Source organism: Vigna unguiculata, chromosome 8 (genome assembly GCF_004118075.2).
Source record: "Vigna unguiculata cultivar IT97K-499-35 chromosome 8, ASM411807v1, whole genome shotgun sequence".
Taxonomy (NCBI): domain Eukaryota; kingdom Viridiplantae; phylum Streptophyta; class Magnoliopsida; order Fabales; family Fabaceae; genus Vigna; species Vigna unguiculata.
Window position 1 is genome coordinate 18,950,957 of NC_040286.1, and position 72,089 is coordinate 19,023,045.

Sequence of the window (72,089 nt, forward strand, 5' to 3'; positions counted from 1 at the left end):
TGTAACGTCCCATTTAATTTATAAATGCAATTAAAGGAAACGTCACACATAAGATAGCATAACAACGCAGTCCTGGGGTTCCCAACATCACCCCTACAAAACTAGGCACACCACGATGCCAAAAAGCAGGATAGCTGAATACGAATACAACTTAGAGTGTAGCGTAGAAATACAGAAGGAAATACATGGGCCATAGCCCTAAATAAAACACAAGGAAAACTCCAGCCCAAATGGCTAAGCAACGGAATCACCATTCGCCTGTTGACCGTGAGAACCTCGCCCATCTGCTCCCATCAACCAAATTGATGATCATCGCAAGAGAGAACAGCCACATACATCATAACCATGCAATAAAACGGGTAAGCTAGAGCCAACAACATATTCATCATGCAGTCAAATATATTTTTCCTCATCTCATAACCACATAGCAACCACACATGTTATGACTCTTCATCCAATACACTACGACTCGACTCGACTCATCCGGATACGTATAACTTGGTCGGATTCAGCGGACGCTCGCACTTGTGGTGAATACTCCTGCTCGACTCTAAGCTGCTCATCTCCGAGCTATGTGTTACAAGTGTTACGATGAATCATATCTCCCTCACCACAAGGTTAGCCCTTAATGAATTTCAGGTCTCCTGCTACTCTCACCACAGGAGTCAGTCTGCTCTAAGTGAGACTAACTGGCCCCTTAGAGTGTCAGGATGCAGTCCTTACCTTGAATCCTTACCTAGTTATACAGATGGGGCACCACCATGGGCACCCACTAACAGGGGCCATGGAATTACGTCCTGACCACTGAAGCGCAACCCCAGAGGTCTCACCTAGAGACCTCAAGGAATTTACACGCTGACACGGACTAACCGTCAAAAATCAGCAATAAGAGAATATTGAATTATATTTTTCAATTCCATAGCAACCCTTGAAGTTTAATCCTCATATCAATCACATCTCAAATCCATACCTCCGATCATCACCACCCCAATGAGTCTGGGGCCTAGTCTCATGCCAATATCATGTTCCTTTAATTTTCAAACCACACATTCATTTCTCACGTTAAGCCTCATACCAACCCATTCGTCCACAATTCATGAATCATGCCAAAAATATACTTCATGTTCCATTACATACATGTTCATCATCATACAATCATACTCAACCAACATGGATCACTCGAGAAGCATTAAACATCCAAATCACAGCACTGTCTCGCCCAGCATCTCGCTCAGGCTGAGGGGTCTCGCTCAGGCGAGCCTCGCCCTTGCCTAGGCGAGAGCGCCAAAAACTAGGGCATGGGCAACACGGGATCTCGCTTAAGCGAGATCCCTCTCGCTTGGGCGAGTTGCCTGCTCGCTCAAAAATTGAGCGAGCCGCCTGGGCGACTTTTCGCGCAAAAAACTTAGGCGAGCTCCCTGTTTCATCTCGCCTAGGCGAAATGGACTCGCCTGGGCGAGATTAACAGGTCTCGCCACTGTTCTTCGCTGTACCGCCATGTTTTCCGGCCAAACAACACATACAAAGCGTTTCACACATCAAAACGACAGATTCCAACCATACAAGGTAACAACCAACACAAAAACAGTTCTAAAAGAGTCGAAACTAGAACCCTAACTTCCCGTACCTGGAAATAGGTTCGTACAGGACCTTCGACGCGTAACCAAGGAGCGCAGCAGCTCTAGGGCCCAATTCGCAACTGGAACAGTGGGTAAAACGAGTTATAAAAGAGTCTCCACTGTTACTGTGAAAGCTATACAAAACAGAGGCGGTAAGGGTTAAGGGTACTTACGTGAGCAGAACAATGGCCAAGCTAAACGTAAATCTGAAGAACGTTGGAACCCTAGCAGAGCTCTAGTGCGGAAACAGGGAAGGAGGCGGCTGCGAATCTGAGAATGCAGAAAGTGTGAGTGTTAGGGCAACTGAAACAGGTTTTTATCCTATGGGCCGGCCTTTAGGCCCAATACTGTAGGGCAGCCCACTAACTTTTAGGGCAGGAATAAAAATGGGTCTTACATTCCCTCCAACAACAAAAATTTTCGTCCTCGAAAATGAAAGACTCACCAGGTAAACAGATGTGGATGTGATTTTCTCATGTCCTCCTCTAACTCCCAAGTCGAGTCACCCGTCCTCCGATCCCAGATGACTTTAACAAGACTAACGGTCTTTCCACGTCGTTCCTCAACCTTGCTATCCTCAAGAGCGATGGGTGGTACTTCCACTGTGAGATCCTCCCTGATCTGTATATCCTCAGCTTCCAACACATGAGCCGGGTCGAATACATACTTCCTCAGCTGTGAGACGTGAAACACTGGATGAAGATTCGCCAACTGCGGGGGTAAGGCTATCTCATAAGCCACTGGTCCAATCCTCCTCGTGATCTGATACGGGCCAAGGAATTTGGGCGAAAGCTTCCTTGAGCGAAGAGCCCTTCCCACGCCCGTGGTTCGGGTCACCCTCAAGAATACATGGTCTCCCGCTGCAAACTCCAAAGGCCTCCTCCTGCGATCCGCATAGGCCTTCTGCCTACTCTGAGAAGCCAGCATCCTGTCTCTCACCATCCTCACCTTCTCGGTGGTCTGCTCTAACAACTCAGGTCCAACCATCACGGCCTCTCCGTCCTGATACCAGCAAAGAGGAGTCCTACACCTCCTGCCATAAAGAGCCTCGTATGGCGCCATGCCAATGCTCGCATGAAAACTGTTGTTGTAGGTAAACTCTATCAAAGGCAATACCTCTTCCCAAGCACCCAGATGATCCAATATGCAAGTTCTCAACAAATCCTCTAATGATTGGATCGTCCTCTCAGACTGGCCATCAGTCTGAGGGTGATAAGCTGAACTCATGGTGAGCTTGCTACCCATAGCACTCTGCAACGTCTGCCAAAACCGGGATGTGAACCGCGGGTCTCTGTCGGAAACTATACTCGAGGGCACTCCATGGAGTCTTACTATCTCTTTAATGTACAGCTGAGCCAACTTGGCCATGGACATCCTCAAGTTCATCGCCAAGAAATGAGCACTCTTGGTCAATCGGTCCACTATCACCCAGATGGTGTCATGCCCTCTGAAAGTTCGTGGAAGATGAGTCACAAAATCCATGGAGATGCTGTCCCATTTCCACACCGGTATCTCTAAAGGCTGTAGATTTCCCCCGGGTCTCTGGTGCTCCACCTTCGCCTTCTGACACGTCAGACAAGCGGATACAAACTGTGCCACATCCTTCTTCATCCCCTGCCACCAGAAGGTTTCCTTGAGGTCCTGGTACATCTTAGTCATGCCAGGATGCAAGCTAAGACGACTCTTGTGTCCTTCCTCAAGGATCAACCTTCTCACCTCAGTATCATCAGGTACGCGTACCCTGCCCTGAAACTGTAGTATACCATCATCACCCAAAGCAAAGTCCCTAGCCTCATCCGACCCAATCTGTTCTCTAACTCTGTTCAGGCTGGCATCCGACAACTGCCTCTCTCTGATCGAGCCCAAGAAGTCACTAGATATAGTAAGGGTACTACACCTAATGGACTCGGACCCCAACTCCACCTGTATCCTCATGTCTCTGAACTTCTCTAGTAGTTCCACCTCCTTAATCATAAGGTGTGCAGTATGTACTATCTTCCTACTCAGAGCATCTTCCACCACATTCGCCTTTCCTGGATGATACAGGAGCTCAAAATCGTAGTCCTTCAGGAATTCCATCCATCTCCTCTGTCTCATGTTCAACTCCTTCTGATCAAACAAGTACTTTAAACTTTTGTGGTCGCTGAACACCCGAAACTGAGCACCATACAGGTAGTGCCTCCAGATCTTCAAGGCAAAAACTATAGCCGCCAACTCCAAGTCATGAGTGGGATAATTACGCTCATGTATCTTAAGCTGCCTCGAAGCATATGCCACTGCCTTCTTTTCCTGCATCAAAACACACCCAAGCCCGAGGTGAGAGGCGTCACAGTAGACTTCAAACGGTTTCCCCACGTCCGGAATTACCAATATAGGAGCACTCGTCAATCTCCTCTTTAGTTCCTGAAAGCTCTCCTCACACCTGTCCGTCCAAGTGAAAGGTTGGTCTTTCCGCGTAAGCAAAGTCAAAGGTGCCACTATCTTGGAGAATCCCTCTATGAACCTCCGGTAGTAGCCTGTTAGCCCCACAAAGCTCCTAATCTCTGTAGCTGACTTGGGACTCTCCCACTTTACCACTGCCTCGACCTTTGCCGGGTCCACTGCAATCCCCTGAGCAGATATCACATGCCCCAAAAACTGAACTTCATCCATCCAGAACTCACACTTGGATAACTTGGCATACAACTGCTTCTCCCTCAAAACACCAAGCACCAACCTTAGGTGTTCTGCATGTTCCTCCTGAGTCCTGGAGTAGATAAGGATGTCGTCTATGAAGACCACGACAAACTTATCTAGGAAGGGCCGGAAGATCCTGTTCATATAGTCCATGAACACTGCTGAAGCGTTGGTCACACCAAACGGCATAACCACGTACTCATAGTGGCCATACCTGGATCTGAAGGCTGTCTTCTGTACATCATCAGCCTTTACCAAAATCTGATGATAACCCGAGCGCAGATCTATCTTCGAGAACACTGATGATCCATGTAACTGATCCATCAAGTCATCAATTCTCGGGAGCGGATACTTATTCTTGATCGTCATCTTGTTCAACTGCCTGTAGTCCACATACAGACGCGAACTCCCGTCCTTCTTCTTCACCAACAACACTGGTGCTCCCCAAGGCGAAGTACTGGGTCGGATGAACTGTTTCTCCATCAGATCTTCTATCTGTTTCTTGAGCTCCACCAACTCTGCCGGAGCCATGCGATATGGAGCCATCGATACCGGACCTGTCCCTGGTACAAGATCTATAGAGAACTCCACTTCTCTACTGGGAGGCAACCCTGGTACCTCCTCCGGAAACACATCCACAAAGTCCTGGACAACCGGTATCACTGACGTTGCCTCTCCTTTCTCCACCTCCATATGCGTGAAGATCATGTAGCACTGCGCTCCGTCCTGTAGTTCCCTCATAACACACTGGGAAGACACCAACTCAGGCTCCTCTGCGTCGGGAAAAAGCAGCTTCTTCTCCCGACAATCTATCAGAATGCGATTGGCAGAGAGCCAATCCATCCCTAAGATCACCTCCAACTCTTGTAGAGGTAGGCAGATTAAGTTCACCTTGTACCTGCGTCCCTCTTACCTCCACTGGAAGCCTAGCACACAAGGACGACGTCCTGACCAAACCCGACGCCGGAGTAGACACCGCGAGCTCACACTGCAGCTCGCACACCGGCAGACCCAACCGTTCCACACATGCATTTGACACAAAAGAGTGTGTCGCTCCAGAATCATATAACACATAACAAGAAGAACCAGCTATCATGCAACTACCCATAACCAAGTTACCTGAGCCTGATGCCTCAGCCCCTGACATCGCATACACTCTGCCCGTCGCCTGAGGCCTGTTGCCTCTATCTCTCCGCTGGTGCTGGTGAGGAGTCTGAACTGGAGGGCGTGCTGATGCCCTAGCAAGGGTGGGACAATCCTTCCCAAAGTGGCCTTCCTTGCCACAGTTGTTGCATCTGCGGTAGCCTTCCATACGTGGACAAGCGTACCTCGAGTGGGGTCCTCCACATGTGTAACACTGCACTCGACCCTGCTGAGGAGGAAGACCCCTAGACCCCTGAGACTGATGGTGGGGCCTATCATACGGTCTCCTCCGCTCCTCATGCCTGGGCTTGGACCCAGATGGTCCACCGATCCTCTGAGGCGGCTGTGGCTACTGTGGACGCTGACCTTCCACCTCACGCTTCATCTTCTCCATCACTCTGGCCTTCTCTACCAGAGCAGCAAAGTCCTTGATGGACAAGGGTGCCACCATCAAGCGGATGTCGCCGCGAAGCCCATTCTCAAACTTCCTGCATCGCCACTCCTCATCGAGTGGTAGGGTGTAGAAACGGCTGAGGTGTTTGAACCTCTCAGCATACTCAGTGACAGTCTTCCCTCCCTGGGGCAACTGGAGGAACTCCACCTCCTTGGCGTATCGGATGCTGTCGGGAAAGTACTCGGAGAGGAATCTCTCCCTGAAAGCCTCCCACGTCACTGGCTCATCCCTCTCCTCCAGGATGGATCTGGTGCTGCTCCACCAATGCTCCACCTCTCCCGTGAGCATATAAACTGAGAACGCCAATCTGTTCTCCGCAGGGCACATCTTCGCATCATAGATGCGCTCCAGGTCCTTCAGCCATTGGTCTGCGGCGTCAGGACTAGTCTTCCCGTCGAACTTCGCCGGGTGGTGCTTCAGGAAGTCCTCTAGACTCCACTCCCTAACTGCAGGTCGTGGTTCAGGACCAAACACAGGGGCAGCCGCCCTGTTCTCCTCCAACTGGCGGAGGGCCTCCATGTGCTGCCGATGAGCATCCTCAGCAGCTACCCTCGCAGCCTCCATCTGCTGCATCACAGCCTGCTGCTGCTCGAGCGATGTCGCCTGCCGCTGCATAGATGCCTCATGCTGCTGCATCATCGCAGCACTCTGCTGTGCCATAGCTGCCACCATTGCCTCTATGGCTCTGGCGATATCTGGTGTGTCCCCCTGGGATGACTGAGAAGCTCGGCGAGGAGGTGCCATAGTCCACTAGCACACAGAAAATCACTTGGTTAGGCTTGATAAAGGCAAGAATTTAACTAAGAACACTCAGAAGATACACAGAGAAAGCTAAGCGGACATCCAAGTCCACAGACCTGAGGAATGACCGCTCTGATACCATAAATGTAACGTCCCATTTAATTTATAAATGCAATTAAAGGAAACGCCACACATAAGATAGCATAACAACGCAATCCTGGGGTTCCCAACATCACCCCTACAAAACTAGGCACACCACGATGCCAAAAAGCAGGATAGCTGAATACGAATACAACTTAGAGTGTAGCGTAGAAATACAGAAGGAAATACATGGGCCATAGCCCTAAATAAAACACAAGGAAAACTCCAGCCCAAATGGCTAAGCAGCGGAATCACCATTCGCCTGTTGACCGTGAGAACCTCGCCCATCTACTCCCATCAACCAAATTGATGATCATCGCAAGAGAGAACAGCCACATACATCATAACCATGCAATAAAACGGGTAAGCTAGAGCCAACAACATATTCATCATGCAGTCAAATATATTTTTCCTCATCTCATAACCACATAGCAACCACACATGTTATGACTCTTCATCCAATACACTACGACTCGACTCGACTCATCCGGATACGTATAACTTGGTCGGATTCAGCGGACGCTCGCACTTGTGGTGAATACTCCTGCTCGACTCTAAGCTGCATATCTCCGAGCTATGTGTTACAAGTGTTACGATGAATCATATCTCCCTCACCACAAGGTTAGCCCTTAATGAATTTCAGGTCTCCTGCTACTCTCACCACAGGAGTCAGTCTGCTCTAAGTGAGACTAACTGGCCCCTTAGAGTGTCAGGATGCAGTCCTTACCTTGAATCCTTACCTAGTTATACAGATGGGGCACCACCATGGGCACCCACTAACAGGGGCCATGGAATTACGTCCCGACCACTGAAGCGCAACCCCAGAGGTCTCACCTAGAGACCTCAAGGAATTTACACGCTGACACGGACTAACCGTCAAAAATCAGCAATAAGAGAATATTGAATTATATTTTTCAATTCCATAGCAACCCTTGAAGTTTAATCCTCATATCAATCACATCTCAAATCCATACCTCCGATCATCACCACCCCAATGAGTCTGGGGCCTAGTCTCATGCCAATATCATGTTCCTTTAATTTTCAAACCACACATTCATTTCTCACGTTAAGCCTCATACCAACCCATTCGTCCACAATTCATGAATCATGCCAAAAATATACTTCATGTTCCATTACATACATGTTCATCATCATACAATCATACTCAACCAACATGGATCACTCGAGAAGCATTAAACATCCAAATCACAGCACTGTCTCGCCCAGCATCTCGCTCAGGCTGAGGGGTCTCGCTCAAGCGAGCCTCGCCCTTGCCTAGGCGAGAGCGCCAAAAACTAGGGCATGGGCAACACGGGATCTCGCTTAAGCGAGATCCCTCTCGCTTGGGCGAGTTGCCTGCTCGCTCAAAAATTGAGCGAGCCGCCTGGGCGACTTTTCGCGCAAAAAACTTAGGCGAGCTCCCTGTTTCATCTCGCCTAGGCGAGATGGACTCGCCTGGGCGAGATTAACAGGTCTCGCCACTGTTCTTCGCTGTACCGCCATGTTTTCCGGCCAAACAACACATACAAAGCGTTTCACACATCAAAACGACAGATTCCAACCATACAAGGTAACAACCAACACAAAAACAGTTCTAAAAGAGTCGAAACTAGAACCCTAACTTCCCGTACCTGGAAATAGGTTCGTACAGGACCTTCGACGCGTAACCAAGGAGCGCAGCAGCTCTAGGGCCCAATTCGCAACTGGAACAGTGGGTAAAACGAGTTATAAAAGAGTCTCCACTGTTACTGTGAAAGCTATACAAAACAGAGGCGGTAAGGGTTAAGGGTACTTACGTGAGCAGAACAATGGCCAAGCTAAACGTAAATCTGAAGAACGTTGGAACCCTAGCAGAGCTCTAGTGCGGAAACAGGGAAGGAGGCGGCTGCGAATCTGAGAATGCAGAAAGTGTGAGTGTTAGGGCAACTGAAACAGGTTTTTATCCTATGGGCCGGCCTTTAGGCCCAATACTGTAGGGCAGCCCACTAACTTTTAGGGCAGGAATAAAAATGGGTCTTACAGTGTATATATATATATATATATATATATATATAGTGAAAAGATTTTAGAATATGAATAAATAATTATAATAATTGAATGAACTTAGTTATTTTTTTTTAAATTTTGTTTTTAATAGAAAAGAAAATAAATCAACTTAAATTGTTGATAAATAGATGATAGATATATCTTGTTGAGTGAAGTTGTTATTGATAAAAAGTGGTAGTTTAAAAGGTAAAGAGAATTATTAACATTTTCTCAACATTCCAAAACTAAATCTTATCAACCCAAAAGTAAAAATCATTATCAAAAGCAGATTAAAATCGTAAACAAAAATTTTCATGGTAATGTGCACCAAACACATATAAGTCATTTTATTGTTCCATTTCAGATTCCTTTCTTCAATCTTTTATTCTCTTTCAAGAATTTCATCTATATATGTTAACAACTTCTTGGTGCCAAATTTTGAGTTATACTAATTGCCTAAAAACATAGAAGTAAAAGTAAGTACCAAATATTTTTATTGATTAATAATAAAATTAAATCAACAAAATACATGTAAGCCATTTTGTGGTTTAAAGCCATGTAGGTTGTGGCAAGTTTAATACCCAAACCTCTTGTCAATGTTGAAAGAAGGAAGCAAAAATCATCACTATCAATGGCATTGAAATTATCCATTGCCTGTTGTTGACGCTGAGCTTTTGTAATGGCATCAAGCCTCTGAAATTGCAATCGTTAGAGTGACATATATTATTTTGGTATATCATTAGACTAATCCTTAAAGCATATTACATATCATAAACCAAACCCTTAAGACATAAAAAAACAAAAAGATGACAATACTTATATTTCATAGCTCATATGTTGAATTGAATGAGAATTTGAGCAGCCTTACCAAGGAAAACATGATCTTTCTCAAATGACTGTGCCATTACTTCCCACGCATCCTACCCAAGAAAGTCACACATGAAACTATCATTCCCCTCCCCCACCCCAAAAAGTTACCTTGCATAACCTAAAACCCATAGAATGTGCCACAATTTCAGTTTCAAATTCAAATTTTGAATTTAAAACTTTTTTCATTAACAAAATTGTAATTGTTTATGCTTCTGATTAAAAGTCTTGCCCACCATTGTTACTTAAAACATAAAAAGAATTGCAATATTTCGACTCATTAAAAAGAATTGCTAAACATTGATACTTTAATAAATCATGAAATATATATATATATATATATATATATATATATATATATATACATATATATGATTTATTTTTATTATTCCTCTTGAGTTTTCACTCTTTCCTAAACAGGATCTAATCAGAAAAGACATAAAAGTAAATAAAAAATATAATTTAATACTAAATACTTGTTATTTAGTCTATTGTTATCATATATATATATATATATATATATATATATATATATATATATATTACATTGTATTATTTACTCATGTATTATATTATATTTTATGTTTTTTTATAATTTAAATATACAATCTTTCTAAAAATAATTAATTATTATAACATAACATATTATATCAAAATATTATTTTATTAATATAAATACATAAATTATTAATGAAAATCTAATAAAGAATTAATAAAATAAAAATCATTATATTGTAATGTAATTATTCACAATAATGTAAAATAAATATTTAAAATATTTTTAAAGTGCTTTTTAAAAATATAATAATTATTGTTTGATAATTATTAATAATAGAAAATATGTTAATGAAACTTAGAAGTTAAAATTACCGAAGTAAATAAGTGATGTACATGGGAAATTTTATTAATGTATATGGATAATTTGATATTAAAATAATAAACTACTTTTCTAATTAATAAACTCTGGAGTTATTTAATGTAGAAAATAATATTATTACTTAAGTACAGCTTATTGGAATAATAATATTAAAATAATATAATTTAAAAATTATCAAATAATATTTAGTGATAAAACATTTCAATATATAGAGTTTTAAATAATAATTCGAACAAAAGATAAATTAAATATTATAATGAAAACATGTTAATATGCCAAATTAATTAGTAGAATTAAACATCAATATATTATTTTGAAATGTAAAGTTTATAACAATGCAAATTAAAATTATTAAATGTTTAAATATATTGTTAAAAGTAGTTTTAAAAAAGTATACGAAAACACAATAATAATCACAATAATCAAAATATAATAATATACTATTATTACAAATAAAATAAGAATACAAATAAAATAAAATCGAGATATCCGAAAAGAATATCAGGGTAAATACATCAAAGAGGAATCATATAAATACATCAAAAGATGAAGATATCGGGGATAGGAATACAAAGGAGATGCTTAAGTAGAGAATCAATTGAGAAAAATTGAAATGAAAAGGGAATTGTGGTAAAGCCAACAAGTGAAAATTGAAGAATGATCGAGAATTAAAAAAATGCATAGAGAAAAACATTTATTAGATAGAATCGGAGGATGGATTGATGGAGGAGCAATTGTTAACATTTTTCCCAAAATTATGTTGAAGAGTTTTAAGTTGGGTGAGAAAGGTTTGGTGAAGAATAACATAATGGTAACTTACTTCAGTGGAAGGTCATCAAGCTTACTGGAAATGATTACACTCGATGTGGTAGTCTAGTGCCAAACTACATGAGAGCCACTGTTTTTGTCGTGGTCTAGTTTGAAACTAACTTCAAAGTTTCTTTATGGAGGAAATGGATACATGGAGTAGGGACAGTTCTCTCGATAACTGTTAAAACTTTGGCAAGTGTATTAGGTCGTACAAGTAGTAATCGTTAAGATCGGGATATCGTTTTCCAAGAGACTCGTGTAATACTAATTAATTGTGTAATTAATAACTAATTTAAACTAAAGAATGAATCCATAATTTTGAGTTTCATGTAAGAAAGTAAATTTGTGCATAAACGATTAAAGATGAACTTTGGAAGTTAAAAGCACTTAGACAATGGAAGAGATTAGAAATTATATGAATTGGTATTGTCGAGGTTATAATTCACCTACTTCGCTCTCATGCATATAATATTTTACATCCCCTACATCAATATGCTAATATCAACTCACAAGTCTACTCAAACCCTAATTCATTAGTTGAATGAGCCTAAGTTTCCCTATTAAGAGTGAATCCCTTGAACTCTTAATAGGCAAACCTGCTTTATGCACTAGGCTTTAAGACAACCAATGGATCAAGTCCCATTACTATATACAACCTTCATTGAGTTTTCTTGTTCCAAATCAAGGTTTCAAAAGATATTTCCACACTCAACGAACCAAATATCATGCAATGAATGGCCAAATCAAAGCAAACATTAAGTGAAGAAACAATAATACTAGCATTTAATGAAAGAGGCATATATATATATATATATATATATATATATATATATATATATTCAAAAACATTTGGAAATACACAAGAATTTAGTGGCTACATCTAACCCCAACAAAAATAGGTTTAGCTCATGAAGAGCACACACTTACAAATAGAAGAATGGAAGAGAAAGGAGATACAAAGAGGAAGAAGGAGTTGTTCCCACAGCCCTAGCAAACCTCCAAGCTCTCCAAAATGTGTTTTTTTGCGCCTCTCACGTCCAAAGATGCCTTCCACTCGAGCAAACCAGAAGAAATAGGTTAAACTTGCCACATCAGCATAGGTGTCGCTCAGCGCTATCCCCACACCATTCAGCGTCCAACTTTGTGAGCCAATGAGCGTTGGCTAACTAGCGCTCAGCGTCCAAAAATGTGAACCAAATGGTGCTCAGTGCTGGATCTGGCGCTCAACTATAACTTTCTGGCGCTCAGTGCTAAATACATGGTTTAGATATTCAAATTTTGTTTTTTATCTTCTTTCTTCTCTAGTTGAGAACTTCTTTGGTTTTAGGAAAAAGCTTCCTATCACTGAATTAGACACAAAAATTGGGGATTAGTGGTATAATTAGATCAATGTAACCTAAATTGTATTTATTCATAAAAGCAAAGTAAAATTGAGGATTAAGTGGGTTAAAAGCTCAAGAGGAGTTGATTTTGTTAACAAAAGATAGCTAAGATAATGTAAAATTCTACATTATTAAAAACTCATCAAAAGTTTTTTTTTTGGAACCAAGATGGACATTTGAAGGTGATCTTAGACAAAATGGTGACTCAAATAGGAAATTAGAGTTTACTAAAGGCAAAATTCATCAGAACAACCAAGTATGTTAATTGAATTTCAAATATAGGTCCAATAATTAAGAAAAATGATAAAATGAGATTTTTCATTAATTTTTGAGATCTTAATAATGCTATTTACAAATATGAGTATCCTATGCTAATTGTTGATATAATTATCAATGAAGTGGTAGGAAATAAAATGTTTAGTTTATGGTACAACCAAATATTTATAGTAAAGAACGATATTTTGAAATCAGCCTTCTGGTGCTTGGAGGCATTTAGAATGTATGAATGATTGGTAATGCCTATTGATTAAAAAATGTTGAAGTTATATCAAAGGTCTACGAACTTGCTTTTTCATTATTTAAGTGGTGATTACATGCAGTTTATATTGATGATATTGTAATAAAATAAAAATAAAAAAGTTTACATTTAAATAATTTGAGAAAATCTTTTTATACAATAAGAAAACATTGTATGAAAATGCATAAATTAAAATGCACATTTGGCATAAGTGCAAGTTAATTCTTAGGATTCATTGTTCATGAAAAATGCTTCAAGATTGATAGAAAGAAAGCCAAAGACATAATTGATATAAAGGCCTCATTGAACAAAAAATCGTTGTAGTGGCACTTATCGACATATATGTTTGTCGAAAATTTATTTTTACAGATTTTGGCGTATATAAAATATGACAACAAAACTTGCACTCACAACCAATTCAATACAAACCACAATATCAATCTCAAATACAAACCACAATATCAATCTCATCTATCAAAATCCTTGTACAATCACATTTAATGCTAGGGTATCTAATCCCTCCTTCAAATTCAAAATATTTAGATTGTCTTGTTGTTTACACAAACTCTTCAACGCATATCACAAAAGACTCCTTCAAATCTCTTCTACCACTATAACAACGATCATACATCCAAGCACGATCGAAAGGAACATGGTTCATGTTCTATAAAAGAATTAATGTCATAAATTAGAATTTAGTTTTACGAGTTATCCCCTTTTTAGTTTTATATTCTTAGTGCAATGTTGTTTCTGATTTTCAATGGTTCTAATTTGGATTCATATAATCTTTTTGGCTTAATTACTCAGATGATCTCCACTTTAGTGGTTGTGTGTCAACTTGGTCTCCACTTTTAAAAAAATTTCAATTGCATCCCAATTTGAAAAAGTGTCACAATTAGGTCCCTTTCAGAAAAAATATATTCTAACGGCGTTAACGACATGCCACATGTAAATCTTTGGTTCTTTTAATTTTTTTATTCTTTTTTTTAATTTTTTAATTTTTCTTATGCATTTTTTTTTGTGACCATGTGTGAGATTCCTAGTGTGACACGTGACAATGTTAGTGCCACGTGATAGGATAATGTCACATGTTAGGATCACTACCAAGTGTCATTGTCTTGATTTCAATCTAATCTCTATATATGTCTCTTTGATTCAATTTAATCCATACTTATAGACATGTCAAAGTGAGCCAACCCGGCTCACACGGGTTGGCTCACCACGAGCCGGGTTGAAAATGAGTGAACCCAACCCGACTCACTTTATGGTGAGCCAGAAATTTTGTAATCTGACTCAACCCACCATGGGTTGGTGGGTTACGTGGGTTGGCTCACCAACCCACCTAAAAAAATATTTATTTATTTATTAGTATTCAAATATTTAAATAAATTTTTAAGTAACCCATGAGATGACAATCATAGTAAAATCAAGAACCAATTTTTTGATCATACTCACCACCAATATATGAATAATTATTTCCAAGAAAGTATCCATATAGTCTAAGAAAGGCTAATATTACAAATTTTTTGTCATGCTATTCAACAAAATAAAAATAAAAAACTATTCAAGATTATAGTTAAAGATTGTTTATAAGACGGTTATTTGAGTAATTTACTATAAAGATTATAGTTAAAGATTAAAGTATCAACATATATAACTTGACAATCAAATTAATTAAACATTCAAACTATTCAAATATAATTAAGCAACATTCTAGCATTTAAAAATATGAAATTGTGAATAAATATAATAGGAGTAGTAAATAATTATTAAAAAAAATTAAAAAAAAATTAAAAAAAATGTTGGTGGGTTAAATGGGCCAACCCACCTTCAACCCGGCTCGAACCCGTTTAACCTGTGGGTTAAGTGAGCCAGGTTGAGTTCAACCCACTTTTGAAAACGTTGAATTTTTCTCAACCCAACACCGCTCGAACCCGTGGTGAGCCGGGTTGGCTCACGGTTGAAACTCATTTTGACATCTCTACATACTTATGTCTCTTTGATTTAATTTTGTCCCAATCTTTTTTTTTTTCAAAATAGAGCAATATTGTCTCTTTCCAATTGGAGACCAAATTTATCATTTGTATAAATCTTATATTGATATTTTTTTTATTAAAAATGACTTTTCAACATATTACATTATTGTATATTACTAACTCATGTTTTGTTAATCATTCATTTTTTTTTCAAACTAAAACAATATTGTATCTCTCCAATTTTAGACCAAATTTATTATTTGTATATTATGCTAATTATTTTTATTTAAAATGACTTTTTAACATATTACATTATTGTATATTATTAACCCATGTTTTGTTAATCATTTCTTTCATTAATAGATTTTAATATAAATATTAATACATAATTTTGTAAAAATATTTATACTTAATTAGTTTTAGTCTTATGAAAAAAACATGGACTAAAAAAATATATTTTAATTATTAAAAAAATTAGAACAAAATTGAATCAAAGAGATATGTGTAAGGATTAAATTGAATCAAAGAGACATATATGAGGACTAAATTGAAACTAAGATAATGACACTTAGTAGTGACACTGACAGGTGACATTGCTTGCCACGTGGCATTGACAGTGTCATGTGTCATACTAACAACTTAACATGTGGCAACAATTTTTTTTCCCAAAAATTAAATAAATAAAAGATTAAAAAAATTAAAAAATTAGAAAAAGATCTTAAAAAAACCATAGATTGATACATAACATGCCAATAACGTTGTTAGTAACTTTTTTTTTTGAAAGGAACCAAATTGAGGCATTTTTCAAAAGTTGAGTGCAATTGAAACTTTTTTAAATACAAGAATCAAGTTGACACACTCCTACCAAAGTTAGGACTATCCAAGTAATTAAGCCTAATCTTTTCAATGTCTTAGAGGTGAGCTATTCTTAATGCAGCAGAATAAATGTTAGTGGTCAAAACGCATAGCTTAACTTAAGTGCTTTCAAAAGCATGGCATGTTTTTAGCATTTAAATTCTCTCTTGCCTTTAAAATTCCTTTAATGCATTTCAATCTTCAATTTAGTCTATGCTTTTTGAGTCAGTGATTTGATCTTAGGAAAAATCTACTCATATTAACGGTTCCTCTTGGAAACCAAGTGACCCCAAAGTGGGCACACACTATCGAGATGTCTTCTCGAGTGTAGATGAATTCATGTTCAATCACTGCAACTGTTCTAAGTTTAGCTTACTTCAATTATACAACATTTTAAGTTTCCTTTATTGCTTTTTGTTATCATTTTGTTTGCCTTTAAGATTCTCCACCACTTTGCTTTTTCTTTCTTTGCTTTAAGTCTTGCAGTAGTTAGTGGTTTCTCGTAGAATTTCTATGTTCTAGTAGTCATTATGCACATTTAACATTTCATTTCCCATTGCATCCATAATTACACTGCATCCATTCACGCATATTCATTCTGCATTCAGCTTTAGTATGATTCATGCATTTTGCTGCTACACCATTTTACTTTTTCTGTCATTGCTTTAATTTCCAACAATAGTTTTAGTGAACTCTGTAATATCCCGACCAGATATTACTAATTTAAATAAAATAAAATAGAAATAAATACAAACACGCATATTCATTATGCATTCAGCTTTAGTATGATTCATGCATTTTGCTGCTACACCATTTTACTTTTTCTGTCATTGCTTTAATTTTCAACAGTAGTTTTAGTGAACTCTGTAATATCCCGACCAGATATTACTAATTTAAATAAAATCAAATAGAAATAAATACAAACTCGCATTTATTATTATTGTCTTTCCCAAAATTACGGGAAATTTAAAACATTTATTAAACTCATCCAATTAAACCATAGTGTTCCAATAATCCATACTAGTTCATATTCTAGTAAAAATACCATTTACAAAAAAATTGAAAATAAAATGGTTGTAAACTTCCATAAAAAGCTTTCCCACGCTAGCCCCTTTCCGGCTCTATGCCTCACCAGCATCACCTAGAACATCATCTGCTCCTGTGTGACAAGTCACACAATCATCGTCAAACACACACAAAAAGGGTGAGCTCATAATAACACAAATATACAATTAATAAAAAAAAAGGTTCACCCCAAACTACTTTATTTCATCTAAATTGCTTAATCTTAACAATCGATACCCAAGGATTTCAGATCATCATCTCATTATACAAATGAAACTACTAATCCATTTACACATACAATTACTTGGCCATGGACCCAGGATATATCATGCTTCCACGAACATGCCCGCTCGTGGTCCAACCTCTACGAACCTCCCCGCTCGTAGTCTAACTTTATGGACCTCCCTACCCGTAGTTCAACACACGTGATCCATCAACTATGAACCTTCCCGCTCGTAGCAACCCTCAAGTGTGAGAACAAAACATACAAACCACCCCGCCTGTATCATCACATGATAATATCATAATATGAACCTCCACGCTCATATTATTACGTGTTCATCACCAATCCTGAACATACCAGTTCATGACACTATCAAACATCTCCTCGTCCAAGTCCACATCTCAACACATCAAAACGAATTTAAGAAAAACACACTACACTACACAAGACACATACTCAAGTTGGTCTTAGGGATTCTAATGCTTCCACGAACCTGCCTGCTCGTGGTCCAACTCTACGAACCTCCCCGCTCGCAGCAACTCTCAAGTGTGAGCACAGAACATACGAAACTCCCTGCTCGTATCCTCACATGAGAGTATCATTAATGTGAGCCTCCCCGTTCATATTAATCACGCGTTCCAACACCAATCACGAACCTACCCACTCGTGATACAGTCAAACATATCACAGACCAAAACCAACACAACAAGTCATGCAAAACACATCATAAACACACCCTGCCACTTGCACCATCGCCTGACGCAACTTAAGCGCCGCCAGGCGAAATGGTAGTGCAAACCGCCTGGCGATTTCGGTATCACCATCGGGCACCACAACACACAAGACTTCCCTATTTCCTACTATAGCCTAGCGGTCCACTTTGCATCGCCAGGCGCTACACCAGTAATGTGACACTACTGGTTTTAGGTACTCTAATTCAACTCCTAGCATCCAATCATTCAATTCTCAACATCCAGAAATCAAAATACACATTCATATACTCTAAATTACAACGTCACAACACATATGCCTCTTTCAAGTATAAGCACACATTCCTTTCTTTCATATCATATATACTCACATCTTAAATCAATGCCAACATTCAATTTGAACCCCAGAGTAAACCATGCTCATATGAAATTATGAAATTATGAAATAATAAAGCAGCAAACACACATCTCATTTATTCATACAAAACATAAGTCTTACCTCAATTAGTAACTACAGGAACCCCTTTTTAACCAATTCCCTATGTCAAATTAAGAATAACATCAACACTTAGTCATTTAAACTCACATCACATCATACCATCCCATACATATGCACATATAGTTCACATAATCATATAAGTGTACAGGCATTCACCATAGCATGACATACATGCAACACAAATCAATGTTCATCCCACATGACTGAGTGCCAACACTTAAGTACCTACAATGCCATCCACAACCATAATTCTTACACCAAAATTTCTAAGAAAATTTATCATCATAAAACCAAAACTACTGCAATAATGCGTGACATATTTCACAAACTACAGACCTCAAATCGACGATTCGACCGGTCAAAACAAAGAATAGCATGTTACGAAAAACTGTCCAAATTTAAGCTTAATCCATCGGTTAACGAGTCAGGAAAGTCAATTTTACTACAACTGCGCAGATCAAAAATAAACATAGTCGCCCAACGATCATCGACGCTTCCAGAATACGAAAAACGACGTGAAACAACACAATTTGATGAATCTTTAAACCCCTAACTTGGAAATACACCAAATAACATTGCCAAAAACACTTCCACTTCAAACGAATTGGCACCCAGACTTGAACCTTTATTTTAATTCTCCTACTTTAGTCCCTTTTGTTTGCATAAAACCCACCAATTGAACTTCTTGAATTTTCTTTCAACCAAACTAAAAGGATATATTGCTAAGCACTTAAGGTGTGTATTGCACCACATTAGAATGTACAAAAGTCCCATAAAAAAATAAGTGCATCAAATAATATTAAAACAAGAAGTTAAAGTGGATTGCTTGTCTGCACCATGAAACAAAACGAAAAGAAATCAAAGCATGTCGTGGGTCCCTCTAATATACCAAGTCATGAGCAAAACCTAATTTCGAATAACAATTTGGTTGCATCACCGTGGTCCGATCGTGAGGATAGAATTCCATAACTTTTTTTTCTTAATTGATACCCCTGACAAACAAAGCCTCGAAGAAAAAGGAGAAAAAAAAACCCATGCTTTCTCATATATATATATAGGCCATTAAAATGCAAAACATGATAGAGTTCAAGGAAGCACACGTACAAAACACAATAGCGCAAAAGCCAAAGTAAATGAGGACCATATGTTCAGAACAAATAAGAAGTATAGAATTTTGTCCACACTCAGACCCCTTAGCTGTTAAGGATACTTGCTCACAAGAAATGTTCCACTCTTATGTAGCTAGGCTCGTGATTGATTCACATTTTTCATTACTTGTACATTGTAGCTTTGTCGTTAGTGTCGTTGCCTCTTTCCTCTTATATATAGAGGCAAACCAGCGTCTGTAAAGAAACTTTTGATGAATGAGAGTCGTTATTTCCCTATTTCATCTTAGCTCACCTTCTAGAGAGGTATTCGCCTTCTTAGGGCTATGATTGAGTGAGTGTCATGAGTTTCCCCATTGGAACTCGTTCGAAATAGAGTCGATCTCTCCCATCCGAGAGATCTCAATCTTCCACTGCATGTTCGATGGATTTCCACTGAACAAATCAACAATTGGAAGGTTTCCACCGAAGATCCACGACTTCCTATCTTTCACTTTTTCACCACAACAATTCTCCTTAATTCAGCCCTCACCTAATGGGATGGATCTTTAAAATACCCAAGTTTTTCTAGTATCACCACAAGTTGGAGTCTAATCAGTTCTAAGTGGCATCCTTTTACATTGACCGTCCAGCCCTCAGTTGGTTTCAATGGTTGCCCAAGAATAACATGCTTCCTTTTTGTCAAGAGTTTTAGTTGGCCTTAAAAGTACAATTTTCTCTCTTACTATGAGGACCCTCGTGATTCTCTCTTCAAATTAACTCAAAAAGGAATTGTTCAAGATTATTTAAATCAATTTGAATGCCTTGTTAATGACATTGTTGGACTTCCAGCTCCTTTTTTGTTGAGTAATTTGATTTCAGTGTTAAACTCGAAAATTCACCAGGAGGTACAAGCATTGTAACCTCAAACATTATCTCAAGCGACAGCTCTAGCCAAATTGAAGAAGGATAAACTCCTTGACCAACGTCAAAATTTGTGTTAGTGCCTTTCTCGTCGTCTTCTGATCCTTCATTGTTGTCGACTCCACCCTTCCATTCTCAACCAACACTTCTTAATCCAACCAAAAACACATTATAAGAAGTTGGCCCATAAAGAGATATTGGCTCGTTGTGAAAAGGGATTATGTTACAACTATGATGACAAATTCATTCTAAGGCATAAATGCAAGGGTCAATTATTTTTGTTGGTTGTCGTTGATGATGATGATGATGACATATGGAGTGAGTTATTGATATCTGAGGTGGACCCAAGTTAGTTTCCTTTAGAAGGCATAAAATGGGCCATGGTGGAGCCCAAATAAGCTTTAATGCTACAACAGATTTACCTGCTCTGGAAGCTCTTAGACTAGTGGGCGAGTTAGCAAAAACAACCCATTACGATTTTAGTAGATGGGGGAGTACTCATAAATTTATACAAGATAGAGTGGCTAAATTCTTAAACTTGGAAGCTCAACCAACTAATATAGTGAGGGTAATAGTGGGAAATGACAATGAAATTGAGTATCATAGCTTTTGTCCATATGTTATATTGATGGTTCATGGCTATATTTTTTTAGTGGAGCTCCGTGTTCTTCCCATCAATGGTGTTGATGTTGTTCTTTGTATCCAATGGGTCAAGGAATTGGGCCTAATTGTCACATATTATTCTCAACTCAATGAAATTTGCCAAGGTTGGGAAATTTGTGGAGTTCAAAGTTTATGCACCTCCTAAGCCCAGTGACATTTCAGCCCAACAAGTTAACACCTTTTACCAACCAATGGGGTTGTAGGTTTTAACCATATATGCATCCTCCCTAATACCCCTTCACAGAATTCCCCAACCATAAACATTTTCCCTATACACCCTCTTCCCCAAATTGTTTTCGTTAACACCCAATTTCGTTCGGGTGGATGCATTTGTTTTCAAAAAATAAAATAAAAAATATGTTTTTTAATTGTAGGTAAGAGAAAAAAAGATGAAATAAGTTTTCTTTAGATTTTCAAGCTTTAAATTTAGCATATAAAATAAGAAGAAAAAAGAAGGAAGAGCCTAATTGGTTTATAATTATCACACCTATTTTCATGAGCACAAAGAATTTATACATATATTCACCTCACTCTTTGCTTTTCACACTCCTCACATGACATGTCAACCAAAGATATCTTCATATTGTGACCAGTCCTTCGTCTTGGAGACTTATGTATCCAGTTTGGCCATGGGAGTGGTTCTTATGCAAGAAGAACATCCTATAGTGTTCCATAGAAAACCATTTTTTTCAAAAGCTTATGTGTTCCTCTATGTATGTAAGGTAACCCCATGCCATCACTTTTGTTGTTAAGAAATGGAGACAATATCTCCTTGGACATTCCTTTACAATCCTCACGAATCATCATAACCTTAAGGATCTAATGTCACAGGTTATCCAAACTCTTAAAGAACAAATTTATTTGTCAAAACTATTAGGTTTTGATGATTCCATTCAGTATAAAGTAGGAAAAAATAACATTGTGGTTGATGCCTTATCACAACCTTATGACTTCGATGATAGTCAACTCTTTATTTTATCTATGCCTCAGTTTTAGTTCATGGAAAAACTCCGTAAGGCTTATCAAACTAGCTATAAATTTGTTTGGATATTCAAGGTTGTACAGAGTAATCCTGATGCTCGTGAGCATTATAACATCCATCAACAAATTTTGTTGTATAAAGTCAAGATTTGGCTCAACCATTACAATTCTTTCATTCAAGTGTTGCTGGAGGAATTTTAGAAAAAAACACCATTTAGCGGTCATACGGGAATTGCTAAGACTTTGTCGTAGTTGCAACATAACTTCTATTGGCACAATATGCGTGATGATGTCTAGAAGTTTGTTGCTCTGTGTGACACATGCTTTCAGACTAAGTATGAAACTAAACATTATGTTGTACTTCAACCTTTATCTATTCCATTGGAGTTGTAGCTTGACATGTCCTTGGATTTCATTACTGGTTTGCCATTTTTTCTAGGTAGTACAATCACATTAGTGATGGTTGATCAAATCTTAAAGGGTGCTCATTTTGGCACATTACCTACTCAATTCACTTCCTTCAAAGTTGCACAACTCTTCTTAGACATGGTTTGTAAGCATCATGGTTTTCCTTGTAGATTGGTCTCAGATCGTGATTCGGTTTTCATCAAAAATATTTGGAGAGAATTATTTTATTTGTGTGGCACTAAGCTTCGGATAATTACTTACTTTTACTTGAAACTGACGGTCAAACAAAGGTCCTTAATAGGGTCCTAGAATAGTATTTGTGTTCCATGATGCATAACAAGCTTGCAAATTGGGGTTAGCTAAATGGTGCTACAATATTACTACTTATTTGGCTACTAGGATGTCTCCTTTTCAGGTCGCGTATGGGAAGGAACCTCCATCCATTTCTTAGTATTTGTGGGGCACCTCTTTTGTTGAAGCAGTTGATTCTTTACTTTTAACTCGCTAATACATAATCGCTACCCTTCGAAAGAAACTTCAAAAGGTGCAAGATCAGCTGAAATTTGTCGCAAACAATAAATGACGTGTGGTGGAATATTAAGTTGATGATTGGATATATGTTCGCCTTCGACCTTACTGCCAAAATTTAGTAAGGGGTGTTACTTATCAAAAACTGGGTAAGCATTTTTGTGGCCATTTTCGCATACTTGAGCAAATTGGGCCAGTCGATAAAGACTAGAGTTGCCTTCAACTTCCAAAGTTCATCTAGTCTTTCATTGTTCTATACTTATAGGCTCATCACGACCTCTTCCCTACTTCACAATATGTGTTACCAATTGCCACACAAGGTAACAATCTGATGATCGTTCCAATAGCCATATTGGACTCCAAATGGGACAATTACACATTCCCTCGTATTGAAATGGTCCTGGTGCAATGGATGGAACTAGCTCCAGAGGAAACTACTTGGGTAGATTGGAACGAGCTATACTTGAACTATCACCTTGAGGACAAGGTGACTTTCGCAAGGAGCAATAAATTCAGGCCCAAAAGTTGAAACCAACATTGTCAAAAGGCCCAATGAGATTTCTGGCCCAAATATGGCAACATGGATTCGAAGGTTGCAAAACACCCAGCTGATTACAAGCTGTAGAGTGGGGTTTTTGACGAAAGAATATTTATGAGCTGTCAATATGTCAATAATCTAGAGTTTGTTATTACCCATTTTATTATATGAGTAAATGAGAAAGGAGGAAGAAGTTATTATCATTTCTTCATTCCATTTTTTTCTGTAAAGGCTCCTTGACCTCGAATCAAAACAATTTATCAAAACCTTTAGAAAGTTTAACTAACATTAATTGTTTTGCAATTTTTGGCTTTGTACGAACGATTATGAAGATTACTAAGCACTTATTATAAGTGCTATATAAATCCTGGATAATTCAAAGAAAATTTTATTTATAAACGAATCAGAACACTCATAATCTTCTTTATAAAACTTTTGTATTGTTGATAAAAAAAAAAGGTTGTGTTCAAATATTTTAAATAAAAGAAAAAACTCCACTAAAAATAACTACTTAAATTTTTCCAATCATCAAAAAAGTGAATACATATATCATAGTAATATAATTTTAAAAGAAATAAACTTCTTTGCAGCAAATATGCTGTATTTTTCTTGTAAGAAAGCTAAATTTTGGAGTCACGTAGTGCATGATGTGGAACTTGCTTTGAGCCATTACATTTATCACCAACTGTATAAAACAAAAGTCTTTTCATACACCTGATTTTAATCAATTCTATTTTCCTCCCCACCCATATAAAAGAAACAAAGTATTGTTGAGCCATGGGTATAGTTACTTGAATTAAAGACAATAATTAATAAAGCCACATTTTCATGGTTGATAATTGGTGGACAAGGACTCGATACCACATTTTCGTCATAAATAATTCACTATATATACAAATGTTTCAAACCACTTTGTTTCTCAATTCTTCTCACTCGCATTTGATCAATTCTCCAAATACCAATATGGAATTTCACATTCTTCCCATCGTTACTTTATTCATGGTGAGCTCCAACTCCTCCTCCATACACTTTTCTTCATCAAATAGTTTAAATATAGTATTTAAATTATTTTTAACTTTTACTTCTAAACTATATGAAAATAATACCAAAACAATTCCAAACATCAAGTAGTTCAAACTCTTGCCTTACACCGTAGGAAAAAACAATTATGTACTATTAATATTTGAGTTAAATGGTAATGTACTTACTATGTAAATTATTTTGCACCGATAACCAGTTAAAAGTTATGATTGGTATCACTTTCAATAATAAAATATTATAAACTTAAACAATTTAGTTGTGTAACGATTTGTAATTAAATAATAATGTGAACTTATTTTAAATTGTGGTGGCGCAATTAATTTTTCTTAGCTTTAAATTATTTTGGTGTAGTGTGGTGATTAAAGTGCATATTTCTTGGTGACTAAGGTCTGAACTAATTAAGAGGATAAACCATTTTTATTTCATGTAAAGCTTCCATAACTATTTTACTTTTACTAACTTAAAAATGTCTCACCTTGAAGGTTTCTTTAGAATTAGGTTTAACAATGCGTTGGATTCAGCCTAAATTTATTTTATACCTAAATCTCTATTTGCATGTGAAAATTGATATCATATATGAGAAACTAATGGGGTTGTGTCAAGGAATGCAGCTTACTGTGGCAACTAATGCTGCATTATCTCCAGAATTTTACTGGAAGTCCATGCTTCCCACCACACCAATGCCCAAAGCCATCACTGATTTGCTACACCCTGGTAAGTACAATTCCTACAAAACAAAAAATGAAGAATATATAGTTCAAAATTATTTTAGTTAATTCAATTTTTTTTCAGGCTATGCTTTTCAACAGTCTCTTTGTTTTAAGATTAAAGGGATGCTTTTTCTTCCTCCACTCCACTGTTTTTCATGCACTGTTAGAAAAATAAAAATAAAAATTATCTGTGGTTCACATTTTTAGATTGTGCAATTTTTGAAAACATGGATTGTCCATTTCAAAATTTATAATTTAAAAGTTTAAATTTTGGATTACATAATTTACAATTTATAATGCATTTTTATATTTATACAATTTAAAATGTTTTTAAGTTAAAAGATAATTTGAATTTTATCCTGCACCTACCCAAAGAAAGAGCCTGAAAAAATACTTCAGGAACACGTATCTAGTAGGGCAACAGCTAGTCTTGTTGTGTAAGAAAAAAAAAATATAATTATGCAAATACGCCATTAAGGGAAATGTGAGTTTTAACTAGTTTTTATAAATACTTTTTAAGAGGAAAACATAGTAAAAGGTAAATGATTTTTTTTAAAAAATAAAATAAAATTAGTTATACATAAAATAATATGTGAAAAACTGAATCAATTTTTTTCAAAAAAAAAATGTTAACTTGTGCTATTTTAACATAAGCATGTCCAACCATTGTTTAAGAAATTAAACTTTGTCACTGAGGCTGACTTTATAATCAGAAGAAATCCGTGTGAGCCTTATTTCTTAGTATATCATTTTCAAACTAACACTCGAATTTCTTTACTAGGTAGAACCAACTGTATTCAAAGGAAAGTATATTCCGTTGTAATTAGTAATTAGGGCATAATAAAGTAATAGCGACTATTAGTTTCAGAATGAGAGAAATTAAAAACAAAGTCACACGCCTTAGATTATGGTCGGTAGCATTTATCATATCAATAGTTGAGAGTTACTTTTTTTCTTTATTCCTATATTTCACAAGTTCTCATACAATTCCCACCGAGTTATAATTGTAAGAATCTATAAGAAACGATACTAGACATAATTACATATAAAAAAAAAAAAAAAATTTTTTGGAGTGCATTAATTTAATGATTAAGGCAACGTACAAAATTAGGTGCATAAAATAGCGTGGTGTTGAAATGTCTTTTTCCCATTCAGATTACAGTTTTGTTAAGTTAAACCTGAAAAGTATGCAGATTGGAAGGAAGAGAAAGAGAGGTGTCTGGATGTAGGGAATGGTGGTGTAGAAAAGGGAAACCAAGGAGAAGGAGGTGGCACTGATGTCAATGTTGGAGGAGGAAACGGTGGAGTGAGTGTACACACTGCACCAAAGGGAAAGCCGGTGCATGTTGAAGTGGGGCCACACTCTCCATTTGATTACAATTATGCAGCCAGCGAAACCCAATTACATGATGACCCCAATGTGGTACTCTTCTTCTTGGAAAAGAACTTGCATCATGGAACAAAATTGGACTTGCACTTTTCTCAAACCTCTACTGTAGAGGCCACATTCTTGCCTCGTCCTTTGGCTGATTCCATACCCTTTTCTTCAAACAATGTCAATGATATATTGCACAGGTTCTCCATCAAGGAAGGGTCAGATGAGGCTCAAGTGGTGAAAAACACCATCAGTGAGTGTGAAGGGCCCATCATCAGAGGAGAGGAAAAGCGTTGCGTGACTTCCCTTGAGTCCATGGTTGATTTCGCCACTTCCACGCTTGGGAATAATATTGATGCTATCTCCACAAGAGTGGGAAAAGAGAGGGAATGGCAACAATACAAAATAGCACCAGGAGTTAAGAAGTTGGGTGAGAAGGGTGTTGTGTGCCACAAGGAGAAATACCCATATGCAGTGTTTTATTGTCACAAATCAGATAACACTAATGCCTACTCTGTCCCATTGGAGGGTGCTGATGGAAGCAGGGCCAAAGCAGTTGCAGTGTGTCACACTGACACGTCAAATTGGAATCCCAAGCATTTGGCCTTCCAAGTGCTCAAAGTTCAACCAGGAACTGTTCCTGTCTGTCACTTCCTCCCTCAAGATCATGTTGTCTTTATTCCTAAGTAGAATATTTAAAGTCCTATTTATGATGTTGAATAATTAGGCAATTTTAATTGCATAAAATGAACTATATAACTGAATAATCGTAGCATTATTAGTATTATGTAGCGCACGTTGTCGCAAGTTTGCAGTTAAGGATTCACGAATGTGTTATGCAATAGTGATGTACTGCATATGTGCTTGTATGTGATATAAACGAAGCTTTTTTCATTCATGTAAGAATCTGTCTATGCATTTCCGGGTAGGTGTTGTGATTTGCACGTCAATGTTACACAAATTTTAGAGATAGTGCGTGTATTGGAATGTCCACTTTTTCTATTCCTTTATTTAAAATTAAAAGAATTAAAATTAGTAAAATAGTTTAGCTTTACATTCACATGGGGAAGAGAAGATTCCGTTCGTTTTTCTTTCAAACTCAGCCCCAGGATTTGATACTTAAATAAATATAAAAACCCTAAAATTTGTGTTCCTATCCTTAAAAAAGTTATTTAAAGAATGACATCTCAAAATGTTACACTCACCTCAAAATATTACACTCACGCTTCACCCTATCTTTTCTTCTCACCATATTAACTGTTGCATTACATCCATGACTTTACTACCTTCTAGTTCATTCTCTTCGAGTGTAGATGGATATTAGTGTCCACGAAACATTACCCTTTTGCCTTTTACTCAGAGGACTCCAGATATTACATCGTAGGCCTCGTCATCAACATTCTTTCCTAGAATCGGATTCCTCATCATACCAAATCTCCGGATCCTTGGGTCGTGAAAAAAAATTAAAAAACTTGGTGCTCCATAATGCAGCGACAAGTGTGTCATCCTTGAATTTTATCAGACGTAAATGGCTCCAAAGATCCCCATGTTCTTCCAACCTTAAGTTTAACACGCAAAGGAACTGCAGAAGCATAAATGTAAACAGTAAATGTCACCATATACCCAGTGCTTCAATTCAACCACCCCCTCCCTTCCTGAAAACCCAAAAGAATTTAGTTTATGTAAAACAAACCAAGAAGGGAGACTGCATTCTCCATGCTTGTTTGTAATAATAGGGCTGCTTCTTTTATCACAGAAGGATCAACTTCCAACACTAATTCATCGTGTACCTATTAACAATCAATAAAAGAAGTGAAACAATCAATAAAGGAAGTGAAACACATAAACAAACAAAAGAGATGACGAATTCTACATATTTTTACCTGTAACAGAATCCGGCAACGATCTTTAAGCATCTGAAACTCGGTTGTCACAGAAGAACTGGAATCCAGACTATCAAATCCAATGGCGATTTCAGAGTAAATTCTTATCATTGCAATCTTAATTATGTCAGCAGCAGATCCCTGGGAGGGGGGGAGGAAAAGGAAATGACGCAAGCAAGAATACTGTGAGTTGTTCTGAAGCAATCGTCCTCACCAGGAAGAAAAAGAAACTATACTAACCTGACAAATGGAGTTTACAGCTTGCCTTTGAGCTTTTGATTTTTCTATTCTGCTGCCAAATTTTATTTTTGACAAAAATCGTTTTCTTCCCTTTAGAGTCTCCACATATCTGGATCACGCATATACAAATGTAATTCACAATTCCCAAACGTAAGTCAAGTTTAACAATAAGTTTTAAATCATAATATAATAAATCACCTTTATCATTGACAAGCACAGTTTCCAACAAGATACTGATATCACAAAAATACAACTGCTGTACAAATTACAACAGAGGTTAAAATAGTTGAAATACCAATAAAAATATCAACTTGTATCAAGAAAATAATATTTTAAATCCTACCAAAAAATGCCACCCTGGAAATAAACACAACACTGGCACTAAATAATAAAAAACTATTGTCCAAACAAGAGAATCCAATGCATACGACTAGAGTATCATAGTTACTGTATCACTGCAAAGAGACATTTGAGTTGGGATGAGCAAAAGTAGCACAAGGTCTCCTTACCCTTTACTGCGACAAGACGCAACAGCTTCACGAAGCCAGGAAGCAACACCAGGAAAAGAGCTTTTGAAATTAGCAATCTTTTCAGCAGCTTCATCAGAAGTGCAATCCAGTTGTTCTGCAAGGCTATTGACACCCATACCATAAAGAATACCATACACCATCCTTTTGATCTGCTCTCGCTCCTGAGAATCCACGGAGACCTCCGAACACCCAGTCCATCTTGCTGCCATCATTGTAAAGACATCACCATCAGGTTTACTGAGAAGCTCAACAAGAGAAGAGTCTTTAGAGAAGTGTGCCATCAATCTCAATTCTATCTGAGAATAATCCGCTGTTAACAGTAACCAGTTCTCCTGCAAGGAAACAATAAATGACGATGACCACAGGTATACCAAAAATATTTAACACACAAGAGAAATTTACAATGAAAATTAAAGAGAAAACAGAGGGATTAACGGATTATAAAATGAAGGAAACGTGATGGGAAATGTAGTATATCTGTTTTTAGAAAACAATGCCGTATTAGAAATTCCAGAATGACAGTAACACATACAAACTGCAAGGTGGCAGTTCTGTGAAGAAAATAACTAATAGTTATATGCAATATATATGGATTGTAATTTAAGTAATTAGGAGTGAGAAGATACTTGCAGTTTTGGGACTGTGAATACTGTCTCTGGGATGGCGTACTATTGTCAGGGAGGAAAAGAAAACGAAGGTTGCCTTCCTATGGTTCAAAATCTTTAAGGGAAATTTTCTTCACCTTCTTAGAGAGGTAGGATGAAAAAAAAAAGGAAAGAGATGACTGCCAAAGACAATGGACAGTATTCTACTTACACTATTACACCTTTTTTTGATTTATTTACAGGATACAAAGAAGAGGCAAAGCACTTATGACCCCCTACAGCAGGGTACACAGGAAAAATAATAAAAATAACGTTACATTTCAACAGAAACGTTTTTAATAATTCTCGTATCATATCTTCATATATTGTGGAATTATTTTCAGTTATTGATTTGTCTTTTTCACCGCACACATGACCTGTGATGTATAAACTTAGTCACTTGATAATACTCAGCAGTAAAAAGCTAACGAGAGAATAAGGATGAAACAAAGAGAACACTGCATGAGTTGCATAATAGAAAAAGATAGGCTTTGGAATTAGAGGAAAAATCTTAGCTTTAAATTGTAAGGAGAAACCACTGAAACAAACGTCTTTTCCCACTATGAGGGGCTTGCATGAATGAATCAATGCTAACACATTGTAAAAAGACCCCTCATCAAGGTCTTTAATATTTTTCTTGGACTTTTCTTATTCTTCTTATGCCAATGTTGAATGCCAAATTACTAATAAAGATGTAGAAGTGATGCAGTATGTAACCATTCAAAATTAAAAATAGCAAGTTAATAATAGAAAATAATGAATGGTATACTCAAAATCGATTCTTACTTACCTCGAATAATGAAAGCCAGAGAAGAACATCAGTTACTATCAAAAGTACAATTTGTTTCCTAAAGCTCACTACTAGACCAAAACAAAGAATTATCAATTATGGTATCAAAGAGATCCTGGGTATAAGGAGCAATTTTAATCAGGCTAGTGTCTTCTAAAACCAGGGCCAGAAATCCAGCAACAGAGAGTGTTTGTTTTGTTTTGCTTTAAATGTGACTAGAATCTAAGAAGGTATCAAGCAATAAACAACAATAAAATTCTATTTAAAGATATGCACCAATACTGGGATTGGAAATACTTTTCTACAGAAAGAAACACTGAAGTACAAACGAAACAAAAAGGTAAAATTAAAAGCCAATCACCTGAGTGGGAACAAAGAAATCCCGAGCATTAATACTACAATGACTCTCGTTAGCATCACCTTCATTTTCCTCCTCTTTTATTTTGAAATGTACCGTATGCTCAACACACTGCAGCATCAACAAGACACTATACAACATTAAATTGGTTGAACCAACTTTCAAAAGCTTAAGCTATCAGGTGCAGACAAACAAATAATTTTTATTCAATTTCTTGCATCCCTCCTCATTAAAGAGCCCTTTGGAATTTAGGTGTGGACAATGCACAAATCACAAACCCACTTACCTAGTGTTGAAACAACTTTTTCTTTATTAAACAAATAAAAGTAGGGGTGGCAATGCGGGACGGCCCGCCCCGTTTAGGCACACCCCGCATAAGGCCAGCACAACGCGGGCTGGCCCGCCCCGCCCCGCATACTTTATGCGGACTGAAAACACTGGCCCGCCCCACATACTCCTTGGCCCGCGGGCCCGCGGGCCAGCACGCTTTTTTTTTTAATTTTTTTTTTAATTTTTATGATAAAACTTTCAATATTTAAAAATTGGGAAACTTTAAGAAGTTCACAAAATTAAGTAAAGACTTTGGAGAATTAGATGATAAATTGATAATTCAACATTTTCATTATATTCATACTATGACATACACAATGTATTCTTTAAATTTTAGCACATTAAAAATTACATAATACTTGTCTTTTCCAGTTATACAAGAATTTGAAACGTTAATGCAAGATTCCATAAAAGAAGTAATTAATATACACAAATACAAGTTTTTTTTTTTTTAATTTTATGCGGGCTTGCGGGCCGGCTGCGCGGGCCGCAGGCCTATGCAAGCCGAGCCTGCACGGGCCTACGAGCTCACTACCTTGGCCCGCCCCACATTTTTTCTGTGGGCCTACGGGCCGGGACCATGGGCCAGGCCCTAATTGCCATCCATAAATAAAAGCAACAAGCATGAAAGTCTAGACTACTTGGTCATACAGAGGCTTTCATACCATGCAATGACTCACGATCCAAAATAATCTCAAATGCCTAAGCTATTAGGTCACATGAATATTTGTATGTTGCATCTAACACTACATATAGCAGTTAACTGAAAAAAAGGCCAGAAGAAAAAAAAGAACCCAAACCTGAAGATTAGGTTCCTCCATTGAAAGCCGACCGGTTGCAGTAGATGTCTGGCACCAATGACCATGTATTGTATACTTTTGTGTGCTTACAGATAGCCTAGCCAGAGAACAAATTGATCCTAACGTAGAGTTCAACAGCTTTGCCATTGTTCGATGTTCTTTAATGACTGGAACAATGGGATGTTCATGCCTGAAAAAAATATGAAATTTCCTAGAACACAGTTTCTTTATAAAGTCTTAGATATGTTGCGTTTTATGTTAATTAGGGACATATAGCATCTATTGTTTATTAGGAAAAAATAGACATTATTTGGTATTGGTAGATATTATTGATATTGCTTATTACAATATCTTCTATTTACCATATTTATGTTTAGTTGCCATATCTACTTGTATCACTTGTTATTATAAATACATTCACTCTATGTGTATTTCAGACACAAAGGAGATTAATCCTATACAGTTTTTTTCAATATTTAACAATGGGATTTTCATGCCTGAAAAAAAAAAATGAAATTTCCTAGAACATAATTTCTTTATAAAGTATATGTGAAATTCTAAGGATTCCATTGTTCGATGTTTGTTTAATGACTGGAACAATAGGATCTTCATGCCTGAAAAAAAATGAAATTTACTAGAACATATCTTGCCTATAAAGAATATGAGAAATTCAAAGGAAGAGAGAAATATTGCACTGAAACACATTTCTGAAGCAGCATGAGTGCTTTATTTATACTGAGAAAAAAGAATCAATTCAATAAATAGAGAAATTTATCTTCTAATAACAAAGATGTGATGTAGGAACAAATAAAAATATTCATAATAATACATATATAATCTAGATATTCCTAATTATATAAGATAAAGTCCATATTTTATGTTTATAATTATAACATTCTCCCTCAAATTGGAGCATATAGGACATATGTCAACCAACTATCTACTGATGATGTCTCCAGACTCTAATTTTTGTTTCCTGGAATGACAATTCAACTCAATATGTTTGGTTCTCACGAAAGCCAGGATTGAAGGCAATGTGCAATGCTACCTAATTGTGACATAGAAGATGCATTTGGAAACTTTCTTCAAATTTAAGCTTGTGGAGGAGTTGTTTTAGCCATATGTTTGCTTCTATACTTGACCTTGCCACAACATTTTGTCTCTTGATTTTCCATGAAATGATACTGAATTACCTCCAAAAAGAACACAATAATGCAGTGGATCGTCTATCACTTAAAGACTTAGCCCAATCAACAATAGAATACCCAACAATTTGAGTATTTCCCTAATCTTCATATTCTTGATATACTTTTGGAGCTATACAATTGCATCACAATAGTCTTGGATAGGAGCATTTAAAAATTAACTTACTACATTCCCTACAAAAGCAATCTCAGGACAAGTCACAATCAGGTAATTTATGATTTTGTGAGCCCTTCTTGATCCAACCATAATCTCAATTTTAACTACCTCGGATACAACAGTAAAAAACTTTGTACAAAATTATGCCCAACACCTCAAAGGGAAACTAAATATAGACTTTCTCATAAAGTCTCTCCCAAAACAATTAACCGCATAACAATTTTTTATTTTTAAATTTCCTTTTATAATACACATTCTACTCTCTCATTATTTCCCTGGCTAACATTACCCTATGCTGCATGAACAACCTAGACCCCAAGGTTGAATTCTAGAAATTTATCTTTAATGGTAGAAACATCTTCCTACATGGCCACTTCGAACCCACCTTCTTGCCATTACACCAACACTTCTTGTAGTGGCTCGATAGTCCACACAAAATCTCCAATTCCCATCTTTTTTCTTGACCAAAAGAACTGAGCTGGAATAGGACTATTACTAGGTCTGACAATCCTTGATTTCAAAATTTCACCCACTTGTTTTTGAATTTAGTTTTTGACATGTAAGGCTATCTATAGGGTCTCACATTTATTGTATCCACTCCCAATTTGATTGCAATTTTACAATCCACATCTCTACAAGGTGGCAATCTTTAAGATTCCCTAGAAACTCTCTCAAAACCAAATCCAATTTTTCTTGGTTCTTACTTATAGTATTTTCTGCTCATCCCTGTTGTCTGTCAAGCAACTCCTACACCCCATATTATTGAAACAACTTCTATTTTTGTTTATTTCACTAAATTTTTGGCCAAAGTTGGATCATCTTTTATCTAGACCGTCTAACTTTGTGTGCCGAGAATCATTGTTAAAGTCTTCCAATTCACCTTAACATCTCTAATGAGGCCAACAACGCTACCACTAAAATCAAATCCACTCCAAAATCAATCAAGAAAAGAGCCTCCTTAGCAGTATGCTTTTCCTGTGTCCATCTCCTTATCTTACATTGTATGATGGAGTTGATTCAACATGCAAGCCAAGGAGAGGCATTAGCTCTAATGAGATAAAATTAGGACTTGCCCCACTCTCTATAAAGATCAACCCAAATCTTCCCATCAGTCTTCCTTTGCAGTTTCATAGTATTAGATTGTGTTAAACCTCATGCTGAGAGAATAGACAAATCCATGTGTTGACATTCTTGATCAAGGTATTCTTCAACTCCCTTCTCCAAGACTCCTCATTCTCCATCTGTCTCATATCCTTCCTTCTCCAGATCCCTCACCTTCAGCTAAGATAAGGACCATGGGAAGAGTTGAGAGTGGAGTCGACAAGTGTGTTTTAGTTAAGCGGATGTAAATTGCATGGGTCAAACATTATGTGTTTTACATAGGGCAATGTGTGTAAAATACACAGAGCAGGTAGTAAGTGCATTTACATTGGCTGGATGAGTATAGGTTTAGTAGTCGACATTGTGCTATGCGCTAAGTTGTTAAGCTGCATTCTTGAGGAGTTATGTGAAGGCGTTTCGCTGATGCGTGTGGCTGGTAGTGGAGTGGTGAGCCAGAAACAAGTGGACAAGTGTTCGTGAGAGAGGCAAGGAGCTTAATAAGTGTGCTAGAAATTGTTAAGAGGTACTTATAAAACACTTCTATCCACAAATCCTTTTGTAGGTAGAGGTTAAAAATAAAAGATAATGGAGATTTAAGTGCAATACGAATCTACAAGAGTGGAGTTTGATTTGAAAACCTAGGAGTGGCACATTGCTAGATTCTTGTATTTATAATCTTAAAGTCACTACAAACAGAACAACACATAGGAAACGGAAAGTTCTCCATACCTCAATGCATCCAAACAATGTTTGCCAGTACTCGGATGTTGTTTTCCCTTATTTTGCACATTAGGTATGGGCAGCTTCAAGTGTTCATACAGCACTTTTGCTATATCTGCTGGCATATTTAATGAAAATGTTATGCCGGCCAGCTTATAAGCTTCCTTCTCAAGATGCTTTAGCCTGTTAACCAACAATTTACGAGCCTGGATGCATCTCTCCAAATCAACACCAATTCCCCAAAGCTCCATGTCAGCAAGAACATTCACCTAAAATATTCAGCCATTAACATGTTAAGATCACACTTTAGCTTAGGTATAAAAGCAAAGGATCCCTTATCAACTTAATCACTCTCTCCCCTGAGCACAGAGGTTCAATTGGTTCAATGTATTCTGATTCCAATATACCCATTTAAATTAATTGTGCATATAAATTATAAAGTGCATTGTTACAGCAATAACAATCTTCCTCCATTTGTCTTGAATCCTTTTCCCTAAACTGATCAATTTCTCGTCCATCTTGCTTCATATTTTCAGCACCGATTTAAGTTATAATTGAAAGTACAATATCTAAAGCTTTCTAATTTTTTAAACAATTTTCATGTGTTAAAAATCATAAAAACTCTCAGAAAATGAACTTTTGACCTAACTCAATCACACAAATTGGCTTGTAAAATGAAGTTTACTTCTACTTGTATACTATAATTTTCTTATATCTCTATTTCATGGGAGATCTCTAACACACTCCCTCCCATTGAAAACTGAACATCTCTAGTATGGCTCTAGATTTTGTAGTTGGTCAAATTATGACCTGATAATGAGTGACATGATAGGCCCCACAAACCATGCTAGGATAGGCTCTTATTTACATCTTAGAAAGTGAGATTTATGTCTAACTTAACCTTACAAAACTGACTTTTAAATAGAGGTTTGCACCCATAATTTCGTCATATCTCTAGTTCATGTGAAATCTTCAATAAAAACAAAATCCAACAACCATGTGTAAAGGGAAAGTTTAGTTAAGGTGTATCCATCACATTGATGAGAGCACTCTACATAAATCTAGAATTGTTGAATATTAGATTACCATTTTATTTTTATAGGGGTATATTGCTCATACGCTATAACACATAAAAATATGCAATTAAACAAAATTTGGGGTAAATTACTGTTCCCATAAATTCTTACCAATGGGATTTCTATTCTCATAAGCACTTCAGCAAGATTTTCAGAAATAAGTAATTTCCAAAGAACAGAACATAATGCCCGTGTTTGAGCAACCCGATGACAGCAACCATCATGAGCAGCCCTTCTCATCTGATTCCTCCACCTACCACTCTGATTGGCCACTGCAGCTTCCTCAGAGGATAACCTCTTCTTAACCTCCTATATTATCAACCACAATTGTTGAATCTAGTAAGATACTGTTATATCATCAAAAATTGATTCCAAACAAGTGAACATGTATGTATATTCATGGATGCAGTACAAGCATGTACATTACCTTATCGAGGTCTGGAGTATAGCTACTCTCTTCATCAGGCCAAAGAATCCAAGCCACAATACATAGATCAATTGCATCCTGAACATGAATAGAGGGAAATAACACATATGAATTGTCTATAACTTCAAGGTACACACTTGTTCCGGGTGTGTCCAAACATCTGAATCTCTGAACCGGAAATGCAGGACTTTTCAGCACCTGAATCTGAATCTTTGAATTCCAGGTGTACTTTCTGACATTTCTTTTCCCTATTATTTTACTAATTCTGCTCCACCTATGTCTAGCAATCTCTAAATCTTGGTTACACTTAGAAGATGAAACTTTTTGTTTATCACTACATGTACTCATGGATAAACAGTCATCTTTTGCTTTGTCAGAAAACAGAATATCTCTGGGAAGATTAACGTAATACACAGGAGAGTTTTCCCAACAAACAGCTATGCCACGTATCTCAAAGGGGGCAGCAGAGTGCAATTCCAAACGCTTAATGTAATGGATATCAAAGTAGAACTCTGGCACAGTGTCCCATATATCCAAAAATGAATCAAGCCCACCTGGACAACTCACTGCATTAATGGGACCTTTCTTACTTGAACAACCAGAATTACCACTAGCCAAATTTCCATTCTTATGTTGTTCCTCTGTGCAATGAGCATGGCAGCCATCCTTTACACAAGATATATCCTTTGGTTTCTGAAATGGAGCAGAGAAGTGGGACATGTCTGGATTTTTAGCAAGGTCAAAATTCCCATTCTTCTCATCCATTGTAGGTCCTGCAACTGGAAAAGTGGACAAGCTACATAGCACCCTGTTGCTTGATTTTTCTTCCACAGGAGCCAGAGCACCACTAACAGATAATTTAATTAATTCTTTTCTTTCTTTATCTGAAGTAAACTTAATAGAATTAACAATGTGATTTGCATCAACAAAATTATGACTAGTGTCAGTTGTGTCACTTCCAGAGGTACTACCAGCTTCTTGCCGGATAGAATCATGAGGAGCAGTAGATAATATTCGAGGAGCAAACTGTGGGACACTGAACCCAAGAGACTTAAAAGCTGAAAAAGCAGCATTACTAGCCTCCTCAGCTTTTTCAAGAACAATCTTGCGTGCACCATTCTTTATCTTTTTTGCTAACCCAAATTGTAAGCTCCTTTGGGCAGAACCTTTCAAAGAAACAAAATCAACTCAGAATACATGGAAAACATAAGGCCGCTTCACTCACACAATCCCAAGTTAAAAAGCTAATGTAATGAATTTAAAAGTACAGTACATTGATAACGGGCTTTTCTCTATGAAAAATGTTAATCTAGTTACCTTAGTTCCATATTTACATTTTATTATATATAGTTTCTAGGAATATTCAATGTTATCTCAACCTAGACCAAAATATTAAATTTAAACCAATGTAACAGAATTGAGACAACTTAATCCATAGATCACCTTCTGTGGCCCACGAAGAAGATTCAAAAAGTGCCTTTACTATCTCTGGAATGGATGCTTCAGCAATTGCAAGAGGTGTACGTAAACCTGCTTTATAGAGTGATCTGGCTCGGGAACCCTGCAAATTAAACAGCACATAAGATAACTAGTACAAGCCAATAACAATAGAACATATACCAAGGAGCATGTCAAGCAATCATAGAACTTGAGTGTGCTTAGCACTTACTTTCACGTAGGGAATGGTGGTAAGTTCTACAATCTCTGCTCTAACTCCAAAAGATACACGATTTTGAAACTTAGCAACTAAGCCTTCAAGATCTTGCCAACCAAGTCTCTCACAAAACACAGCAACCATAGATGCAAACCTACCAGCATTCTCTTGCAAGGATTGAACCATTCCCCTGGCAACTTTGAATGCTTCACAAACTTCACCCACAGGAGTTTCCTTCATAAAATAACATTTACATAAGAAATAAAATAAGTTCTAATGAAATTCCAGAGATAATCAACATCCTTTTCTAACGAACACCTCATGTAACTAACTCAGTAGTATTCTATCTTAACTAATTTCTCTTTCTTTATATCCTAATAGACATGGTTATCAAAATCTTCTGATTCAAATCTTAAGATTTGACACATTTTGGATATCTACCGATTGATATCTAAAATGAATCTTAAATGGACACATATACTATATTATGATGCATGAATGAACTTCATATGATTTTACTTTTTCACAAATGTTAAGAAAAAGGGAATATCATTTTTAACAAATATAACGATAGGAGAATCAATATTTTATCCATTTTTCCAATCGATGTGAGCTTTTTCAAGACTTTTAACATGTCAAAGATGAAAACTATTGTTGAAGAGTTGCCTTAAATTTGGTCAGCCCTAGTCCTAAATCACCTTAGTTTCAGCCTCCTGGGGTTTACCTCTATTACAACATCAAGAGTAGACTTAAAAAATAAAGAACTATTTTATTGATATCAATCACACCAATTACATTCTCATCATCTATATGTGCAATAACCAAAACCTCTAAAAAATGTAAATATAAATATGTTGAAATAAATGGAAAGATTTTGAAGACATTTTTTCTTAATTACTATGGAGATATTGAGAATATTTTTTCTCCTAATAATCTACTATTTACAAAATGTAGCAATTTAGGTGCACATAGACTAATATTGCTACAATAGAATATATGTAAGTAGGATGCAAACCTTACTTTACAAACCAATTATGTAAGTTAAGTCCAAACCAAATTCTCATATGGTATCAAAGTATATCCAAGATCTCTGGTTGTGTCACCTACATATGTCCCAGTCCAAGCTAGAGTAATGGGCATGAGGGAGAGTGTTGGAAAAGTCATCTTACGTGCAATCACCCTTGGAGGTGCCTTAATTGCAATATCATGGGTGGTGGTTAAGATTCACATTGACTAGTTATATGGCTTAAAAAGGCGGGGTGCATACTTATTAGGAACCAAGAATTGAAAGGAAAAAGAATGATTTTTAACTAATAGGATGAAAACAACATGACTAGGAGAGAAACCTCTCCTCTAAACGTCTCCCCTTCCCAAAGGATTTATCCCTTCTCAAAGAGCCATTGCTCAATTTACAATGACAAATTTGAATCTGTTAGATCCCTTCACAAGACAAAACACCAGAAAAATTGGAAATGCAGTTTCCCACTGCTGTATTAGTTCTTACAAAAGTTGCAAACACCCACATACAAAGGAGAGAATACCTTCTGTTCCACAAGGCTTACCTTGTTCAAACTACCTTTTTTCCTAACCACCAAACCTTCTCCACAACAGAATAAAGGGGCTTTCATTTAGAAAGCCTTAGCCCACAACCCCAACAGCTGTCAAAACGGCAAACAACTAACCAACAACTAACTTAATTTTTACATTTCTTTCTATAGTAGACTTTGTATGTCCTATCCTTATTCTCCTTCCAATCATTATCTCAACCAGCTGGAACAACCTTGTCATCGAGGAAACTTTTTAATCTCCTTCATGTCAGGCAAACTGTCTTTTACAATATTCAAAACTCTTCAGGTAAATTGGAAATGTCGTTTCCCACTAATGTATTAATTTTTACAAAACTCTCAAACACCCACATACAAAGTAGAGAATACCTCCTCTTCCATAAGGCTTACCTTGTTCAAACTATCTTTTTTCCCAACCTCCAAACCCTCTCTCCACAACGGAATAAAAAGGCTTTCCTTTAGAAAGCCTTAGCCCACTACCCCAACAGCGGTCAAAACAGCAAAACAACTAGCCAACAACTAACTTAATTTGTACATTTCTTTCAGTAGTAGACTGTTCATCTCCACTCTTTATTCTCCTTTCTATTAGAATCCCTCCTATCCTCCTTCCCCTGTTTATATCTAACTAACTAACTTACCAATTTATATTTTAAATTAAATATCTTAATAAACTTCCTATCTCCTTATATCCCAACAAAACCTCACCTTGCAATCTAGTTTTGTAGTACTAAATTAGATCCAAACCAAAATTCAAAGAACTTTAAACAAGTTTCCTTCATTGTTGATAGATTAGAGTGTCTTAGCAATTATAGTAGTATATGAGACAAGTTGTGGTATTGCAATGTACATGTTCTGTTAAATGTGCAAAAATGGTCGTTCAACCCAATGCCACAAGCCAATGTGTGAAAAGTGGGGTAGGGTGGCCAACCCAAATTCCTTGTGGGCTGGCTACACATTTGTTGGGCCATCTAAACCTATCCAACTTTTTATAAAAATCGAAAAGCAGCCATGGCAGATTTAATGGCCCTTGAAGAGAATATGTTGGGATTGAACAGACAGATAATTAGAAACTTAGTACATTTATATTATGCATTTATCTCCTTTGTTCACTAATAATATTAATTTTGAAAAATAGTTAAGAATAGAAATATTAGAGTCCACACAATAGAGAAAAGCACCTGAACTAGAAGTGACAAAATGAGTGAAACATAGAATCTTCTACAAATACGAAGAGTTTGATCATCATAGTTGGTTGTTGCATTGGAAATCCCGAGTTGGTTTCTCTGCTGATTGTGTAATGACCTTGTATTATGTCTTGACTTGTTTGGAGCGCGTAGTGGTGCACCATGCGCCATATGCATCAAGAATGGTTCTGTCACACCTACTCGATTGCCAACTGACTGCAAGCATATAAATACTAATAAGACTTACGTATGCAGCCTGAGATAGGTGATAGTAAACATTTGATGAACTCCAAGCAAGTCTAATAACATCTTTCACCAATATAAAATAAAAATAAAAAACACAGAAAGGAAATTCTTCTTAATGAAAACCAACCTGGTCAAGAGGAGACAATCTCACAAAATGCTCATAGAACAATTCCCAGTCTGGCTCAACATCAACATTGATTGGTGTCACTAAGTAAACTAAATGCAGGTCAGACGCAAGGACAAATCCTTCCCTTGCCCTTGAGAGATCCGCTAACACAATCTGAGAAATCAAGAAAGTATAGGTTAATGCCAATAACAGCATGACTATACTACCTCAAGTTACCAATAGACAAAATTATACAGGAAAACTGAACATCGTCCTTTTAGGATAATTGTACAAAAGGAATTACACATTGGTATATATATTGGTTCTAACCTAGTTTAACAAGCAAATGATCCTACCATCATCTTCACAAAAAATAAAATCAGAAACAAAAATAAACAGGAATGCAAATATCATCCTAAAAATGAGAAAAATGAATCGGTGATAATTGCACAGGAACACGTGTCTATAAGTTTTAAGTTTTAACCTGTTATCTAAAAGGAAATGATTACATAATAAAAAATGAAATAAAAAATCTTCGGCAGACATTCTTTGGATTCAAGCTTTTCTAAAAGAACTTTCTATTTCTTCCACTACTCCTATCATGCTCTATGACAATCAAAGCACTGTTGCCATAGCACAAAATCCAGTTTTTCACTCTAGAATGAAACATATGGAGATTGATGTCTATTGTGTTTGTGATCAAGTGTTATCAAAACAACTTGAAGTTTATCATATTCTTAGCTTAGATCAGTGGGCTGATGCTCTCACCAAGCCAAAGAACATCTTGGACACAAACTCAATGTAAAGGATTTTGTTTGTAAAAGTCTCTCACCTACAGTTTGAGGGAGGGTGATAGCAATATTGATGTGAAAACATCAATTTTCCTGCTTCCTTTTGAGATTGTCTGTGGCAGAAAACCTCCTAAAGAAATTTTATTTTTGCCTTGAGAAGTGAGAGTTAAAGCAGTAAAAAAGGAGTTGATGGACATAAATAAAGCTCTCCAACAATTGAAGCAACAATTGTTAGGACTGGGAAAGAGGGCTTAGATATTGAAAGTAGACCCAAGATTTGGAGTGTATGAGAGAAAAAAGGGTGTGAACAGACATGGTAGTGAGGTAGAAAAGGGTGTAACAGAATTAGTTAAGGAGTGATGGTAGTGGGAAAATGTAAGGGGAGGAGAGTGAGGAGCAAGATTACAAGATACTGTGAAATTCTATTATGGCCAGGAGGTGCTAACCTCTCTTGAAGTACTTGATGTACAGTAATAGGAATCATCACCTTTTATATTTTTTTATTTATTTTGGAAATAATACACATATCATCTCATTTTCCCTATTTATTCGTCTTCTATATTTTGGGTCTCAAACACATCATGTACAAGCAATTAACATGTCATGTATCCAATCATCACACTCACATGTCTAATATTTCTAACAAAACAAACAAGAAAAGCTTCACTATAATAAACCCAAAATGGATCAATGGGAAAAAGAGCAATGGCACTAAATAAAATTAGAGGAACACTTACAAGTGATTCTTCTGGACAAAGAGAACTTCCGAAAGATGCTCGTCCAAGAGGTGTGGTATTATAGAGTTTAGTGTCTTCATTCCATTCAAGAAATTTTCTTTGGCACAACCATCGAAGAGATTCTTGTGCAGATTTTACTACATCTTGAAATGATTTTGTAGAATTCAAAAGTGTACATCTAACATAACGGTTAATATCGCTAGCGGTTTGAACAATTCCTCCAGCCACTACTTCTAAGATTGCATGTGTCATTCCATTCATGTCTTCTGACAAACACGAATGTAAAGGAGGACAGCTTTTATTAAGAAGTGCTGTAACTTTTTTCACTTCTTCTGGTTTACAGATAAGTATCTGTACAAGTAACAAACTGAATCAACTCAGAACTAATTAATTAGAACCCACCAAAATAAAGTATGACACCAAATAACAAGGAAAGGTAGGTAAAGAGAAAAAAGAAACATATGTTGAGTAACCAAAAGAAAATTCAAAACAAAAATTGACAAAAAATAAAGTGTAGCATTGACATCAGCTTAACATCATGAAAATGCCACATTGACATTACTATGTTATAGTTGAAAGCATAATAAAAAAAGCCATACACTTTCTCCTTTTGTATCAATTCCAGTTCGACCAGCACGACCAGCCATCTGTTTGTACCTCGTCCCATCTAGAAAATCACAACCAATTCTAGGTTGGCGGAAAATCACTCTCCTAGCTGGCAGATTTACCCCAGCAGCTAAGGTTGATGTGGCAGTTAAAACACGTATAAGACCCTTCCGATAACAAGTTTCAACAATCTCTCTCTCCTCAACCTATGCAACAGCAAAAAATAACAGGTTACATAAACATAACATGTTCATCATCTACATAAATAGAATCAAAAAGGAGGTGTTAATTATTAAGCTAGTCGAATTTAAGTCTAACAATCTCACAAAACTAACTCATAACATAAGGTTTACACCTCACTTATATATTATAATTTGACCTTATTCGTAATCGATGTGAGAATTTAGTAATAAAGTGACAGTGGAAGCCATGAAGCTAAAGGAAAAAAAAAGAATGGAAGGTTACCGTAAGGCCAGCATGATGAAATGCAACACCAGAAGGAAGAGTTTCCTCCAATATGGGGTCCAACCCACCAGGACACTTTCTCAGGGCATTAATAGCAGAAGTAATATCAGCAAACTCACAATCATTAACATCAACGGTAAATCTTTTCAGGAACTTTGCAATGTGCCTTGCAGTTGATTCACAACCCTTCCGGCTAGAGCAAAATATTAACACTGATTGTCCCTCTTGAACAACCTGAAAAGAATATTTAATTGTTCATAACTATAAAGTTTTCAGTATTACAAGGTATAGACATTGCAGCTAAGACTCTAGACCACCTACCTCATTACATAGTTCAACAACATGATCTGGATCTTTACCTCCAAGGTCAGCCACTTTTGAGATTGTTCTAGAAAGTTCCATATTTTTGCTGTAAATGGAGTTACCAACTTTTACATATTCTTCCAGTGGAACGGGCCGGAACTCTGTCTGGTATAGTGCTGCCTTGATGAAAATTTGAGACAAATGTATAGCATAACATCAGAAAAACTAGGATTTATACAAATAATATGGTCAAGTATGCAGCGATCAATAGTCATCAATTTGAATATAAAAGTCTAAGTTAATAAAAAGAAAATCAGCCGATCTTCCATTACCAAGCATCCAAAATTTTGTTTACCCCAATGAACTTTGTATTTCCTGTTTTAGCGGGTGATCTTGGACCCCGATTTTAGAATGCCATGGGTGGTTTCAGGAAATCAAAGATATCACCACCAATAAGAGAAGGGAAACCAGACATGCTACAATCTTAGGCCCCAGTAATGACATGTTTTAAGACATGATTTTGACTAGCTTGACGTGATTTTAGTTCTCATCGAACATTTTGGGAGTGTTAACAGTAATTCCTTTGAATTTTAGCCTCTATATCTTATGAGAAATTAAATAAAAAAAATTACCTATCTTGGTTTGCTTTGGTTGAACTTTGAATCTCTCGCCAATGTTTTCATGATCACTTAGAAGATGGAAGTAAAATACCACCAAAACAAGTTCAACAGTTGAACTGTACTAGACTAGCTTCGTCTTTTGCAGTTTGTGTTGTGAATCAGTTTATGCAGAATCCTCATATCAATCATTGAAGCTGTGTTCTTTTGGGTGGATGTACTATTCACAAGGAATGGGAAGAGATGATTAGGAGATGATTTAGCGTGTTCTTTTTTTCTATTAAAAGTTTTTTTTAATATATCACATCAGTTAATTCAGTTACAAACTTTCACAAACTTCACTCTCTAATCCACTCTAGAATCACCTCTGAATCACTTAAAAGAAACAACACCAATTTCACCCTCTAATCATTTCGATCTCTTTCTCTCCCTCTCCCTCTCCCTCTAATCCTTCCTCTCAAAAGAACACAGCCTGAATGTTGTCATTCAGATCTAATGTGTTTTGAAAAGGCTCCAACACAAGGTCTACTTTATGAAGATAAAGGGAACACCCAAATCTCTGGATATTGTGAAATTGATTAGGCAGGTTCTCCTATGAACAGATGCTCTACTACAAGATATCGTATTTTCATTAGAGAAAATATTATGCATGGAAAAGCAAGAAACAAAATGTAATTGTTTGATCAACAACTAAACTGAGTATACGGCAATACCATCTCTCACTTGTGAGCTTATATGGGTAAAATAGTTCCTCTAAGAATTATATTTTTGTGAGACTCAACAAATGAAGATATGATAACCAAGTTGCTATCCACATTGTTTGATTCGCATCACCTTTGAGCCACGACCTTGCACTTCAAACAATGGTAACTTTTTCCCTAAACTTTGTGCTTTTCCTTTAAATTGTATATGGACTGTCTCAATTTATAATACACTTTTGGCTTCAAAATTATTGTAGGGTTTGAAACCCTTCTTTCCTCAATCATTCAAGCAAAAAATACTACACTTGTTTGCAATTTGTAATCTGACCTAATGATCAACTATCTGCTAGCCACCATCTGTTTCCCCAGCCAACCCCATTGCAAGTAGTTCTTTGTTCTTCCTTGGGTCTTTGTTCACTCATCAAAGCTCAATCTCTATTTGGACCTAGTGCCTTGCAATTGTCTTTAGTGCATGTGCTTTCTGTTCTTTTCACTTCCTTCACACTTTACACATCTATTCTCTCTTTTGTTTTTGCGTTTTGTTCTTTCTTTGTCCTTCACTTATCAAAGGTCTATTTCTCTTCCATCCATGATTCAGTCACAAATTCCAAATTTTTATTTGTAGTTTTCCTTTTTTTCTACGAATTTGACCACTATCTTTCATTTAGACTTCATTCTCATAATCTTATTTCTCCTAGATTGATGGTAATTGTTGTAGGGTATGACTTATTTATTATGATTTCTTTAATTTTGGCCTTATTAGTTTGTATTTTTGACTATTCATTTACTTTATATTATAATAATAAGGATTAAATGTGGTCTTAGTCCCAACTTGGACGCGAAATTGAAATTCGTCCCTATTTCAAACTTTGATACATTTTGGTCCTTAAATTTTAAAAATGAATGAATATATATCATTTTAATCTAATGAAATTAATTTTTTTGGACTTGTTAAACGGCATTACAGACTAGCATTTGAGCCAAAATGTGTCAAACATTTTAAACAACTCAAACACCAACCTGAAATGTGTTTAACACATTAAAAAAAGTTTAACATAATTGGATTAAAAAAACTATATTCATTCATTTTTAAAGTTTAGGAACCAAAATGTATCTAAATTTTAGACATAGATGAATTCCAATTTCGCGATATTTAACCCTTATAATAATATATTTGAAATAATGGTCATCCTGCTATTTGCTATCCCACTAGTGTTTCCAGACTAGACTACGATCCAGGAGACTACTATTCAGGATTGATCATTATGTGATTTCTGAGTTTATCACTTTCCTATATCTTCTTAAATTTTATCCATAATCTATAATCCTAAATAAATGTCTAAAGTCATCCCACTATATGACATAACCAGTGGGTGGTTGATTTAGGTGCTACATACTTCATTTCTCTCAAATAAGGTCTCAAGCTCAAGTCTAGTGTATATGACAAAACACAAGAGTGTGCTAGCCTCTGAGGGTGTTTCTAACTCAAACAAGATTGCCTCCCTATGGAGCTAGACCAAAAACAATTGGTTTTCTAGTAAATATTACATATCGATGGTTCAATTATATTTGCAAAATCTGATTTTCCTCTATTTCCAGTCAGTGTTCTATTGAATTTTCTGTTTCTTTCTTTCAAACAGATGATGTTCAGAGTACTAAACATGCAACATGTTGATAACAAAACAAAGTTAAGTGGAATTATGTTTTCAAGGGATAAATTCGAATTCATGTATAGTTATACTGTTCAAGTTTCAACTGATTTCAGTAATTACACTACCAAAAATGACAACAAAACATGACAGTTGAGCAAGAGAAAGAGGATTCCCCATAACAGCTGTGTACATAAGAGAGGATCCTTGTAATTATGCTTACTTGAAGCCAGTCAGCAACTGCTGCAACATTTGGCATTGTTGCACTCATTCCTACAATTTGCAGACCCTGTGCAGGATCAGCCTTGTCACTGCTTCCACCTGAACTTTCTCCATCGCTTGACTTTGGAATACCTTCCCCTGCTGCATAACGAAGCTTTGTCAACATAAGTTCTAGAAGATAACCTCTTCTGGGATCACCAACCTGTTAACAGATGAAGAGAATAATAAACCATGAGAACCATCCAAGTGTACCATTTCCTGTTTAGCTTTCATGATAGTCCAATAGAAAAATACATGTGAAAGCAGCTCATGAGAAATAACTAAAGAGTAATAATTGATGATACCATGTGAAGTTCATCAATTACTATAATTCCCATTTCTGACAGACGACCCTCTTCCAACAATTTATTAATTAGAGAGTTCGCCTTCTCTATTGTGCAGACAGCTACAGAAGTATCTTTAGGAAGTGTTCCACCACCTTGGTTTCCATAATAACTACGAACATGTTTACCAAGTGGCTCTAGGAGACGTTCGAGGTGTTCTGCCTATATGAATCCAAATGACAAAACAAAACACTCAAAATTTAGAAATATTTTAAGCCAAATCCCACAAATTAAACCCACAACACCATAGCAAAAAAATGTAATTTTAAATTTTGACACATTAGCAAGCCAGAAGAGAACCTTTTCTGCACAAATTGATACATATGGAAGAACAAGTAGCGCCATTTTTCCAGTTGTTATCACCCTCCGCAGCATTAAAATTTCAGCAACAAAACTTTTACCAGCACTGCGGCAACAAGAAAAACACATGTCCTCCTCAAATAAAAGACAGAGGGGAAGCACAAAACAGAGGGAAAACATAAAATAACAAAGGAAATAAAAAAAAATAAAAAATAAAAATAAAAAACATAGGCGGAAGAATCACATGAACTGAAAACAAAAGGGACAACAGGTAGCAGAATTAAAATGAAATAAAGAATTCAGCAATCAATATTAAGAAGAAAATTCATAAAACCATGTATTGATGCAATAAAATTAGAGGTTCAGTACAACAAAATAAATATGAAATAAAATATTATAATGAAGTTGTACAGCAATATGTTAATGCTCATTACCAAAATTGTAACTCCATCATTCACTGTAAATGAAACCCTAGTTGGGGAAAGTGAAATCTATCATGCAAAGGCCCACCTAGTTCGAACAGACAGCCCTAAAACCACCACTCACCCCCCAAATTTACATTCCACCCTACGTAACTCTTTTAATTTTAAATAAATTAATAGGACAAAAGTATAACAAAAGGTTTAAATTAATTACTATTACGTGAGAGAATACCTTGTAGAAGCACAATATACAAGATTTCTTCTCTGTAGGACACCATCCACTCGAAGGCAATCAACCTAAAAAATAAAAATAAAAACAAAATAACCTGCTCAAACTTAAGAATACCAGAAACTTTAAGATTTTGAAAAAAAAAAAAAAAAACAAGCATTTTAAATAACCTTCTCAGCTATCACTAGTATTATACTGCGTGTAGAACTCCTTTTATAAGACAGTCAATTAACGTCAGTATATAACTTCTTTTATTACAGTTAGCTAGTTACAGCCCTCATAATATTTTGATTTCTGTTAGTAGTTTGTCACAGCTGTCACTGTCAAGTTGTTATAAGTTATAACTGATCCGTTCAGTTAGATGTGCTTGTATAGCATATATAAAACTACTCAGAACAAAAGCTCATAACTTTTACAGATCTAAAAATACTAAATAGAAAGCTTGTTTTCTCTTATGTTTGCTTTCAATACTTTGTCGCTAAGGAGCAATTAGAAGAATTCCAGACCAAAAAAGGATATAATCAAATTCAGGACCACCTCAACCACAGCCACAACTTTTCAAAAGAAGAAATTAAGATAAAGACTAGCAGGAAAAGAAAAAGTAGCGGCAAATATAAGCATTCAATTATATAGATACAACATAGTAAATCAATATAACAAGTTGATGACTTAAGAAACAATCTTGTACCTGCCAATTGTAAAGGTTCGATATTCCTTTCTTCCTATATATGTTGCATATTTCAGGAGGAAGCCAGCTATTTAGGTCAAAATGATCATTAAATGATACACTAGTTGAAGGCGTATTGGCTTCATCAGTTTCATGTGCACTAATTGGTGTCCTGACCTCATTGTGGGGTGAATTAGATGTCATACTAACATTACCATGACAATTTCTTTTTCCTAATTTATTTACTAAAGTCTTCTCTTGTACTTCATTCTTCTCTTCATAAGTATGACTAGTGGTAGGACCTGATCCATACTGTTTACCAGCCATGTAAGTATCATTGCTCTGATCACCAACATGGCCATTTTGCATGGTATTTTCTTCTAAACTGTTGTCCTCAAACGAAAAATCAAAATGTTTTACAGGAAGGCTGGATGCTTCTTTCCCAGAATCTTTTGGGTGCATCCCCACTAACCCGAAAGAAGTGCCTGCTTCCATATTCCAGATTCTGCTTTTACTTTGATCCAATATTTTCCTTGGCTTGCCATCATAATTTTGTAAATTGCACGAGTTATTCATCTCAGGTCCATCTTCCACCACATTACTTTCCCACATAGCCTTAGAAGGATCATTACCCATGGGAACACACAAACTGTCAGCGAGTAAAATTGCCTCATTCCAAAATGCCTCTCCAGGTGAAAATGATGAGCTTCCACGTACTGACTTTGGAGTCTCCTTAACCCTAGCTTTAACAATCAAAGACCCCGGTGTATAGCATTCAGCCATATTCCTAGACATTTTAGGTGTATTACTACACTTTCTAAAGCCTGTCTCAAAGGCAGCAGTGTCACCACAATCAGAAACCTGTCACTCAGAAGCCAAAGCATCAAAACAGATAAGATAAATTGAAATACCAATCTAGCTACAAAAAAATTCAAACAGCTAAGGATTAGAGCTTAACCTTCGAACAAGAGATAGGAACATATCCCATAGTATTATTACCAACAACACCAGACTTGACGTCTTCGTCAATCTTGACATTTAATGATACATTTTCAACACCAAAACCCGGCTCTCTGGCAGTGCACTTACTCTTCTGTGGTAAGCAACTATGTCCCTCTGCCACGGTACCATGACTCTTGTGATCATCCACTTTCATCTCTGAAGGGAAATCCACACTTGGATGCAATTCACTGCAAATAGCATGGTTCAAATGCTAACAGTCAAATACACGCACAAGTAAAACAATACAAAAAGAGAAAGAAAACATCTCAACACCAATCCTCATTGAAAATTTCATTGATACGTACAATTTTTCATAAGTGGAGATAAGTAAACACAGAATACTATTATTTAAGCATCTCATTAACCCCTGTCATTTCTTTCAATCAGCTTCTTCCTATCACATCATATTAACAATCATACCTACACCTCTCTCTCTTCCCTTTCTTTACCCCTACGGGTGTCCACTACATTGATGTGTACACCAATCTTTATTCATTTTTCAAACAGATAGAGTAAACTACCTGCAATACAAAGACAAAAAGCCAGCTGCAAACTGTTTGAGCTCTAAATTCGCAGCACCCTGCCCGAATTCAGTCGCCCCACTAGTTTCAGAATCATCAAACCCTTGAGCCGATAAAACAGTGTGCTTATTAAGTCCATTGGCATGAAAACTACCGATCTCTGATGCCAAATTTCTCTTAACTGTGTTTGGGGCGGTGGCACTGTCACCGTCACCATCCTGCGACGCAATCAAGTAACCGTCCAAAGTGCCTTTGGAACTCGGAGACGCGTCAGCCCCTTGCCTGGCACCTTTCTCGGATCTTCCAACCTTACAAACCGGCGTCGCAGCTTTCCTTTTCTTTGACACGTAAAACTGCACGCGCAAATCCACAAACAAGCGGACGCAAGTGAGAAAAACAAAAAAGAATCACAATTCGTATACCACAATTAAGCAGCGAGATTCAGAAACTGTTAATTTGGTTTTTGTTGTTTTGATTTTGCGAAGCAATGCGAATTTGTTGGGGCGTGCGAGGATAATGCGGAAGAGAACAGCGTCGTCTAGGGCTGGAGAAAGAGATAGAGAAGGACCTGATCGAGGCGCGTGCGATGCGTAGGAGAAGCCATGGAAGAAAATGGAATGGCGCGAGGAACGAGAAGTGTAGGTTCTTCGTATCACGCATACGATACGACGTCGCAGATTGTTTTGAATGCTTAGCGTCGAGCGAGCGCAGAGTTTGAAAAGACGCAACGAACCGGCAAAGAGGTTTGTGTGCTCTTTGGCGTGGCGCCGACTGAAAGCTACAAATTGAAATTGAAACATAAGGGGGAATGTTTGGTTGCGGGAAAATGTTATGTGCTACCTGAACAGGAAAAATTATATGGAATTGAGAAATATTGTTTTTAAAATAAAATATTGTCAAATAAACATTTTTTTATAGAAATTTATTCAAAAGTATAGATTCTTTTTCTCTAATTTTTTTTCATATAAATTTAAATTTAATTATGAAAACATATGAAAAAGGACATGCTAAAATGTTTATATTATTATCATTTTTAATTGTTTTTTATTGGTTTTTAATTTATGAAAGTAAATATAAGTGGGTAGATATGTGAATATTTGTAAAAGTATATGAATAATCGAAAGAATATATATATATATATATATATATATATATATATATATATATATATATATTCAACTAATTTTTTATTTTTAAATATATTATGTCGAAAGTTATTTATATGTTTCTTCGCACTTTCTCTTCTAAGTCTCCCTAGCTATTGCAGTAACTTGCACGATCACCACCTAAGTTAAGTTGTGGTTCATTTAACACAAATGCATGCTATTTGGCTGCCTTTTACGTGATTCTTTTTCGTTTTCACCATTTTTTTTCATGCAGGAAGTGTGTTTCAAACCCCTTTAAGCAACGCGAGAATCCTTTGTTCCCTATTATTGGCGACGAGGCTTGAGGTGCTTAGTTTGAGGTTTGGATATGCACCAAATGTTGAATAGGTTTTTTTTATCTTCATTGGAGTTTGGTATGGCTCGATTTATATGTGATTTTGGTTATGTTTTCCCTTATTTTATTTATCTTGGCCAATAAATTTTAGGGATTTTAGGAACTTTGTTCGAAGAAGTTTTTCTTACCACTTTTTTCTTGATTTTATTGACATATTTGTTTCATTTAAATTTGAAGAATATTTTTAGTATCAAATTTAGTTTTTTGTGAGTTTTAAAATGAATATTTAGATAAGAAATATTGATTATGTTTGATTAATTTTAGTTTAATTAAGATTTATTATAATTTTAGTTAAGCATTGAGCGAACATTAGTTATCGTTTGAGATTTGGTACAAATGATTAAAATTTTCCGATCAAATAGTTTGAAAATATTATTTTTCATAATTGGTTATAACGTGTACATTGAGGTTTATGAATAAATTTGATAAAAATTCAAATGAGACAATTTTGTGTTGTTCTCTAGATGCATACTTGATTGTGATCATGAGTGATCACTTTCATTTTATGTAATTTAGAGACCAATGCAAAATGTTGTTGAAATTTTGACAATTTTATGATGTTTGACTTCTTTGTATACATGTTAGAAAATTATGAAAAATATTTTTTTCGAATGGGTAGGGCCTTACCTTTTGAGGGTTAAAAATTTGATATTTGTGGAGTTTTTTACGAACTTAATATGCATCGAAGTTGGATGAATAAGCGTCACATCGATGAAGAATATGAAAAACGGGTTTCTAAGTTTTTGCAATATGCTAAAGAACACGCAATCTTTGTTAACCGAACATATTTTTATCCTTGTGTTCGTTGTCTTAATCAAATACGTTAGGACTTGGACACAATGCGTGATCAATTATTCATCTCTAGTATAGTGAAGAGTTATACAGTTTGGACTTGGCATAAAGAAGTATTAGACAAGCCACGTTGTCACGAGGAACATATGATGTAAACAAATGGATGAGTGATCATTTAGAAGACATGGTACGTGATGTTGGTGAAGAACATATTGGAAGAGCTCATTTATATGATTCTCTTAATCTAATTCAAAGGATGAGTTGTACCCAAGATACACTAACTTTACACGACTATCAACAACTTTGAAATTGCTCAGTTTAGAAGCAAGGAATGGATGGACTGATAAAAGTTTCATAAAATTATTGGAGTTGTGTAAGGAAATGCTTATAGAAAATAACATGTTACTTATCCGTAATTATGAGGTGAAAGAAAATTTTATGTCCAATGGGTTTGGAATATCAAAATATACATGCATGCCCCAATGATTGTGTATTGTACAGAGACGAGGTTGCTTCACTAAAGGCATGTCTAACATGTGATTTATCGCGATTTAAAAAGAAAATTGATGAAAATAATGGTGATGAAGACAAAGATGGTTCACCTGCTATGATGGTGTGGTACTTGCTTATAATATTTGGGTTCAAACGATTGTTTTCCATTAAAGAATATGTGAAAAACCTTGGCACGTTAATGGAAGAAAGTGTGATAATCTTCTTCAATACCAGTTAATTCTCCACAATGGAAGAAGGTTGATGAAACATTTCCAAAATTTGGTGCAAAGCTAAGAAACTTAAGTAGCAAACATAGTTCGTGGCCTGTTTTGTTGATGATTTACAATCTACCTCCTTTGTTGTGCATGAAGAGAAAATATTTTATGTTGTCTATGATGATATCGGGTCCTAAACAAACTAGAAATGACATTGATGTGTACCAAAAGTCGTTTGTCGAAACCGAAATCGCAACGGGACGACGAACCAAAAATAAAATTTGAAAAAAAAATAAAGTTTGGAGTCGCCACCATAGTTTATTCTGGAAAACTACGAAAAAAACAAAAAAAGTAAGACAAGGTCTGCAAAAAACCAAATTTTGGGTTCGGGAGTAGAGATGGCAAATAAACCCGTCCCCGTGGGTATTGCCCGAACCCGTCCCCGTTTTGATGGGGAATCCCCGCATTGACTGGGTATGGGTATGGGTATGGGGAATCCCCGACTTTTTCAGTTGGGTATGGGGATGGGTATGGGGATGTACATATACCCGCCATAATACCCGTCCCCGCCATATCTCCATTCTCGTTTAAAAAAAAAAATATATATATATATATATATTTTTTTTCTATTTTTTTTTTCTTTTAATTATTTCATTTGTCATGAAACTCATTCTCATCTCCAATATATTTTTTATCTTATCATAACCTTTATGTAATTATGTTAAAATGATGTATGTTAATTAAAAAAAAAATTATGCCTCACATTTGAATATTTATATTATTTTTTAATATTTTTATTTATTATAAATTTTCCTTTCACATGAGAATGTTTATACTCTCAATTTAAGATAATATAAAAAAAATTCTTTACTTATTATTATTATTATTAATTTTTGTTTAATTTGAAGAACTCTTTTGTTTCATTAAAATAATTTTCGTTATTTTTCAACCATTAAGTATATATGTTGATATTTGAAAAGTTTTCTTAATTCTCTAAGATATTTTTTGTCTTATCATACCTTAGTTATACATTTGATTTCCTTTGTGTGATTTTTTTATAGTCTCTCAAATTATTTCTAAAACACACATTTGTTAGTTTTTTAATATTTTTATTTATTGTTTTTATTTTCATCATTTAGAATAATATTTCGATATATTCTATCTAATTATTTTTTATTTTATAACTCATTATTAATCATAATGTAATTTTTTCACTTTAAATTCTGTTTGAAGTGGTTAAAATTTTATATATATATATATATATATATATATATATATATATATATATATATATAATGATATTTAGGAATAGTATATGATAATTCACTACAAGAAAAACATGAAATGGTGACTGATTTAGTCAGTAACCCATATCAGTCACTATTTTTCGTCATTGGTGGTAGTAGTTGATTTATTGTCTGAATCAATGACTAAATTAGTGACCGATTCAATGATCGAATCGGAACTTGATTTAGTGACCAATTTAATTACTAATTTATTTGTAATTTAATGACAAATTTTTTTGTCACTAATGATATTTCTATTTAATTTTAACCACTTCAAACATAATTTAATAATTAGTTCTCTAAGGTATTTTTCATTTTATCATACCTTAATTATACATTTGATTTCCTTTATGCAATTTCTTTCGATAGTCTTTCAAATTATTTCTAAAACACACATTTGTTAGTTTTTTAATATTTTTATTTATTGTTTATTTTCATCATGTAGAATAATATTTCGATATATTCTATCTAATTATTTGTTATTTTATAACTCACTATTAATCATACTGTAATTTTTTTCACTTTAATTGTATAAATAACTTTTATTTACTACAATATAAAAATTTAATGTAATTGCTATGAATATTTTTTTGTCACTATCCAACATATATTGAAGTTCAAAAGATACAAAATCTATGTCAAAATTTTATTATTATGTTTATTATTTGTTCTTTGTGTCATTTTGATCAAGTGATGTATTATAACTTTTATTAGTGTATAAAAAAGAGATTCATTATAATTTAAAAAATTGAAGTAAACAAACATTTAAAATATATTTTAATTTGAATATTTGTTTTCCTTTTATTATTATGTTTATTATTTGTTCTTTGTGTCATTTTGATCAAGTGATATATTATAACTTTTATTAGTGTATAAAAAAGAGATTCATTAGAATTTAAAAAATTGAAGTAAACAAACATTTAAAATATATTTTAATTTGAATATTTGTTTTCCTTTTATATTTTTTTGAAATATTTTTTAATTTTATCAACTAAGTTCATCAATGTTGTAGTTTGCAAATTTAATAAATGTTTTGGTTCACATGAAATTTTATTTGGTATTCTAATATAAAATGTAAACAATTATAATTTATTTTAAGGTATTTGGCATCGAAGAAAATCCTCCTAATATTGAATATTTCATAATATTATGTTTTCTTTACCGTAATTTTTTTTCATTTATAAAAATTAATATTGAAGTAGTTAGAACACGGGTACGGGTATGGGTACGAGATTATACCCGTTACCCGGTGGGGATGGGGATGGGAAAAAAGTTTGATACCCGTTGGGTTTGGGTATGGGGATGGGGATGAATTTTTTATGCGGGGATGGGTATGGGATAGTGAAACCCGTCCCCGCCCCGCCCCGTTGCCATCCCTATTCGGGAGTCGATTACGCGTGGGGAAGGTATTAGCACCCCACAACGTTCGTCCTAAGACGATACCATCAATTAAACATGCAAAGTGATATGGTTTTCAAAATATTTAATTTTACCCAAAAATAGTAATAAAAGAATGTACAAAAGAAACAAAAATATTTTTTTAGTTTTTTGTGCCTGACGAGGATTAATCCTCGCTCCTACATATCTTGAGTCACAATGGAGAATTAGGGTTACACAGTTCTTTATGAATCTTTTTAGAAAATAGTTGATTTGACTTCTTTTTTTATATTTTTATATATTTTTTTATTTTTTATTATTGGGAGATGAGTGTCATGTGACGCAAGCGGTTGGACAAACACCAAAAAGTAAACATTTTTTATTTTATTTTTTATATTTTTTTTATATTTTCTAAAAAAAAAGAATTTTGAAAATTATATTTGGACAAACACTAAAGAAATGAGGAAAACTATTTTTTGTTATGATTTTTAGAATAAGATAAAAAAAGGTGGTGTAGAAAAAAAACATATAATATTAAAACAAAATATAGTGAAATTTTGGGAATGAATAAATGAAAAAATTTGGCATTAACATACCTTTTAAACTTTCCAGTTCCTCCTTGTCTTTATCAATCTCCTTCTTTTGTTCCCTACATTATAACTACCTTCTCTCTCTTCTTCTTATTTTTCCTACCTCCTTTAATAAGAATTTTGCTCTTCCCCCCAAAAGAGATAGAAAGAAGGTGTGACTGTATAAGTGGTATTGAGAAAGAAAGAGGAAGTGTAGAGAATATTTTCTTTTCTTTTTGATCCTTTTTCATATGACAGAGTGCATATTTATACTCACACCTTGCAATATCAATGCAATCTCAGCCTTAATTGTAATAAACAATATAAGGAAGGAATTGATCATGATAGCAACACATTATGGGAATCAAATCGCAACAAATCAGAGCACATTATCAATCATCATCATCAATAATATTGATTCTATCATTATAAGAGAGATTGCTTCTAATTATTATAATCATAAATTTCTCTAGCAGAGACAAAGGTAGAAAATACGTTAGATTGTTGGGCTCATGAGAAGGAGTGCAATAATAAAAACAAATTGGGCTCTTCTTTCTTTTTTTTTCCTTTTTTTCAACTTTTCTTTTCTTTTTTTCTCTTTTTGCTAAAATTTTGAAAATCTTTGAAGAAAATTTTATTTCACCTTTTTTTATTTACCGTTAATTAAAAAACATTTGTTTTTTTCATATATTTTTTTTTCAAAAATAAAAATTTATTCACCTGGATGAAATTGAGTATTGACATTATTGATTGGTGATTTGAAATTATTGTGGGAAGAAGGCATCAATGTGTACAATTCATATTATCAATAAACTTTCTATTTGTGTGCAATGTTATATGCCAAGTGTTGAAGTGATGAAGGCTTGATTCCTACTAAGGATGATGGCCCATGGCACATGCTTAGAAGAAAGGGAGTTCCTTGATCCCTTCCTTTTCTTTTATTTTCCTTAGTTTGAATTCCATGAAGTTGGCTTAGTTAACTATTTTAAGTTGACTTGTTGACCTTGACCTTAGGTTTACTTGTTGACTCAAAGATTAGTTTTAACCTAAGCCAACATGTTAATCCCTTTTTACTTGTTTTGTAGGTTGTTTAGGAGGTGATGCAAGAGAAGACAAGTGGCACATTTAGATGGCTTTTGGAGAGCACATGTGGGGGAGAGAAAAAGAGCATAGCTTTCTAGAAACATCTAGAAATGATGACCACATGCCTCGACCACCAAGGAGTCTTAAAACATCTAGAAGGAGCATCTACCTTGCCTTGGCCAAGAAGGCTTCTAGAATGTGCCCTTGTGACCCTTTATTGGCCTACTTTCTAGACTCTAAGTTTTGTTATTTGCATTGTTATCCCTTTTACAACTTCGTTCTTTTGCTTAGAGACCCCTAAACACTTCTATATAAAGGATCTTCTAACACTAGTAAAAGAGGTTGAACATTTTAGAGAAATTAAACACCTTTGTGTATCAACCATTTGTGAGAGTTTCCTCCCTAGGAAGTGAATAATTTTAAGCCTTATCTTGCATAGCAAGTGGCAGCACATATTCACTCATCTTTAAGGTTGTCATGGCTTCTAGCCTAGTCTTGTAGTGGCGTGCTTATCACATTTTTACCATTCCATTCCTTTCCATTTTATGCCTTCTTCTCCCTTTGTGTGTGTCTCGGTTTTTACCATTTCATGCGCTTCCATTCTTATTTTGCCTTGAATCAATCCATCTCATTCTTCTCTTGAGCTTTGTGAAAGGAACCTTCACATCTAGATAACATCTATCTTAATGTTCAGTGAGGATTTCACTTAGCTTTCTTAATCAACTCACACCATATTCATTAATCATAAAAAGGAACAAGATAACCCTACATAACTAAAGGCAAACATGGAGGTAAATATGAAGCTAAGGGTGTTAAAGGAGTGAAGATTGAAAGTGTTAGTAGAAAATAAGTTGATCAAGCCCATTTGTACGTGTAAGACCCGTAGAATTTAATTAATTAATTAATAAATACGAGAGGGGAAATAATTATAACATTAAATTATGGTTGGTATGACGTGGAAAAGTACTAGCTAAAGTGGTTGAGAGTACTTAAATTGTGTGAGAGGACTTGGGTTCGAGTCCTATGTATGCTAACTTTTGTGTTATTGTTTTATTATTTAAATCTATGTAATTATGTTCTGGTATGATATGATGTCTGAATTGGATTTGTTAAGCATGAAACATGACTTGGTTGAATTTGTGGTCTAATTACTTTGTGATTGAATGGTTATGGGTTCAAACCTTGGAGAACCAAACTAAAAACATTATTTTTGGCATTTTGGCTTTGAATTGAATATGAAAGGTTGGGAAAAACCCTAGATAATTGAGAGGCAGCCTTGGGTAGCTGAAAAACAGATCATAAAGGTCAATTAAATGGTAGTTAACAGTACCATTAGGTAAATTTCGTTTTGGGTAATTAAACTCTACTAAAAGCCAAGTTTAAAAGGGTAAAAAGTGGCCATAGGGAAGGTTTTGGCAAGCTGGAATAGCGACCTGAATTAGAGCACGAAAATCAGAGAGATTGGTGAGGTTTGAGTGAGGTTCCGGTGAGGTTTGAGTGACCACATCAAGAAGGGGGAGACATAGTGATCATTGGAGTATCTCAAACAATTCAATTTAAGCGAAGGGATTCCAGGTTAGGGGAGCTTTTATACGTTAGAATTTTTATAAGTGCATTTGAATTGATAGATATATGTATAATTGTGATTATTGTTCGTTTCTGGTTGAATCTTTGTGTTTCTGGAAAATTTCCAGAAACCGCCTGGCGGGCTATTCATAGCCGCCAGGCGGTGCATGTAATTATATGTGATCTGGGTTCCTGGACGAGGAACCGCCTGGCGGCACGCTCCCGGCCGCCAGGCGCTGCGTGAAGTTTTACATTTTATGGGTTTCGCTGATGAACTGCCTGGCGGTGATGAATTTCTGCCAGGCGATTGAGTCTGTTGGGCTCGATTTCTGGTGATTTGGGGTGTTGTTGGATTGAGTTGATCGGGGAAAAACAATGGGATAGTGGTTACTGGAAGTTCTAAATTGTTTTCCATTGATTTTGATCGTAATGAAAGGTTAATCCGATGGAACAGTGAAATTGAGTTGTAGGGTTTGGGAATTGGCGGATGGGTAGCACTAAACTGGACAAAGTTTATTATAATAAAACTACTGTGTTGGAATTAGACTAAGCGTGGGTTGAAGGCACTTGTATTAGGTTCTTAGAGAGGTTAGGAAGGAAAGGGGGCATCCATATGGTATGAGAATCATTTTTGCAGGGGCTGTAAAATTGGGAAATTACCCAGAAATCTATGTGCCGCCTGGCGCCTTCGTGGCAGTTTTGTTCTTGGGCGTTTGCGCGGGACAGTGAGGAAGTGGGGAGGAGATTGAAGTCAAGTTGAAGAGTGAATGAAATTAGGAGGGTTATGGATAGGAAATGAGAATTGTAGCAGCTAGAGGGATGGGTTGAGGTGGCAGAATTTGTTGACAAGTCTTGGGTGGGTAAGAGTGGAAAGCTAGAGATGAATTTGGTAATGGTAATGAGTGAATTGTGAATTGATAAGTGAGGAAGGTTAACATAAGATAAATCTGTTTATTTTATCAAAAACATACGGTGATAGGTTACATGGATGGGAGTGGAAAATTTGGTTAGGGAGACATTCACTCGAGGAGTGATGTACTAAAGTAGAGTAACATTAGCTGGAATCTGAAGGTAGAGAATGTGTATGAGAAGGTAAGATTGAACTCAGTGGGATCTGTCTTGGAACACAAAGCAGCGTAGTACCCTTAAAGAGGAGGACCTTGATAGGAATGGGAAGTGCATCTTGTAGGAAATTTGAAAATGTTAACATATGTGAGCGTGGTAGAGGCGTGATACACTGAAAATATAACTATTAAACTTGGTGGAGAGACTAATGTGGTCTAGTTATGAATTTCTGTGACGTAATTCAGAACAGTACAGTAACTAGTGGTGCAACTGATACAGCGCCTGGCGGTGGCGGTTAGGCCGCCAGGCGATATCGAGGCAACAGTGGGAATGATGCAGGTGGCGCCTGGCGGTGAGGGAGGTCCCGCCAGGTGATAGAGAACGAACAGAGGCGATATGGGGTCGCGTCCGCCTGGCGGTGTGAACGTTTCCGCCAGGCGGTTGTTGCAGACTTTGAAATTCTTTTGGAGGCGCTTGGCGCCTGGCGGCACGTGTCCCCCGCCAGGCGGTCTGGAAGCTGGCAGCGCCTGGCGGTACGTGTCCCCCGCCAGGCGATTTATACTGCTGCAGCCTTGAGTTTTGGTTTATGAATTTGTGATCTACGGTGCGTCTAATGATGCTTTAAGGGTGAGGTTGCTGGTGTTCCTGGAGTTGTGGCTCGGGATAGGGGTTAAGCACGTGGTATTCCTTGAGTTGTGGCTCGGAATAGCATCTCTAGAGTTGTGGCTCGGGATGGCGGATGAACGCGAGGAACCCTTGAGTTGTGGCTCGGGTTGGCGAGTGTTGCCGGTGTGAGTGTGCTGGTTGTGGCCAGTACGGACGGGTCCGGATAGATTGCCCTCCTCAGTTGTTGGCTGACGAGTTTGGTAGTCTTGGGACGATACGGACTATGTTCGTATATGGGAACTCTACCTGGCATTGCGGTGTATGATCCGTAGCATGTTTTCCCGCACGTGCTCTATCGGTTGTGGCCGATAGGTATGGCAGCAAGTCACCTTGAAGAAATCCTTAGACGTTGTAGAACACGAATAATCTGATTGGGGGTCAGATGGTAGGAATTAAGGAACTGGGTAACGTGATATGTTTATGTTATGTACGATATCTTGTGTGGATATGCTTATGTTTCTGTAACTTTATTCATGTGATTTAATTGTTAAGCTCACCCTATCTGCGTGTGTGTGGCGATGGTCGTGTACGCGGTACACGGGAGCAGATTCTGTTGATGCAGGTGGCTCAGGTGACGCTTAGCCGCGGAGAGGGGTTAGATGTGGGGTAAATGCTTATGTTTCTTTATTGCCTTTGAAAACAGTTGTAAACCCTGATGGGTAATTTTATGACGTGTTGTTTTGGTATTCATAGACTTTATTTGATGGTTTAATAAAGTTTCTAAATTTTCCCGCCGTTTTGGGAAAATGAAGTAATATTAAAAGCACGTGGTTTTATTTATTTCATTTATTTATTTATAAATCAGTAATATCCTGGCGGGATGTTACAGTACGTCTTAAACAAAGTTGTCAAAGTGATTCCTTACATTTTGCAACACCTTGACGAAATCAAGTTTGCACACCCACAAATGAGTGAAAAATGGACACTTAAGGAATATAACAAAACTTTCTTATCATGGTTTAAGAAAAAGGTTTACACGATTCCAAATGTTTCTAAAACTTTATTTGATGAATCCCGTCCCAAGGGTCCATATCTTAGGCCATGGTTTAGGCCAACCTTTATTTGTTTATTTTTAAATAGATTAATAAATATTATAGGAATAGTGTTTTTGTGGTGTAATTAGCATTTACTTTGGGTTGTATTTTAGGCCCACATTGTTTTCAATATTATTTCTTTGTAAATGTTTGGGGCCGATGCTTCCCATTATCACGCAGCCCAACTTACTTTCATCAACGTCACTATGGTGTGGAGTTGCAGCCATCTTCCAACAATACATGCAACATCAATATATCCATCTTTCTCTACATGTCAGCACACCAAATCCTTCAGCATTCATATTGGGCCTGCAACCAGCATCCCAATATCCTTCAGCGTGTGCATCACCTTAGCTTATTTTAGTTAAAACGTGAGTGCAAGACCCACAAGCCAGTAGGATTCATGAGAAACCTATCCCTTCTCTTGGATGTAGTGTAGCTAGGGTTCACCTCCAAACCTCCACCGCCATTCTTTGTTAGGGTTTCATTCTTCCCTTCTTCATCCTTAGATGTTAGGGTTTGTTGGCCAACCTTTTCCACTTATCGTCGTTAGGACTATGTTAAATGGGATCCTTTGCTTTCTCTTCCGTTTAATATTTCTCGGCTGCCTTTGTTCCCCTATAAAAGGCAAGCCAATCTCTTGTATCATTAGCTTTGATGAATAGAGTGAATTTTTCCCTATTTTCAGACCTCACCCTTTAGAGAGGTTTCTCACCTCTTAGGGTTTTGAAACCCCGAGAGTGCTGGTGTAACGTTCTTATTGAAAATTACTTAAATAAAATAAATAAATAATAATTGAAAATCAAACGTCATAATTTTATTATTCCCAAACATAGAAAAATTTAAAAATTATTCGACAGGCTTAAAATTAAATAAAACCACTTCATAAATGTATTATAGGTTCCAATAAACCTACTGAATAAAAAAACATAATAAAAAAATCCTATCCAAAAGTCCTATGCTAGCCCTCTCTCCATCACTACGCATAAACATCATCAACATCGCTAAACACAAACAAAAAGGGTGAGCTCATAAATAATTAACATATAAGTTAATAAATAAAGATACACCCAATTATGTTATTCTATTTAGTTCTTAGCTAAGACCTTAATTCCCCAAGGCTTTTCAACCTACAAGTCACACAAATAATTGACCATGGACTCATAATATACGATGCTCCCACGAACCTGCCCGCTCGTGGTCCTGCCTTTACGAACCTCCTCGCTCATAGTCCAACTCTACGGATCTTCCCGCCGATAGTCCAACACACGTGATCCACTAGCTACGAACTTCCTCGCTTACAGTATCTCTTAAGTGTGAGCACAGAACATACGAACCTCCCCGCTCGTATCCTCAAACGAGAGTATCAGGATATGAACATCCCCGCCCATATCATCATGTGTTAATCACCATCCATGAACCTACCCACTCATGTCACAACACCTCCTGATCCAAGTCTCACATCATAACACACAAATTGAAATAAGAAACCCACTACGTATAGTGCTACCGCTTGGTGCTGCCTAAGCGCCGCCAAGCGGAAATCCTGCGCAGACCGCTTGGCGGGACACCACCGTTGCCAAGCGCCAGACTACCTCCAGACCCACTATTTTAGGGTCTATCGCTTGGTGGTTAATACCTCATCGCTAGATGCCAAATGTTGCAGGGATGTCCCTACTAATCCTATCGCCTGGCGGACACTCGTAGGTCGCCAGGCGCCATACCAGTAGTGTGTTCCTATTGGTTTTGACACCCAAAAATAGGTTGCTCTTCACTCCAGGTTACTTCTGAAGGCAATAATGCACACTCCCATATGAGGGCCTGATTCTAAGTCCTCACTCACACCACACATTATTCACTTACTTATAACTCATATTCACAAATTCATAAATTCAAAACATATGATTCACCAAGTATTCCATCATTTTTTTTCATGACTTAATCTAACTTTTGAAAATGATACTCAGTCTAGTATCTCAGATAACCAACCTGCTTCTATAACATAAATTCCCAAGCCTAATTCCCTTCACTTAAATTAAGCCTACCATTGTAATTTGGAAACCTCACATTCATACCTTAATTACCACACCCATCGAAACCAGACCTTACCTCTAGTCCCTTTAGTCATTTCCATATCAATTACTTACCATATTTTAGCAACTATATTAACCATTTAATTAATACCTCCCAACTTACCAAAATTCCATACATTAAGTGACCCATATTCGCAATATTTCCATTATTACAACATAATTATAATTCAATTTAACTCTCTAAAGCCTCCTTCCCAAATACCCAATTAATTTCCCATAACTGCATACGTACACAACTGTCGCCTGGCGGCTAAAAGGTTGCTGCCAGGCGATGCATCAGTACCTGGGTAATTAACCTAGGTTTTATGCACCCGTGAGAACCCATTTCCACTTTTCACATTTTAGTTATCTCAAAGCACTGGAACCACACAATTTCTCAATTCAACACATATATATATATATATATATATATATATATATATATACACCAATTGGCATCATACACTTCTAATCACATCTTAATCAACCCCTATGTCCAAAAATTTAGATTAATTCCTTGATTCTAACATGAACTCTTCATGTTTACATCCCCAATTATATTCACGAGCTCCTCAATAATAGAAATATCATAGCATTACACAATTTCACAAACATAGAAGTTTCACTGGAAGATCAAAACATCATGAAATCCACAAAACACAGCAAAACAGTGATAATCACCACGCGTCGCCTAGTGGTTCCATCTCGCCACTAGGCGATTCATGACAGAACCCAAAAAATTGGGTAAAAAAGATGTGTCGCCTGGCGGCATACTCATGCCCGCTAGGCGATTTTCGGGTGAAAGTCCAGAAGCTTATGAAAATAGCGTAAATAGAGGGAATTTCATGCAATTATGGTCACAAATGGCACTATGTATTATATACGAATAAAAGCACCCGAAAATAGCTCCCTTACCTGGATTCCTTGCTCAAAATTCGGGTTTGGTGTGTGTCCACTCCAACAATGGTTTCTAGTCCTCAACTATCCCTCCTTTAGGTGCTCGAAATTAGCTCTTTTCACAATTGCACTTAGCCTCTCTGTTGGCTCTCAAAAATTTTCTTTTTCCTACCCTAATCACTCTTAATTAATTCAATTCATTAAAAAAACGAAAATGTTTAATTGTGTATGTTAATGGTCATCAATTCCCATTACCTTGATGGTTTCTCAGACCTTTTGGCTTCTCACTTTGACGGCTAGGGTTTGTTGACCCTTCTCATTGATGCCAAAAAGAAAGCTTAATTCATTCTTAGCAAGGTTTAAACACACAACCACACAATTACAAAGTCAATGCACAACCAATTCAACCAATTCATGTTTCGTTATAATTCCTACACCGTTAGGAATTTAATATCATGCACCAAGACACAAATATATTCCTAAAACAACAAGCAATTAAATTAACACACAGTTTGGCATACCCAAGACTCGAACCTAAGTCATCTCACCACAAACAAGTATTTTTAACCATTTGAGTTAATACTTTTCCACATCATAAAGACTAATAATTATTGTAATAAAGACTTCCATTACCCGCATTTATTAAATAATTATTTAAATTTCTCGGGTCTTACAGTTGGTGAGGATCCTTGCGAGAATGAGAGAGAATCGTTCTCTCCTTGATAGATTCGAGTTTCTGCTGCATCTTGAGTGCGTTTGCTCGTGGATTGTGCGATGATCTACCGATTGGAGTGAGAATTTGGAACTTCCACGATGGAACGACTATTAAGGCTAGCTCGTGGGCTGACACCGATGTGATCACATATGGCGGGTACTGCATAAATAATAATTTTTTTTATTCAAAAATGGAAGATGGCAATAGTACAATTCAAAATAATTGGGTTACACTTCAAGTTGAGGCTGTACATTTTGTCAACTTTAAGGACAAAAATCCAGTTACGACATCCATGAGTTATTTCGGAATAATACAAGAAATATGGGAAGTTGAATACGTAAGTTTTAGAGTGTTAGTTTTCAAGTGTAAATGAGTTGATAATAATTCAGGTGTGGGGACAATTGATCTCGACTTCACTTTCGTGAATCTTAACAAGATTAGTTATACGAATGAACCATTTATTATGGCTAGTCAAGCAAGACAAATATTTTATGTCATTAATCCAACTAATAAAAGACGATCTATTAGAAAGAAGAAGCTTGCATGGAAATCATGATGAAGATTGTCTAGATATACTTGAGAAAATGTCTTTTTCATCAAAAACCATTCAAGACAAGGATGATGACGTAGTCGATGACATTCATGCTATTTAAGGTGATCATAATGAAGGCATATATGATAAAACAATACATTAATAAGTATTTATTTATTAATATTGTCAAATTTTCAATTTTTTATTTTTCCTGTTCGAACCTTATAATGGCCATTGATTATATTTTTCTTATCTACATTTACTCACAATGTGTTTTTAGGTCTGACAAGCTCTAGATCAAGAAAGAGCGGACTTGGTAGATTTGTGACTCGATTGCTAGATGTTAAACCTATCAAATTGCCCTAGAGAGGTTGGCGGTCGAGATTGATCCTCAATCGAGTCAACCCAAAGGCCCATGGACAGAAAAGTTCCGTAACTATGTATGAATGTAGGCCAAAACACATGTCTCTATTGCGATTGCATCTTGGGATGACGTCTTGGAGGTCGAGAAGAACCTTATATGGCATGATATTCTGGTATGTTTACTTAAAACAACTATAGTGGTTATTATGTTACCTAATACATAACATGTTTTCTATTTTCAGTAGTAAAATTTTGACATACTAAACATTAGGCGAATTAGGAAGAAATTGTTATCTCACATAGCTACCAAATGGAAGGACTTTAAGGCAAGACTCACACGTTTATATGTGTTCAGAGACAGGCAACATGGCACTACTTGTACTAGGTACAAAATAATTGAGGAGGAGTGTATGCAATTTCGTGCATCTAGAGAGTTTGAGGACTGACATGTTTGTTTCTTAAATTTGTTTATAGTGACACTATTAATATATTTGTGAATTATAGTTTTTAAATTATGTTGTGTGTGACGGGAAAAAAGATAGCAGCCCAACAAATACAAAGGCTTACTGATGCACCGCACGTATTCTCTCAAGGTGGCTATGCATTATTGGAGAAATAATTGAGAAATTCTCATTCAAAGGCTTTAAAACTTGAGTCCCCTGACCTAGTACCTATAATTCCTAGGTACGAGATGTGGAAGGTTGCACAAACTAAGTTCGATGAGCACATGACGTCATAATAAGCTCAAATCATATATGAAAAAATAGTAAGTACAAACCCTATTTGACACCCATAGTTCATATGCAAATGCTTTATGATTAAACTTACTAATGTGGTGTAGGATAAGTTATTTGAGAAAGAGACTTAAGGTTCTTAGCCATGGTCGAGATGATGACATAGCTCATAACAAAGGTCCAATTACTGGAAGCATGTTAAGAAGACTACAAGAAGTTTGAGAGCATGTTGAGCATAGTGGGCCTAACGGACTTCAACTCCTTTTCTCGTGGGCCAAAGAGGACATCAAGATTTGATAGGATTTTAATTAGTCTCGTAGCATAGTTCTTAATTATGTCATGTATTAGGTTAAGGTTTCAATAAATGTAACAACATAGGTGACGACATAGAGAAAAAATGGATCATAAATCACCTAACTATTGAAATTGGATCCATTAAAGCCCAATTTCAATAAATAGGTCGAGAGGTCCATCTAGCATGTTCCACACCTAGCACATTTAGCACATGGTGCAAATGAGAAAGGAATGACTTGCCACATGGCTAGTGATTTGCAAATCATAAGAAGGAGTTAACAACATGTGTTGAAATTTCATGCTTCCTTCCATTTTTCTTTGGCTGACTTTGGATCCTTTCTTTTTCTCCTATAAAGGAAGGCGTCCCCCCTTTGTAAAAATCACTCTGGAGTTTAGTGAATTGCTATTGAGATCACTCTAGAAACCTACCTTGAGAGTCAACTTGGCTAGAGCTTCCTTTAGGATCTCCTCTAGCTACCCTCCCTCTAGGATTGGCCTGACCTTCCTAGTCATCTTCCATAACCAAATCTCTTAACCACACCAAATATCTCCTTCTTTCAAGTTTGCTTCCTTGCTACATCTCCCATGAAGCTCTCCATCTACATCAAATCACGCCTATGGAGCTTCATCAAGGGATGATATACTCACAACGACGATTGGAAAGTCGGAGCACCCAGGTCGTGTGCATGGTGTTGGAGGTGCAATTGGTCTTCGAGATTACTTTGGTCCTCTACAAAGAAGTAACAAATTCTTGAGTCAAGAGGCCTTAGCGAAGATGAAGCTCCAAATGAAGGAAAGAGTCAACCAACACATGGTAATTATGGAGCAACGCTTCATGGAAAAACTTCAACAACAACAAGAAATACAAAGACCACTTGAAGAAAAGCTTCGATCCATGCACCATTAGAATATGGAGTTACCAACTAAAGCTCCAACAACACATCGTGTGAGCATAAAATAATTTTTCTAATAACTATATTCCAAATATGCTCACGATGTTCATGTTCTTTAAGTTCCCTCCTTTATAGAACATTATAAACATGCTTCAAGGAGGCTTGTTTTGATCTTTGACCTTATCATAAATCCTTTCAATTGCAAATGTTATTCCTCAAGTTCTTCTTATATATGTTCAGGAGATAGTCCTTTATCATAAATATGATCTTCTTGAAGAGAATTTGTCTTCAAATCTGTACCACTTGAAATTCAAGAGATAGTCCTCTATCATATCCTCCTTCTTAAGGAGAATTTATCCTCAAATTCGTATACCGCTTGAAGATTCCTTATCAAAACATCTTTGTACAATTGTCTTGGTAAAATTAAACTTATGGGGATGAGTTAGAAAATAAAAATAATTGTATAAAAAAATCATCTAAATAATTCCACATCACAAAAATATTAAAAAGAAGTAAAGTTGATAAAAAATGTACCATAAAAATGATTTGATACACCATCAAAAGAAATTGCACATAAAAAAAAATTATAATTAGGTTATTATACAAGAAAAGAAATACCTAAAATTACATGATTAAATATCCAAAATTAAGAGTCAAACATTCTCACGTGAAAAAAAAAATTGAAATCAATAAAAAGGAGTTGAAACAATCAAATGTGTAACTAGAAACTATTTGATCCAATTGAAATTGAGAATGTGCCATTTCAATATAACCGCACACATAGAAAAAGAAATATAATCAAGATTGTGTTAAGAGGGAACATACTTTGAAGATCTGGATGAATTTTATGAATATAGAACAAACCAAACAATTGAGAGATGATTTAATAAACTATGAATATATTAATAATTTAAACAATGATGGAATGAATATTGTGCAGAAAAAAGAAAAATATGAACATATTCATCATCGTTCCTTTATATAGTTTGAAAAATTAAATATCACTTATACTCATATCCATACTTGATTAATATGAAAATTCTTCATCAATACATAGATATATTCGAATAATACTAAAATAAATGAGTTTATAGATTGTGACATGGTCATGTCTCAATATTGTGATGTATACAACTTTGCGCGTATTTCAGTATATCTTCCCTTTGACATCTTTTATGAGTCGACAATGTTATTGTCATCACCAAGAAAAAAAAGAAAAAATCAATTCAATTCAAGATAGGAATTAATTTTCACTTTAAATCCTAGCTTCAATAAGTTGGATTCAAATAACTAGAAATGGTTTTAATTGTAGGAGGCAAAATTGTGGATTTGAGTAAGTAAGGAAAGGAGCAAACATCTTTAAAACAAATCTATGAATTTGTAGTTTGTAAGTGGTCTGTCATGATTAGGATGAGGTCAGCAAATGTCTTTTCAACGGAAGTAAGAATGGGTCTTTTGGTTGAAGCCACAAGATAAATCAAATTCTTTTCAGTCACCCTAGAGCCAAGTAGATGATAAAGGATTGATCCCTACCAAGGATGATGGCCCATGGCGCATGCTTAGAAGAAAGGGAGTTGCTTGATCCCTTCCTTTGCTTTTATTTTCTTTAGTTTAAAATTCCATTAAGTTGTCTTGGTTGACTATTTTTAAGTTGACTTGTTGACCTTCACTTTGGGTTGTCTTTTTGACTCAAAGGATTAGCTTAACCTAAAGCCAACATGGTAATTCAAAATTAACTTGTTTTGTAGGTTCATTAAGAGGTGGGACAAGGAAGGACAAGTGACCCATTTAGATGGCTTTTGGAGAGCACATATGGAGGAAAAAGAAGGAGCAAAGCTTTCTAGAAACATCTAGAAAGGATGACCACATGCCTTGGCCTCCAAGAAGTCTAGAAACATCTAGAATGAGCATCCACCTTGGCTTGGCCAAGAAGGCTTCTAGAATGTGTCCATGTGCTCCTTTATTAGCCTACTTTCTAAACTCTAGGTTTTGTTATTTGCATTGTAATCCTTTTTAGCTTATTTGTTTTTGCTAAGAGGCTCCTATGTAAGACCCAAGAAATTTAAATAATTATTTAATAAAGTCGGGTAGTAGGAGCCTTTATGACATTTAATGCAAATTGTTGTGACGTGGAAAAGTACTAGCTCAAATGGTTGAGAGTACTTTATTGTGTGAGAGGACTTGGGTTTGAGTCCTATGTATGTCAATTTTCATGATATTTTAATATGTGTATTATTTTTAATGATATGACTGAATGTGAATAGTGATAATGTAATACTAAAATTATAGGAATTATTAGAAAACATGAATTGGTTGAATAGTTGTGCATTGATTTGACATTGGCATGTTGTGGGTTCAAACCTTGCTAAGAACGAAACTAACCTCTCTTTTTGCCAAATTTTATTTTGACTTGAATATGAAAGGGTAAAGAAAACTCTAGCTGCCAAGAGAGGCAGCCTATTGGGCTGGAAAACCACCGA

General features: G+C 36.1%; 2 protein-coding genes across 5 annotated transcripts; one reads left to right on the forward strand and one right to left on the reverse strand.

Moving 5' to 3' along the window:
• Positions 1 to 24,646: 24,646 nt before the first annotated feature.
• On the forward strand, positions 24,647 to 27,736 carry LOC114194759 (BURP domain protein RD22-like). Its single transcript, XM_028085155.1, has 3 exons — positions 24,647 to 24,709; positions 25,360 to 25,462; positions 26,652 to 27,736. Exons 1-3 carry the CDS (start codon positions 24,671 to 24,673, stop codon positions 27,521 to 27,523), a joined length of 1,014 nt encoding a protein of 337 aa, XP_027940956.1. The 5' UTR covers positions 24,647 to 24,670; the 3' UTR covers positions 27,524 to 27,736.
• A 76-nt stretch (positions 27,737 to 27,812) lies between these two features.
• LOC114194757 (helicase and polymerase-containing protein TEBICHI) lies at positions 27,813 to 52,270 on the reverse strand. 4 transcript variants are annotated; one of them, XR_003606433.1, is made up of 27 exons: positions 52,033 to 52,268; positions 51,465 to 51,817; positions 50,900 to 51,131; positions 49,963 to 50,802; positions 49,278 to 49,342; positions 48,624 to 48,729; positions 48,285 to 48,485; positions 47,942 to 48,142; positions 44,770 to 44,931; positions 44,449 to 44,682; positions 43,977 to 44,189; positions 43,378 to 43,728; positions 41,871 to 42,023; positions 41,492 to 41,713; positions 38,764 to 38,982; positions 38,538 to 38,655; positions 37,095 to 38,260; positions 36,779 to 36,976; positions 35,601 to 35,860; positions 32,409 to 32,598; positions 31,282 to 31,389; positions 29,466 to 29,818; positions 29,155 to 29,209; positions 28,957 to 29,065; positions 28,717 to 28,857; positions 28,527 to 28,623; positions 28,392 to 28,415 (listed from the first exon to the last, which is right to left on the reverse strand). XR_003606433.1 is itself a non-coding variant. In XM_028085153.1 (26 exons), the coding sequence occupies exons 1-26, from the start codon at positions 52,066 to 52,068 to the stop codon at positions 28,336 to 28,338; spliced, it is 6,408 nt and encodes a 2,135-aa protein (XP_027940954.1). In that variant the 5' UTR covers positions 52,069 to 52,266; the 3' UTR covers positions 27,813 to 28,335. The 4 variants fall into 4 exon arrangements, 2 of the variants coding, with proteins under 2 accessions (XP_027940954.1, XP_027940955.1); XR_003606432.1 differs by having other exon boundaries at positions 29,155 to 29,212; XM_028085153.1 differs by lacking the exon at positions 29,155 to 29,209 and having other exon boundaries at positions 27,813 to 28,415; positions 52,033 to 52,266.
• Positions 52,271 to 72,089: the final 19,819 nt, after the last annotated feature.

Bases quoted from the DNA above. Each gene is read 5' to 3' on its own strand.
- LOC114194759 (XM_028085155.1), top strand. From the start codon at position 24,671: ATGGAATTTCACATTCTTCCCATCGTTACTTTATTCATG. The intron at 24,710-25,359 runs GTGAGCTCCAAC...CAAGGAATGCAG, and splicing joins CCATCGTTACTTTATTCATG to CTTACTGTGGCAACTAATGC. The intron at 25,463-26,651 runs GTAAGTACAATT...AAAAGTATGCAG, and splicing joins CACTGATTTGCTACACCCTG to ATTGGAAGGAAGAGAAAGAG.
- LOC114194757 (XM_028085153.1), bottom strand. From the start codon at position 52,068: ATGGCTTCTCCTACGCATCGCACGCGCCTCGATCAG. The intron at 44,683-44,769 runs GTAGGTGGTCTA...TATTCTTTTCAG, and splicing joins TTGTTGAACTATGTAATGAG to GTTGTTCAAGAGGGACAATC. The intron at 38,983-41,491 runs GTGCTTTTCTCT...TATTTTATGAAG, and splicing joins TTTTGTCACTTCTAGTTCAG to GAAACTCCTGTGGGTGAAGT.